A 72,089-nucleotide genomic window follows, 5' to 3' on the forward strand; every position below is an offset into this window, starting at 1 on the left:
TGATAAAGGTTTTGCCCTGTTCGGTCTGTTGTCATCATGTTTCGACTGCCAGAACGTTTCGTTACTCTTTCTTTGTGAGAGGTGTATCACGTTTTGGATGTGCGTGACCTTGTCGTGAATGCTCGTCATCATCTCCTCGATTTTATCCATTGCCTGTAAGGTATTTATAGAGATTTGTGCCATCTTGTTTACAAGTTTCTGGAGCATATTAATATCTTTCCTGTTCTGATGTGATTTTTTAGGGTAGGCAGATCTATTGTTCCGGAGTTTGTATTTTGTTCTTCTCCTTATTGGATCTGTTCTATGTTCAGTATCCCTTTCATTTGTAACCCATGTTTGATTGTTCCTTCCGTTACTATTGGGGGTGTCGTCATTGCTCGCTCCGTTCTGTGTTGTCATGGGTGCGTTTGTGGGTGAGAGTCTGCATGGTGTTGGTGTAATACTCAAGGGAGGTGTAGGGGGGCTGATATCTTCTCCCTCGTCCACTTCCAGGTTGTCAGGGGGCATTACTCTCGAGATCAATGTATGCTCTACCAGGGAGGCTTCTTCGTTCCTGAGCGAGGATGACTCTTCTCTTTGGGGCCGGTTCTGTTCATTGTTTGTCTGAATGATAAATCTCTCCGTTCTTTCTGTCGTGTTCTCAGACTTGGACCTTGCTATCTCAGGTCTATCTTCTCGTATCGAGCTTTGAGCAAGGTGTCCCCTATATCTAATGACTCCATTGTTGTTATCATTAGCGACAGGAGTGTCTCCTGGTGGGATCTGGTGTAGTTGTTGTCTTGGGTCTTCTAATGAGGCTTTCATTATTTGGAATATCTTGGCAAATTTCTCCAGTTCTCTGTTTGCTGCTTGTATTAGCACTATACCCGATTTGTAGATAGTGATACTTAGTTCTGCTCTGCATCTGTATGATGGTGAAATCATCATTTTTATGCCATGTGGGATGTTAGTAGTCGTTTTTATGGCAAGCATCCTTGAGAAGGTGTCGCGCCATTTTGTTGTTTTGTTCGTGTAGAATATGAGGTCATTCATTGAGGCGCCATTAGTTATATTGAAATATAGGTCCGTAAATAGTATGTCTTGGTTTTTTCTTAGGGTGTCGTGTTTAAACTTTTTAGCTGCATTCTTGGATAGATTAGGTGGGTATTTTATAGTCTGAGCTTTCGAGCCTACCGTCTCTTGGTAACGCCCGCTCATACTAGCTCTATGTAGCACATCTTCAAGTGACTCTTTCCTATGCTTGCTTCGGGGTATAAAGGTAGCAAGTCTTCAGGTAACTCTTTCCTCCGCTTGTTTCCGGGTAAAAATGCTGCTGCTGATGCTTTGTTCCCCTTCTGTGCTTATTTCCTGAATCTAGTCTTATTTTATATAGAAGTTTGCAGTGTGAAAATTTCAGCTCAGTTTACCTTAGGTATCCTTTTTGTCAATTATAATTCCAGATGGTCACAGTTAGAGATCTCTTAGCTCTCTTGATATCTTCTTAGTTGAATTGACATTGGGTTGTGTAATATAGCACCCAGATAGTGTAAGATGGCTGCTGTCGTGCTGGTTCTTGTAGGAGCAGAGAAGACTTTCTCTCTTTCCACTACTTCAGTTTGGTCTTGTAGGAGCAGAGAAGACTTTCTCTCTTTCCACTACTTCAGTTTGGTCCTTCTTCCCTGGTCAGCTGTTTTTATTCCTTGTTGGTTGTTTCACAGAGGTGCTAGTTTTCCCCCCATTCAGGAGGTGACCTTACTTTAGTTATTTAATTGTCGGCTCAGCTCGGCTTCGAGTATTCGAGTACTTAGGTCGCCGTGTTATTGTTGGTCACGTCCGATTTTGGGCGCCATTTTAAAGTCAGGCATGGCACAGTTTAGGCTCCCGACTGCTTCACTCTTCGTGATTTTATTGAAATACGGTCCCGCTTTCCTCCTCACTCACCGCTGTGCTCAAGGATCTCCGCGGGCCCCCGCTTTGGATTGCCGTCATGCTCCTGTCCTCTGCTCGCTATTTCCGACGTTCTAGCTGATGGCTCCGTCAGGCCGCTCGTCTCCGCCCGCGCTGTCGAGCTCCAACTGGGGCTGGCTTGCTACGCGATGTTCATCTCTGCATGAGATGGGCCTCGTTGGAGACCCCCGCCTCAACGCCTACCCGGGGGTCGTCACTTCACATCGGCAGCTTCCAGGCTCCTTCAAATCAGTGGTGGTTGTACATCAGTGTCGGGTGTACTCTCAACCCGTCAGCTGTCCGCCTTATGCCGCTTATTATTCCAGTCTCATCAAGCTTCCACCCGGCACTATTGGTCCTGCTTTCACCGGGCATCACGGATGGGCAGTTCTTCTCCGGCGGCTCACAATCCTCCAGGTCAGTGTGTGTCCGCCATTTGCTGGCCGGTCTTCAGTGTTGTTGCCTTCTAGTGCGCTCGCCGCTGCGCTGCTTGTTCCGCAGATTGAAGCCGCTCCGCACTTCAGCTCCTCAACCCTTAGATTTGGCAGGGCGTTTTGTTCGTCTTCTTCTGGGTATTTAGGGATTTAAACCGGTTACGGTGATCCCTACCCCAGGAGCTCTCTCACAGAGCTCTTATTCGGCGGCCATCTTCATCTTCTTCTTCTTTGGTCAAATTTATTTTTACTGTTTTTAGCATTGTGTACCTAGGAAGGGCTTGTTTATTACAAACCTTAACGTTTTTAAATGTACTTTTTTGAATAAATTGTCAAGTATCTTAATATATATTATTTTTACATTGCCTCTTTGTTTATCACATGTGTTTTTAAAATAACTTCTGTTTGTGTAAATTTGTGAATGAATGCCTTAGACTGAAAGTGCTCAAGGGAGATCTCATTAACTGACTTTTGTCTTTTGGTACCCTATCCCTTTGGTTATTGGGTCCCTCTCTTTTACTAGAGGTAGGAACTCTTGGGCCCAGCGCCTTGCGGTCCCTTGCCCCCCTACTGCTCTGGAATTGCTGAGGGGCCCAGGGGTGCTGCTTCCCGCCTACTGCCACTGCTGATTTCCCTGTGGTTTGACTCCCCAACACTTAACGAGGGAGTGGCACTTCCCACACTTCAAACACTCGTGCAGAAACTTGCAGTATTCCCTCGTGCTTAGGCCTTTATTAAAGTCCCAGCATGCTCCTGTCCCTGCTTATGATGTCCCTGAGCCTCCCACCCCTCCCTGGGTGGGCTTCCCCTGAAAGGGCCGGTACACAAACAGCAGCCCACTCGCCGTAAACACAGTCTTACCGCCTGTGGTTGACCCCATGGTATGTTGCCACAAATCCATGTCTAGTTCCCCCCATTTAGCCTTCGGGTCCCATGCCATATGTGCCCTCCATATGTGCCCTGAATTCCTCATCATACCGCACCCACACGTATCCGCCCCCGTGATCTGCGCCTTCCTTATGATATCCATGCATTTGAATAAGGCTACGCAGCGCTCAGGAAACTTCTCACAGTACACGCTGGCGTATATTAAAAACGCCACCGGCCAGTTCTCAATCGGCACCGGCACCTTAGGGCTTGTAGCCAGCTCATACTCCTCGTCCTTCGAGCCCTCCTTAGCCCTTACCTCCTCGTGCAAGAGCTTCAAGAGCTCTACATATTCCCCCTTCCATATACATTCTTTGGTGGCCAACATTAGATGTGCTCCCAAAGGTTGGTGACCCCCATATATGGTAGCTTTTTAATCTTCAACTCTTTGCTATGTAAAGGGTCCTTGTCCCCCAGCCCGCTCTGTGTTTGTCCCGCTCTACACCTTAGCGCCCTGATCTGCCCCCCATCCTGAGGGCCCACCCCTGTGTCTTTAACAAACTTACCATTGTGTAGCCTCCCCTCAGGCACCCCCCCACTCCCTTCACGCCCCGTCCCCATAGACACCATTTTTGGTTTGGCCCGTGGTCTATCCACCTCACCTGGTTCCAAAGAGGGTGCCCGGACAGGTGCCGACCCCCTCTCCGCCTCCTCTACTTAAGCCGCTGGCTGAGGAGCCCTCACCATGGGCCGTGTTCTCTCATAGACCTAGCCGCCGCTGCCCTCCTGATCACCGGTGCCTGCAACACACTATGAGAAACATGAGAGGGCCTCCCTCATCCACCTCCCTCAGCTCACCCTCCTCGGGGGTATCTTCGTCATAGTCAAGCACAATAGCCTCCTCCTCGTAACGTGCCTCTGCTGCAAAACCTACACCAGGGCCTTACCAGGCCCCATCTGTCCCATATCGGCCCTAACGGCCCCTTCATGACCTCCTTGCAGGGGAGCCGACTGTACACGCCGGTGCCCCCCCAAGCGTTGACCTCCATGCGACTCTCCATCCGCTGTTAAAGTTGACCATCGCGTTCCCCTGGACATTGGGATCAGCGAAGCCATGCCGGGCCTTCGTGTGCTGGCCGCGACGGGGTCCCTCACAGGTACAGGCTGTGCCGTGCTGGGCTCTACCCTCCCTTCTCCTTGGGGTACTTGGGCCGCACCCCGCCCTACCAAGTCTGCCATGCTGCGACGTCCCCCAACCTGAAAAGAAAAAGTTTGGACTGACGTGCTGGGCCCCTTACTCCACTCTGGCACACCCTCTTCCATAACACACCCAGATCCCTCAACCCCTAGCCTGCTCCCCACTAACCCAGAAACCCTGGTGCGTCCCCCCTGTCGGAGAGTCCCCTACCTCCTCATCCTCGCTCTAATCCAACATGGCCTGCACCATCACCAATGCCGGGCCCCAAGACTGGCCCAAGCACCCCCCATGTCCTTGCTCCCACCCCTCAGCCCCCTGACCTCCCAGCTGATCCGAGGAAATGTGCGCTCCCGGCCCGCCAGAAAAATGGGGGCCCCCGGCCGGACGCCCCCTCTCTTCGCTGTCTCTGACCCCTTCTGACCATGAAGGTAAAACATCCAACCCCTCCCATGCCCGAGCTCCCCCAGCTGGCTCCAAAACCCCGAACGCGTCCACCGTTCCCCCTCAAAACACCCCCATCCCCTGCTTCTCCCCCGTCGCCCCCCTCTCTTGCCGGGTTCAGGGCTCCTCCCCCCACCCCACCGCCGGAGCGAGTCGGGGTCCTGGCCAGTCCATGGGCCCTGCCGCAGACCAACCTGAGCCCATCTCCCCACCCTCCAAGCTGTACCCATTCCCCCTCCCCAGGGAACTCCCCCTCACCGACATCCTCTCCACCCTACTATTACCCAGCGGGGAGAAAAGAATGGTGCTATATGCCACACCCTCCCTCGAGTCCCCCATGTCCTCAGCAGAGGGCTCCTGAAACTATGCACGCCCACGGGGGGCCATGCCAGCCAATTCCCCATGCCATCCTGGAGAAAAGCCCCCGCCATGCCTCCCAAACCCTCTGCGCCTCTGCCCGCCTCGAGATGACCTTGCGCGCCTCCCGGTGGGGGGGTTAATTACCCCTCCATCACTCCGCCAACTCCCGACCCGAGCTTGCACCTTGACACCCTTTGCCCACGCGGAATCCTCGCCTTCAAAAGAAGGCAAGGGGAAGTGCCGCTTGTTGTCTCATGCTTTCCCCTGCCCTCCCGTGCCGTGGATGTGAAAGCGGGCCTCCCCCGAAGGCCAGGAAGCCGGGGAGGCTCCACAAAGTGCCCGGCAACGCCGCCCGATGCAGGCGTGGCCTTCTTGCCCCCGCGCCCAGACCTGCCCTCTTCCCTAGACACCGCTTCAGTCCCTGCCCGCATCACCACAGCAGGGGCCGCCTTCACTCACCGGCGAAGTCTGGACCCTCCTCGGGGACTAGCATGCAGCCACCGCCACTGCCACACCTGCGGAGGCCTGTCGCGCGGGCCGCGACGGGCCCGCCACTTCCCCCACCACGATGTCCTTCCGGCCAGCTTAAGAGAGCAGCCGGAGGGCTTCCAGAACACGGTAGTCTTTGTGCACCATCGCCGCCTCACAACGCAGCAAACAGGGGAAAAATTCACCCCACTAACCTCACTAACTACCCTAAAAGCCAAAAAACTACACCTAAGCTCCCAGCCACCAGGTCACCAAACCCAAAATGGTGGCTGGGAGCAGGAGCCCAACCCCTGTATGGTTGGGCTCCTTTGGGCTACATTTGGGCTATCATTTTATAAAGCCCAACAAACAAAATGTCCGGCTTGTCCCCAACATCCCCCCTCCCCCTCGCCCCTCCCAAAATGCCCGGGTGGGGGACCTCCTTGCGGTCGTCCACTCCCCCCAAGCCCCCCTTTTGGCAGGAGTATTGAACAAACAGACTAGCTGACGAAACAGGCAGGGCCGACCTCAACATTATGGCGAGCGGTGCATTAGGACTGTTTAGGGACAAGAAAATGGAGAGCGCTGCTAATCACTTCAAACACCTGGCGAAGTTGATGGTTCGTAGGTTGATCGCCAAAATACTGGAAGGCTACTGCGCTGCCTACTGGGTTGGGACTCTGGCGCGAGACGTCACTCAAGTGAGGCAGGGTGAAGACGGTGGTGCTGTGGTTTCAGGGCTGCACAGAGCACCTATTGCAGCGGACTGGCAAAGCCTGTCAGTAGACTTACAGACACCCAGGAAGAGCTCGCTACGCAGGAGTGAGGCGCTTACCCAGCTTCTAAAGGGTGCCATGCTGTGGGCACTACTTTCTCCCCCCCTTCTTGTGTTCGATTGTCCTGGAGGCAGGAGATGCAGTGTACAGGTGTGGCTGGCAGGGGCATCATGCTTCTCATGAGCAGAGCTATCCGGAAAAAAATATAGGAGTGGGCATGTGGGCCTGCTGGTGGGCTGTGGAATAGGAGGGCCGTTCCTTCATCTCTGGGCCCTCTTGCATAAGGCGGCAGCTATCATGGCTTATTGTTTATTATGTTTTGGTTGTTAATTTAATGAACCAATAACTCCTGATAGACCCAGTGTAGTACAACATATGTACGGTGGGATCATGCCACCTCGATACATGCACAATTGATAGCACAACTGTTTATAAACTGTATTGTGAGGCAATACATTTCATAAAGATGGTAAAAAAAAAAGTCCCGGAGGGCTGGACAACTGGACAAGTCTTGCTCGTCTGCGTGAGCTCACAGAAACGTTGCCAAGTCAAGAAAGCATACTAGTTAAATTAAGGTAGAAGATTGCTGATCCAGAGGTTTATCACCCCCCGAAAGTATCAGGTAATTTAAGGGAAAGATGTTTTCAGTCTAAAGCAACATGCTGACAGACGACGGAGATATCATAGAGTTGGTCCTGGATATTCAAGTTAATGGAGTAAAAATTACCATTCCTGGCAGATACATGAACTCCCAAGAATGTCATGACTGATTAGGAATTTGGGAAACTACCTGAAAGCATCATGATTTGACAGTTTAATAGATGGATATTTGCAGTTAAATCAAATCACAGGCTACTTTAACTCTCTTGTCTCACAATGGACATCAAGCAGAATTCAGCATGTAAGTCATTGAAGTCACAGATGGTATGTGTTGTCTTCTAAGCAAAGATCTGCTATCAACAAGCATTGGCATAGCCAATAGGTCTCGCTATTTGGACCCTATAAGTATTTAGTTATGCAACAGAATATACTTCAGCACCAACTGTTGCATGGCTAAACACTTATAAGGTCCCAAATGCGAGCCCTATTGGCGATGCCAATGCTTGTTAATCTACTTTCCATCATTCTCCGTCCTTTCTTCTCTCTGCCTCCTTCCAAGTGGGATGACTGACAATGTCATTCCTTTTACTCTTCATTTAATTTATTTTAAAGATACCAGCTAGTTTTAGGACACTGTGTTTTGCAGTTGCATAATAAAGTATTCTTATATTTGATAAACCATAGACCAAATACGAGCGCTATTTTTTCTGCTGCTACACAGCACTGACCATGGGAGATAAAAATAGAACAAAAAAAGCACACAGTTTCAAATATTTAATATACTGCTCAATATAAACAATGTTAAATTCAGCACAGACCAAACCAAAACAGCACCACCCGGCTAGTGTGTGTAATCAGGCTCTGGACTCTGCCTGGATGTTAAAAGGCCAAAGCCATTAGTTGCCAAAATGGCCTCTGAAATGTAAATCAGATGTAAATAGAAAGATCTTCAAGCAAATAGGTTGACCGAGCCTTGGAATTTTGGGAATCATTTAGGGTGTGACTTACATGTTTCTTTTTAGGAGCCCCAAGCCAATAGTTGCGCTATCTGACTAGTCTCATCGATGTGTGTTTCTGTTTGCACGTGCCTGCCATCCTCCCAGTGCTGCCACGTTAAAGCAGGTAGCGAATGACGTTGTGTGTTTGTATTCACGACCTTGTCGCTAGAGTAACCAGTCTGTCCTTACTAATGATGCTTGGAATTACCAGTAGGTATGCTGTGATGCCTTTGCTAGTCAATACGCCACCCTCAGTGGCTCGCTATACCAGTAAACCAATTTGCATAACAACACCTCTCAGAATCTGTACGGGGCGAGGGTAGCCCCAAATTGTAAATCATCTTCAGAAATGTCAAGGGTGAAGAAAATCAGGTTGGGCTTTGCTATGACGCATCTATGTGTTTAAATGCCACTGAGACTTTTTTACAATTTAAAAATGGCAGCAACTCGACTCGAAGGTATTGGAGCGCCTTACATGAGCACCAGTTACGTTACCCAAGGACACATTCATATTTTGTAGGCGCAGGGAGATTAGAGGATTTGCCCAGAATCACAGGATGTTGAGCCGACGCCGAAACTCGAGACCCTGTTCTCCAGTTCCAAAAGTCGGAAGCTCTGCTTGTTACGCCATATCCTCTTGCCATATTGCATGATTGCTGGTGCTTACACAGAATTGAATGGGACACACACACAAGCTTCTCTCAAAATTAAACAATGTTCTTGCATAACAAGAAACAGGTACATAATTTTTGCCACTTTTAAAAGTGAACTAACATTCTACAACATTGCTGTATTCGCTAACAAAAATAGTGCAAATACAGTTTTCTCAATTTTTCGGACCAAAGATTGTTTTTAACATTGATGTATTTTTTAAACGAGTGATAGATAGGCAGTAAACGTTTCGTTTTTCTATTCGACAATCAATTTCTCAATTACCTCGAATTCGCCATTATGAAGAAACCTTTTCATAACGTGGACAGAAGCAAAATTAGTTTCTGCGCGTGTTAACTGAAAATAATAGTTTTTTATGTAGTGATTCTTACCACACTGCTGTTAATGCTCTGCGATGGAAAAACAGGTTTAGGTATTATCCAATTTAATGGTCCTCATTTTATCGATTTAGGAGGTAGGGACGCCTGGATTACCCTGACTGGATTCAAATTAATTACCAGCAAAGTATTAGCTGACCGCATTGAGCATTTAATTCACTGAGGCGTCTTGGCGGGACAAGTATTTCTTATTTCACCACAGAGATACCAGAGGGCTTTAGGACAGATTCCTTAGGAAGTGCCATGCACTCCATGATATATACAGGGTGTAGTTGTCAACAGTGATGGGTCTGTGGCCTGTGGTAATTGCTTGTCATATTTTGCAAAGTCAGAAAACATGAGACTGCAGTGGGAATGGCAGACTTTAGTTGTGCACTGTTTGCATTGTACAGCGTGAGACCGGGGACATACAGCAGCCGTTTGCATTCACGCGAATGAGGAGAGAATGGGCCTCTGGAGAAAACAATCATTGGCTGCGCGGAAATAAAAAAAAACATGAGTAGTGACACGTGTTGTGCGCACACGCGCGCACGACCGGAAAAAGTGCTGTGCATGTCGCGCGCGCTTGTGCGTGTTCTAGCAAGCTGGTGGCCGGCAAGGTGGCGCTTTTTGAAGCAGCTACTAAATGTCTCGCCAAAGCAGCACATGCGCTGGCTCAGGTGAGACCTAAAAAGGGCATAGTGCAAGGATTGGGCCATTTTATCTCACAAGCTGCTGCACCCATAGAGCAGAATGTCAGAAAGTTCCTACACTGTTTGAGGGCCTGGGAAAACTAAAAGGCAGACACGTACAGTGCAGTGCTTTATTTTAGCCGGTGGTTTCCGGTACTGGACACCAGCACTTAATTGGTTTTCGGTGCTCGGCACCAGCACTTAATTATCAACACCGCACTTATGACAGTCTGTCACACGGTGACGCTGCTCATCTAATTTAGAGATGAGCAGAACAGCGGTTGTTTATGAATACAATTTACATTAATAATGTATAATACATGACTCCCCAGCCATATAGGTTTGGGAACCTGGAATAATCTGAACTGTTGTACCTGCAGGCGAGAGAGATGGTTAGTAGTTGTTTTGGTACCGCCATTGGCAGCGATGACAGGGACAATGGGTGGTGCAAGCTGTAGTGGCATGCTGCTCAGCGCCCTGGCACTTATTATTTTATAAATGAACCACGGGTACAGTGGCACATTGACAAATTAGTCAAGCCAACAGCTAGCTCATCTTTTTGCTGAATCCTTTTCAACATACAGCAGCTGATGCAAGCTGAAATATAGATCTTACTGAATGACATTTGTCACAACACATTTCTGAAGTCACCGACTGAAAACACGTATTAGAATAATTAGTGCTCTGCTCGGCCAGTTACTAAGTGTGGAGGCCCTTCACGTTTGGGGCTGCACACTCCCATTTCCTTCTCTGACATGCCTTCGTTACTAAGGGGGCCTCGAAGTTTCCTGTGACTTATCAGAAGATTCACATAACATGCACTGCTCTGGCACTTTCCCCATTTTTTGGTTTTGAAAATTCCTAAATGCCTTTCAATCTCATTGCCAGTTCTTGAATGTCATTGGAAAGCAATGTAGTACCCTGTCCATTGATAATGCCGACCGTCCCAGTATGATATCATGACAGTAGGAAGCACTGACTTTATTGGCCAGTCCTTAACTTAGTACGAGGTAGACAAGGGTTAGGAAAAATAATGAATCTTGACACCTTTCCACGCATTCATCCATTCATCTTTTGCTTCATTTACAGTTGCCACAACTGACACTCCCCATACAAAAAAAATCATTCCATTTTACACTTCTATTCCCAGGTCTCTGTCTTCAAGTTGCACGCGACATGGAACATCTACGACTATGTTTTTTTTGCTCCTAGTATGATATCTAAACACCTGCAGGTACTCAGGCCGCCTTGCACGGCAGACTGACACTTAAGCAATACTACCGGTTGTCAAGAAGACCGTCAGTGCTTTAAAGTCGCCCCTAATAGTATGGTATTCGCCACACAAAACTGTTGGAAACAGCCAACTTCACAGAAACCGTCCGGTGACTAACTTGGACACAAATCAAATCACAGTTTCCCCCTCTATTCTTTGCAACAACAGAGCACACAACCCCAGATCTATCGCTTCTGCCATCTCAATGCCCTTTAACGTGTGATTAAAATTCTTCAAACGAGGGGCCTGATCATTGGTCAGTTTTGCATTGTTAAGCGCTTTCTGGCAATCACTGGACCATTGAATTCTGTGTGCTTTTTGTTAACTGTCACATGTGCCATGTCTTGTTCATAAAGCGGTACCCCAGCATAGCACAGAACTCCACCAGTCTGCAAAGCGACCGGAAGTCATCCTTAGTTTTAAGGGCTCGCGCTTTCAAAAATGACTCCATTAGACTTTACTTGGGTTTCTCCTCCCACTGTCCTAGTTCATGTACTACATATGATATAGTAGGCGCATTCACTTTACATTTTCCAGATTTCACCATCAATTCTTCTTTCATCAAACCCAGAACCCTTTTAAGCAATTTGTTGTGTACTTCTTTGTTGATATCCATTACCATATATGCTTTCTGTCCTCCTAACTAAACTATACCTCAGACTTTGGAACACCACTGTAACAGAGGCTTAGGTGAGGTGCGTCCTCGTAAACTGTAAATACCCAAGAACCTAGGTCAGAAGTTCAGCTATTTTATCATTAACGGAACATATCCTTTATGCAACTTGCCATCACAGTCCAATTCAGACTGTAGCAGCCCTATGGATAGAATTTGGAAATGTCCTGCTACAAAGAGAGGCGAATGTCTCATTTAAGCTGATGCAGCCCTGTTATTTAGGTGTTTCCCTGGAATATTGAAACCACAATATGAAAGGCAAAATATTGAAAATATCGTGGGTAAGTCTAGCTTTTTCATATGTACCTCCACATATATGAATATACCTACCTACATAGGTGTGGAGTTAGACGTAGTATAGCTCTACTTCTCCAGATGCACTCACCTTTCGATATTTTGTCCTTTGATATTCGTGTACCACAATATTTTTGGTGTGATATACATTAGTACAATCAAGCAGGCATAAAGCACACCACAAGCAAGGTAAGAGCCCACGTATTCTTCTGAAGGTGGCTACTGTACCTTTAATGGGACAGTATAACACAGCTTAAGCCCAAAATCAGAGGAAGTTGGAAAAGTTGATGTGAGGTAGAAAGTGACACAGTGGATAAACCTGACCTGGCGGTGGCGCTTTAGTGCGGATTCTTGGAAACCATATGAACCTCTTCGAAATCCCCAGCTGCTGTCATTGTCTGAATGACACAAGAGTGTTATCGATACCAAGCAGTCTGGCGCCCTAGCTGATTACTGACTAGCAAGACAAAGGCTTACCGTTCCTCTTAAAAGTGATTGATTACTCACTGCATCCACGTCCATGCTTTTGGAATATAAATCTCCTATTGTGTGCCCTTCTGTTTTTGGCAGCCAATGATCCCGCAAACTACTGGCGTATTGCCTTTTTCCGTAGCCTTCCAAACTGCTCGAAAGTGTTATTTAAGAAAACTCAAGGGTAACCCTACTAGAACCAGGGTATATAATGTATCAAAAAAACAATGGTTCTTGTGGACAATAAATGATAAGTAACTACACAATAGCAAATTTCAACTGGAGATTAGGATGTCAAAAGGAGCATGTTATACACAGAACACAAAAAGGAGTCCAATGTTTTTTGTTTTATACAAGCAATATTTAGTTTTATTCAAGTATTATCTGTATTGAAAAATAAATAGTGCTCGGTGTCCCATGTGAAAAAGAACTAAAGAAAAAAAATTGAAATATTTCAGTAGTATCCAATACGTTTCCTTAATGTACAAAAACAACCATTCATAAATAAGCAATATCCTAAAGAGGCCACTATTGGATATCAAAGGGGCCAGAAATGGTTCATTATGACATTAGTTGATGACGTTTCGACCCCGTGATGGATTGGGGTCTCATCAGGACCTTAAGATAAGGGACATCTGATACTTCACTGGGCAATGTGTCCCAGTATACCATAAAAAGTGAGAGAGAACACGGTGGTGTTACTCACATAAGTTCCAGCCGGGCACCTAGCGAGAGCGGATGTATGACGTTACAACGCATACTTTTACAACACATACCTTTACAACCCATTTTTTACAACGCAACATCCATTACAACGCATTCCATTACAACGCATGCCATTACAACACATTTTTTAAAACTACCTTTACAACGCATTCCATTACAACGCATACTACCTTTACAACGCATACCATTACAACACATAACATTACATTACATTGCATGTATGGTAAGTATTTGATAGTGTAGGGGTAAAAAATACTATTCTAACTCCAGGGGGGTGCAACAGTAGGGTAAGTGTTGGATAGTGTAGGGGTAAAAATTACTATTCTAACTCCAGGGGGTGCAACAGTAAGGTAAGTGTTGGATAGTGTAAGGGTACTATGCGTTGTAATGTTATGCGTTGTAATGACATGCGTTGTAGTGGTATGCGTTGTAGTGTCATGCGTTGTAATGGTTGTGTTGTAATGGCATGCGATGTAATGGATGTTGCGTTGTAAAAGTTTTGTTGTAATGGATGTGCGTTGTAAAAGTTGCATTGTAAAGGTTGTTTCCCGTGAGGGTGGTAGGGAAGGTGAACAGCGAAGAGATGGAGGATTTTTTAACAATATTGACTGTAGGAGCTCTTGACACATCGTTGTTTTAAGCGTGCGGTGGAGCCCTGAGACTAACTCGATTCTCGAAGACTGCGGGCTTTCACATTCAGCCTTACTGTATCACTAGGACTGGGAATGATAGTCGATTGAAGCAGCAAGACTGCCGAACTCAGCCCCCCGACGCCGATGGACCGCAAAGGATAATCTGTGTCCCCAAATTAATGAAAGAGGTTGCTGATTTAGTCAGCCTCCCAATACCAACGCAACATCTTCCTCCAAGTGTCCGTTGGCTGACGGGTTGAGAGTTGAGGTCAGTTGACCAAAATAGAATCCCTTACAATTTATTCATCCTTCCAAAAATTGACTTGAATAACGAGGCCCAACAGAATTGGCTCAGATACTCTTGTAATTTCTGCATGTTCCCCCAGTTGACTCATACGTGCTGCTTAGTTGTCGAAAGATCCTCTGGACTACGTTAATATTTTGCACTAGGAGCCTTGAGCCCTATCACGGGTACATCCGAGCCGGAGTCTGTTATCCACTTTGCATTACTATAGGTTGCCATATTAGTTCTTATTCACTGTCCTGATGAAAAACTGCATGCAAGGCTGTAATTCACCACATGCAACAGTCAGGTTGGAACGTCAATATTTTCTTTCTAGCCTGGATTGAATACGTTGATCCAATGACCGCCGACTCTTAGCACTGGATTATCATTTTTGAGTGTATAATTGTGTTTTCAAACATGTATAATACAGTGACTTAGTTGAGGCACATTAGCCATTGTTGCAAATTGTGTAATTGAACCTTTTTTCAATGAAGCATTATTCGTCTTCTTTACCTCACATGGAAACATGAGCACCTCTATGATCGTTTTTTCAATGCACCTTTGTGAAGCAACCATGATATGATTGTTTTAAGCATATGTATGCATGTATTAGAAAACCTTTGAAAACTAAAAATATAAATTGAATTGATTTGAAAATCCCATGTATGGTTCTTTTTATACTTGATCTCTTGCACCATGACTACAATACGTTATTCAATATTGAATATTATCTTGGAAAAATTTGCCAGTGGACCACATTTTTGCATGTACCGTACGTTACACTAGGCCTATGGATTACATTGGGTTACTTCTTTAGTTTATGATGACAAGAAGAGGAGGGGCATGCCCAGGTCGAATATATGACGTTACAACGCATGCAATTACAACGCATGCTTTTAAAATGCAGTCTTTACATCGCAACTACTATTACATTGCATGATTTTACAACGCATGCCATTACAATGCATTTTTTTAAACTACCATTAAACGCATTCCATTACAATGCATACCATTACAACGCATAATACTTTTAAGGCAACAGTAGGGTAAGTGTTGGATAGTGTAGGGGTAAAAATTACTATTCCTACTCCAGTGAGTGCAACAGTAGGGAAAGTGTCGGATAGTGTAAGGGTAAAAATTACTATTCCCATGCACCCCAAAACCCATACCCACCCTAATACTAAACAAATCTCCCTTACGTACCTTATAATGCGTTGTAATGGCATGCGTTGTAATGTTATGCGCTGTAATGGCATGCGTTGTAGTGACATGCGTTGTAATGGCATGCGATGTAAAGGCAGTTGCATTGCAACAGTTGCGTTGTAAAGGTAGGTTGTTGTAATTACTGCTTTGTAACGGATGTTTCCTGCCCAGGTCATCTGGATTATATAAGGAAGGTGAGTGTTTTTTATTTCAACCAATAGGGATGAGGACTTGTGTTGTTTGTTTCGGTTAACCTTTCCCTATAGTCTGGGAGGAAACATTTTGGATTTTTTTATTTGGTAAAATACCTTTTTCCATATGGTCATCAGGACATATACCACAAGTCCACTAGTCCTTGATGCTTTGTGTCCCTTTGTGCATTAACCAAAACATGTTACAAATTGTATACAAGTTGGTAGTCTAATTGAGGTTTGTTGAGTACATTACATTCCAGATCAGTGTTTGGTGTTGCCATATGGAAATTTATGCAGCTTCCACCTTTGTTATTCTTGGTATGCTAGAGCACCTGGCCGATCTTACCATTTCTCCTATGATTAATCTTTTTTAGTTGCCTGGGGGGGGGGGGAATCGGAGTTAATATCAATCAAACAATTCAATTTACAGTCCATTTAGTTACAAATTAGGATCACGAATCAGTAAGTAAGGCTAAGTAGGATGTATTACAAATTAAAGGCCAAACTGATGTATAGTCATCTCAAAAGCATATTGCAAAGATGCAAAATCACCACAGGTATGCCAAAGCATCAAATGAAATTAAGGGCTGATTTAGATCTTGGCAGATCTGGTGCCGCCGTCACTTTAGCGATGGTTTCATGGCCCGCCTAGTTGGTAGTCTGCTCACTCGATTTAGATGTTAGCAGGCCCATGGAAGAAAGACCGTCTGAGTGCTGCTGACTCCGCCAGGATTTCCCTCCCATGTTGACGGCTCCATAGGCTAAGCAACAGTTGGAGGGAGCCCAGTCAGGATTACCACCAGCCTAATTACGATGTGTATTTCCATCGGGACAACTGTGGCAGGGATACCCCCATACCTGAGTTGGCAGATTCGAAAGAAATGAAGTCTAAACGTACCTTTTTTGTTTGTTTCCCAATTCCGTTTGCATCTTGAAGCCTCATTGTCCAGGTCCTTCCTTTGTTGCTACAACTTGACCACGATGCTAAAACATGTCGCGGGATCAAAGATACGTTATTTTGCACATGTCTTACTATGAATTGTGCGTTAACATTTCCTTTAGCCTTGTGTATTTTTACATTGCCCTTAAATGCAAGTTTGTTCTTATTTGTAATGCATTAGTGTTCATTTTACAACTAATCATGTAAAATGAACACACCTTTATTGAAACAGATTTTCTTTTGTGGTGTTTGTGGGTGTTGTGTTTGTGATGCATGTGGGTGTACACTCAGTAGTTTGTGTATGTTGAATGTGTGCTATGTTATATGTACATAAATGAGCATGACATATTACCTACATAGATTTCTTAACAACACACAATCTATATGTATAGTGCCACATTATAAAAGTGGTTACTTACCAGTCTCCATTTAACCAGGGACTCAATCCCTCAGGAAACCGCAGCTAAGACAGTGCCAGAACAACGGGGAAATCTAAATCGGATCGGCGCTAACCCACTGGCTTGACAGTGGCAGAGTACTGTTAGCCAGCAATAGAGTCTACCACATCGATGGAAGTGCACCGCTTGTGTGACGGTAAACAGTCTGTCAATGTGGACGGTGGTACAGCCAGCACATATCTAAATATGGCGGGTGGTACTGCGTCAGCTCGCCGGAGTGCTTTTAACCGCCGCCATTGATGGACGACAAGGGTCCTGACAAGATCTAAATCAGACCCTAAGCCTTAGTACCATAAAGCAAACAAGAAATTCAGTCACGGCAATACAGAAGATAAGAAATAGGATTTGATGATTCGTGTACAGGTTTTGATCCTCCTGTCTATGCATGAATAAATCTAATGTTGCATAAACAAGTCCTAAACCAAAATCCTGTTCTGCAATCGTGCCCTAGGGAGTCAATAGGAGCACTCGGAGTGGGGTAACAGACACCCCGCACTGCTCCAACATCATGTCCGCGAGACTATGAAACAGATGTTTCCATGACTACGAAGCAGACCCCTCAACAACGCCCTGCATTATTATTGTGTCGTTCTCTTGTCTCGTTTGTTTTGAATCTCTGCAATGTATCCTCTATAAAGTGCTCAGATAGCCTCGCGCCAGGCCAGCGCTATATAAAACTTCTAAAATAAATAATCAAATTGGGAACCTAGTAAAATCAGGGATATCAGGAAGGTATCATCATAGTGGAGACTTCAGTAGAAGGTCTTCAAATCGAGGTAACATATTGCATAAAGCCACACAAAAAAATAATAAAAGCAGAGGGGTCTGTACGCCTCAAAGTAAAAGAAAATCTGCCTTAAAGACTAACAGTGTGAACACCAATTAAACTCACAGAACATTAGAGAATTCCACATCATCGACTCCAGTAATTTTACACCTTTTCACAGTAGAAATTGGCAACTTCACTCGATATTCCCATCCTATGGATTGAATCCCATCCTATGTTTTGAGCTTCAGGACAACCTTGGCTGTCTCCCTGCTCCTGGCATGACATGAATAGGAGTCCCCTCTTAGATAGTTAGCGCCTCTCGTTCTTGCCAAATATTCTCCATCCGGGCCTCACAATCTTTCATTCACAATATGCCTTTCACTGACTATGGGGTCATGTGAACGCACCTGCAAAAGAAATAACATTGCAGCGCAAGCAAACCTTTTATGTTATAGATTAAACATTAGGGACCAAATGCATAAGGCCTTTGGTTAAGCTAACTTAGTAAGACAGTGTACACTTTGAATACATGATAATATATGAACCTACAATTGTCGGATAAATCTAAAACATTACTAAATGAGTACATAGGTACCTAAGATATACAATTTCAGTAAAAGTAATATAGCTTGAAATGCACACTTGTAAATGTTTACGAGAACGACAAATTGTCACTGTATAATGGAGACACTAGTGCACGCATCTATATGAACGACTACTTTCTACTGCGAATACACTGCAGCACTATATTTGGTGTTTCACTTTACATTAATTAAGTTAAAGCACACAGAATATATGGTGCTAAGTGCACGTAAATATGCACCTCTGTGATGTGTAAGGCTGGATGTAAAATGGCGCTGCTCCAGGTTCATGGAACTGGGTTGTATTTTGCTTTTTCATATGCCCGTATTTCACAGTGCCATTTGTATAACTCTCCTAATACCTTTGTATGTAGAGAAAGGGATGCTTTTCCCAGTAGGCATTATATTTCTAAATTATAACTAGCAACTGTGCAAATAAGAATTTATTTTTGGGGTTTTGTTTAAATGTTTTTGAGTAACACTTCCAGAATAAAACGTAAAGGAAGAGGAAATTGTCCTTTAACAGAATATGCAATGAACAGAGAATGTATTAGACAGCAACCCTAAAATCCTTCTTCCCCCACAGCCCTATAAAAGGCTCAAATCAAAGATGTTTGCTTTGTTTTATACGTGTATTTGTATATAGACAGATAAAGAAACACTTATTTTCCCTGACTAGGAACCAATGTGCTTTTGGTGAATGTGTAGCATGTTACACCGTATGTTGTCCAGATTGGAACAATGTGGGTTTGTAGCAAGGCCAGTGTGCGAAGGGTGTTGGTACATGATGGTTAAATGTGTGTATATCTTATGCGATGCCTGTGCAACTCCAACATGTAGTGTAATGAAAGTGGTAGAAAGCACAGACATCTAATATAGCATTTTTAATACTGATTGAAGCTTCATGCAAACAGCAAAAACCAACAAGCATTAGCAAAGCCAATAGGTCTCAACTATGGGAGATCTATTGACTTTGTCCATGTTTTGTTAACTATGTTGCTCAGTGTGGCTGCTGTGCAACATGTCAGGAAGGGCCAGCATTGACCATCACATATGGCTTTTACTTTTTATTCTCAGCCATTCTGCATAGCAACCATACATGGCTATAAAACATTGACAAGGGCATATAGGCGATACATATTGGTTTTGCCAATGTTAGTTCTCTCCTGCACTGAATAAAGAGTTCTTCTTATATGCACTAGTTCTCTTTGTTTTCCTTAGTAACAAATAGCCCTTCCAGAAGATTACTGTATGAAGATGTGCGTAACCGAACCTAGGAAAGTATCAATCGCAGGCTCCCATATCCCAAAAGAGATGTACTGCCATGATGTGCCTATATGCAAACCATACCGTAGCTGTTAAAGTACAAAGTGCATGATGTGCTTAAACATTTGTTTTATAATGCTGCATTTTATACTGATTTTTGCTACATAAGGCTACTCAGTGCAGTACCTTGATGCATCTCGGTCCAATGTTATTGCAGAATGTTAAAAATCAACCTATAAAGATGAAAATGGCGACACAACTCGTGACATATTTGATTCATTTGGACAAAACTGAGATGAAGAATTGTCAATATTATTTTTGAAAGGCAATAAAAATGATAGCATGACTCAAACATCTGACACTTTGTTCTAGAACTGTCAGGAATTCAGGAAAAAGGGACCCCACAGAATTGTGACAACTTCAGTTCCCAATGTCCTCAGGTAGGGATGGGCAAAGAGTGCCAGCGCTCGGAAGGCTCCATGCCTTCACCCAAAGACCTATGAAGGGCTTGCATACTTTCCATGCCATGTTGCTTCTGATCAGCAGCCCCTGATGGATTAACAGGCAGTTATCATGGGAAAGCTGAAGTTATATGGGTATGCTTTTTTCCATAGGGCAAGAGGAGGAGTCTAGAAGTCCATAAGCGCAGAATTTAATAAAAGAGGAGACCTATATCCTGGGGCTGGGTCTTATTCTCCCTAAATGAAATGGGAAACTATAACCAGATATCAACAAGCATGGGCAAAGCATACAGGTCTGGCCTCGTGCTAAGGGTAGTGTTTGTGGCTTGAGGGGGGATTGAAATGTGTAGCCTCAACCTACCCTAGAATGAAATTCCCATAATGGAGCAACATCCTGATTACAACAGTATGGAAGGTAGGAAAAGGACCCGTTTGCTGAGCAGACCGCATTAGCAGAGAAAAGCTGTACCCCACAGAGTGTTAATATGTAAGAGAATTAAATGGTGAAGTTTGCTTGTAAATTACGGGCTTAAAAGGCATATACAGAGAAATAGGGCATAGTTTTTTACTTTCAAATTTAAGAAAGCCAATGTGCTTTGTGAACAAAATCGAACCATAAATCCAACAACGTGAGGTCATGACAGCAAAGTATAACACATGAACACAGAAGGGTTGTTAGCAGAGTCAATGGAATTATATGATTTTGCAGCCACAGTGTTTTCAAATAATAGGTCTGGATTTTTGTTACAGAAAGTGTTGGGTTCTGGTTGGTAACTGATAGTGTTGTTCCTAACTGTCGTAGAAAGACAATCCAATGATAAATCACACTCTTGGGCTACAAAAATGTGGATCGGGCAATAAAAACACTCCATGTCCATGACTTAGCGTAAAAGGCCATTTATTAGGACACAGTTGCAAACATACTTTGAATTTTAATCAACATATAAACAAAGTACATCAAACTTTTGTAAATATGACACTCCCACACCTCCCATAACCACTCACACCTTAAGCCAGTTTTGTTCCCCAATCCCTCCTCCCTGTTCCACTCACTGAGCTCTTCCTATATATCCAGACTCTTCTTCATTTTCATAACAAACACCCTCCACTGAAACTCTTCTCTTGCTCGCCTAAGTACTGCGCACCGTCTTTCTCACCAGTAGTCCATTCTCCCCCTGAGGGGGTGGATACTCCCGCATGTGACTCACCATCCCCAAGATACCGCCTATGCCCTGCAACCTGTCCTAAATTGGCAACCACGGTGTAATACCACCCCTACTCCAACCCGCATGTAGGTTCGGCAGGTGGATACACTTTTCCTGCACAGCCTCCTGCTCTCCCTGCGGTGCTCAGAGTCCGGAAAATGCCAGACATGCCCTTCCTGACTCTTATAAGGCTTACATATATCCCGCCCCTTCCCCCAAAACAACCCATCTCCTCCCTATCGTGCTTGTGCACTGCGCGCCCCAGGATAAGACTAGTCTGCGACAATGCTTCACCCAAGAGCCATCAATGTGGCAGAAGAGTCCCTATTAAGGAATGCACTGCATTAGCAGAATTAAGCACTACCCTCAAAAAAGTGTTATAAAAGAAGTCAGAACATTATAACTGAGTCTTATGTTTATTTTGCATGAAAAAAAACTAATAAAAAAAAAAGAAGTCAGAAGATGAAATTTGAGGTGATGCATAAACCATCAAAAATATTTATTGTAGTTTTTACGATGGGCCAGTGTTTTTGGTGCTGCTGCTGTAAGAAAGCTTATATACATGCATCTTTACTTTGTGAGCAAAAAAAACTGTGAACCCAACTGTATTACTGCGACATAAAACAAACGAATTTACGAGGATGATTAGTGATGACACAAAGACCAATAGGACAAGTTTGTAAACAAAAAAGACATAAATCAACAATTAAGTCATTATGGCAGAAAAGTATATACATCAGAGAACACAGACTGACCCTGAATTCAACTGTCAAATAGACGGCCTTCTTGAATACATCACTATTATGAACAAAATTGAGAAAAATATGCCATCCTCAAAAAGCCATGGACTTGAAGAACGGCTTATCTAAGCCAATGGCAAAACGTGAAAAACCCATGAAAGCCAATGGCTGACCCAACGCCTTCTATATGCACTACTCTTTACATATACTTGTTAGGTCTTGTCTCGACGCAGCTTTATGCTCGCTGTTTGTAAAATACCTCTTTAAACCATGCCACACAATTACAGGGGGTTCAGAGTCTGCACTCATTGGTTGGCTTGCTTGCACTCGTTTGCTTGCTTTGTGTTTAATGGATTTTCTTCTTCTTCTTCTTGACTTTGTCCCTCCTCTGGTGGACTGCTTGCTTGCCATCCTTTTGTCTGAATAGCTTGTATACATTAAATGCTCACATTCAGGGAAGTACTTTTTTATTTTTTCTCCAGTACTGTGAGAGTGGACATGTTTTTTTGTTTTCTCCCTCATGTGCTGCTTCCCCCAAACATCCGCCACCCCTCTCCCTGCTGATGTTCCATCTTACTCCCTCTTCCCCCAAGGCTGCAGCATTCCTTTCTTCACCCTCTTTGTCTTTTCTTTTTTTTCTTACCACAGGTGAAGCATCAAGCACCTCTGTTGTTCCCTTGCACCCTGCCCATTTCCTATTGCTTTCCCTCAACCAACTCCTGCCGCCAGCCTCTCCATTGCTATTTTGGAGGGTCCAGCAGCTGCAATTTGCTACTAGACTGCTCTGCATTCCATGAAGCTCCTTTGTGCAAGTAAATGTAATTTTTTCTTATTTACCATATACAAGTGGCATCACCCATCTTGGATCAATAAATGAAAACAATTGTTGCAGCACCATTCTGCTGTTGGCGTGGACATTTGTGGTGATGCATTTATGCACACCATCATAAGGCATGCACTTTCATGTCAATGCACATTTATTTTAGCATTTTACCGATGCTACACTGCATCAGCAAAAAAACACTAGCAAAGCTAATTGGTCAAAAAGGCATGATCTATTGGTTTTGCCAATGCTTGATCAAAGTACTAGTAATATGAGGTCTTCCAGGAAATTAAAGTTGACTGTAGCAAGACACAAAAATGATATCCAGAGTGAGATAAAAACAAGGGTGAACAAAACAGGTAGGCTTTTTACATTACTGATTCATGTTCTTCGACCGATTCAGGAAATGTAACCAGAGCGGTGTATTGCCAATTGTTGTGCAGGGGTTTCCATGAAAGTGCATTCCTAGCTCAAAATAACTCTGTCCTAAGGTAAGAGGGAAGCACTGTCCCCTATTCAGTACTAAAATAGCATACCATAATGTGTATATAAATTGTCAGCTATGCTTTGCAGACTTAGGGGCTCATCATGAGTTTGGCGGTCCGTGGACTGCCAAACTCACAGTGGCGTTGCAGTGGCGGTCCGACAACGGGCACACTGGCCGTCAGACCACCGTATTATAACTAGGGCTCCCGGTGTTATGGTATTTATTTTTTTAACATTTCCGTCTGTATTTATACATATTTATTTTTTTGTCATTTTATCTGTATATATCCGCATTTATTTTTGGCGCAAGCAAGGCAAGACTCTGGAGCTAGTATTTTCCATGTTTATTTAAATAGACAGTGTATGCGGTTGTTATAGGTTTAGCTACATTTATATATACGCCAAATTGAGTGAATACAATACATTCGTGAGCTGCTGCTGTTAAAATATTGGAAACACTATGTCACTAGCCATGATTATTAGATGCAAACACATTTAGAATTTAGACAAGTGCACTAGTGCACTGTCAGTGGCCTGGCCAAAGAGGGCATGAAAGAGCTGACAGCTTTCAAGATAATGTAGATATATTGGGTGCCATGTTGCTCTTATTGCCAGTTCCATGCTCCTCTCTGCAGCACACTCTGCGGTGTAAGTTGCTGTCCACAGCTGAGCGAGCAAACAACCTCCTTTGGGGCGGCGGGCTCTTATTTCTGACCACCAAGGATCTTTAAAGTATCATGCCAACACCTTCGTCCCATCTCCGCCTTTCGCCATAGTCTCCCATGTGGCTAGGGCAGTCTTGAGAATAAATCATCCACCTGGTGTGGGAATAAAGTTGCACTCCTCAGAAATTAAGGCCCTGCATTCGTCCTCCCAGGCTCTATTTTCCTCACACTTCTGAAGCCTGAAATAATGAACAACACCCACATGAGCTTGCATCTTTTGAATCACTTTTTTTTCAACTAATTCCTTCACTAATGCAAAATACATTTTCCAGAAGGGAGAGACAGTCTCTGCATTGAAGAGTCTGGGCCTTAGACGTGTTTCATTTGCCTTATTTTACTTTTTACTGCCTAGCAGCATTGAACCTTTTACTGAATTTTGAAGACAAAGTTCTGTTTGTTGAAGATATTTTTGGTGCATTAGTGCGCTATATCACACAGTGTAACTGTGGCCATGGTGGAAAAAACACGATTTAGCTTTGAAAAGAGTTTACAGATATGCCCTGGCTGTCTCTGGCAAGATGCACCTCGCAGGATTGTTTACATTCTACTATTGTTTTCTTGCTGTGTTTCTTCATGCCAACCAAAGTCAGGGTGGAAAGTTTCGTTTTATGGCCTGCAAGGATCTGAATGTTAATTCGACCAAATTTCCCCACCTGTGTTTATGCTGCCAGTCTTTTAGCCCTTTTCAGGTCACATTCAAAAGATTTATTTTTGTTTCTCAAAGTGGCTCAGTGACCATTTAGTTAATTAATTATTATTGCCACACGCTTCCAATAAGCAGTTAAAAAAAATAAAAAAAATAGCTGAAGCCACATGTAAGAAAAAGGATTGAAAGAGTTTTTGTATGCTTTATCACCCTGCCGATCCTCACAATCTATCCTGCCATCAACTAATTTCTACTGGTCTTTCATCAGCTACTTAGCGCGTCCCCAGCCTCCATAAAAAGCAAACAGTGAAACAAAAGGGCTATGGAGGGCAGGCCAGAGGTCAATACAATACCCTCATAGGAAGGAATTTCCTGCGCATATCCAAAGATTAATGGCCCAGCAGGTATTAATGTGGGAAGGTACACACTGAAATCAGGAAGAACGTGGCGAGACAATCACTTGGCTGGAGCACCGGTTTGGTCGTAATTTTCCATTTCTATTTGTAAATATAGACAAAAAAATCATTTTTCCGTCTGTATTTATGTGTAAAAATCAGTTTAAACGGAAAAGCGGGAGCCTTAATTATAAGTTTGGCGGTCGGAGCGCCATCAGACCACCAGAGAACCGCATTCCCTGGCTGTGGGGCGGCGATCAGGGGCTCACAATATGCTGGCGGTGCCACTGAGGCCAGTGGCATCATGGAGGTTCTTACTCCATGAAACTTCTGGTGGTCAGGAAACAGAGGGGGTCCTACAGGGCCCCCCTCACCCCATGCATGTAGGTGCATGCAGGGGGCAGAGGGTATGCTCCCCTTGTCTGTATGCACGCCCAGTTCCTGCACGGCATGGAATTAATAGTCAATGCCGTGCAGGAACTTACTTTGGTGTTCCCTTTTTCAAAGGCACCGCCGTGGTGATGCCAAAGGACCACCCGCAAGACAACGATAAAACTCATAATCGGGCGGTTGACCAGGGGTCTACTTTGGCGGTGTGGGGCGGTGGCGTGCTCCCCGGCATCACTAAACTCATAATCAGGCCCTATGTAACAACATAGCCACAGCAAAGCTTGGCAATTGGCTCCAAAACCAGCCAGTTATTTTGAAAATAAGCGGGAAAAAGAGAAGAAGGCTAAAGGAGGGCCTGTGTAACAGTAATTAACTCAAATCAGAAGGGGTAGTATAGAAATTGTGCCACTTAAATGCAAGAAAAACCTCCCTCCTCCACTTCAGTTTTCACCTATATTCTGGTGACTTTATTCCCAGGTGACATGTTCAGACAGCTCAATTTCTACATTAGATATTCTGATTTTATACTGAACAATACAGGGAACAGGCCAAAGACCACTGGTTTTAAGACTGAGGCTGGACTTTCATTGGCTCCTTAACATCAGCAGTGCTTGGAACCCACATGTTGGGCGTTGAGTTGTTAGTAGATAGATAGCAGTGCAGCCGTGAGGGCAGGGTTATGCAGAGCAGTGTTAATGACAGCGTATGCATTATTTTTTTACAAGTTGTGCCCCTATAGAAATTGGTACTATGGATAAATGGGAGAGTAAAGTACTAAAGCTCTACTAGCGTTCCTAATTGGTCAGTGGCTATTTTTAAGATACTTGAGAGGTTAAGGTAGCTGCTGCAGAGATGTATGTTTTACAGTAACTTTAACGATTTTAATACTGGTCTCATATCTCAGTTTGTTAATATACTGTCTGAAGACAAGAACCCTCCCTTTTGCCAGCAGGTTACTGCTCAGCACGATGAAGCACACTGAACATACGCTGCTGCTCTGTAGGTCACAGCGGGAACAGTTGGCAGAAGCCGACCTGCCACCTCATTTCGTCTAAGAATAGCCATCTTAACATGAATCTGTCTGCTTCCCACCCAGTGCCAGTACTGTTTAAAGAAGAATCAAAGGGTTCAGAGGATTTTTTTAAAGTTTTACATAGCACAAACTTGGCCTGGGAGGAGGGTTGAAGAACCGGGGTTTAACCCAGCGGCGTCAGGGACACGCCTAAGATCTTCGAGTTCACCTGTCTTGGTATTCAAAGACACGGAATACTTCTGGATGGCGTCAGAGACCAAGTTTATTAGCTGCAGCTAGTAACAGTGATCCTAGAAATACATCACGGTGTAAATTCTCAGGAGACTGCTCATTTTACTAAGGCGAGACGTCTCCTTTTAATCCAATATTCACATTATAAATGTACACCCACTGCACAAAATTCTAACTAATAAGATACATTTTCAAACAAAGTATCACATAGCAAAAACTCAATTTACAGTATCCCAACCCAAAAGTTAATTATTAGGCATGTCCCAAATTCAATCTCTACTAGCCGGACAAACCTATAATTGAAAGCATAACCCATGTAATGAAGAAACATAAAAAAGAAACAGTAGCAGATGCTGAACAAGATAAAGCATGTGCAAGGAAACTAAAAAGTTAATGATGTCCTGAACATTGATTGGCAATCTCAGATAAAGATCGATCAGGGAAAGTGGCTTTGCGAGGTCAGTTTCAGGTGAAGAGGTCAGTTTCTTACAGTTCATTTCAGAGTCAAAAAGAAACCTAGTTAATGTATACATGAACTAAGAAGTCCAGGCCACTTCGTTTGCCAGGTTACCTTTACAGGCCTACGTGAGGGCAACACAAAATGGTGGCACAGAACAAAATGGAGTCAGACTCGAGATTTACAGAACCTCAGACCCTCCTTTTGCCATTACGTAAGGCAATAACCTAAGACTCATGTTAATCTGAATCTAGGTCTATATCAATATTCATTAGGTCATCAAAGTGTTGCTGTAGCATCATTTTATCATTCTCTACTTCTCTCGGGACAGGTCTCCGAACACACATAGTAGCACAAAGACTATAAATGGCGGAACCACACTGGATGCAAAGACAACAAGAGAAAAAGATGGCTAAAACCATACCAAGGAATGTCAGAATCTTCCATCCCCATTTGGACATAAGTCCCCAAAACCATCCCGTCAATGACCAGTCTCCTTCGTCTACATGGATAGACTCAGAGATCTTATGCAACCTAGAGATGGCTTGGTACACTGTAGGGGCATTATCTGGTATGTAAACACAGTAACTAGATCCAATCAATTTACATACTCCTCCTCGATCTGCAAGTATGATGTCTAATACCATACGGTTCTGCAAAGTCATAAGACGGTCCGCTTGAAGCTCAGCTGTAACATTACTAAGAGCACCTGCTATCTCATTAATAGTAGCTTCAACAACGCGGACGAGCTGTCGAATATGCCTACTATTGATCATAGGACCCCAAAAGGGCAGGAAGCCCTTGAAGAAATCTCCTACTTCATGTGCTGCAGTATCTTCCTGATTGAAGACACCTCTACCATATCTCGTTCTATGATAGTCTGAAGCAGTAGTGTATGTAGGGGGAAGCAAAAACGCCACATAACATGTTCCTGAAAAAATCAGGTGGCAACCATGTGTAGGCTCTGTCATGACAAACAAAATATGTGCCTTTAGCTGGCACAAACGGTGGAGAAGTCCGGTATGAATAGACATAGGTTTGAGCACACACACTCTTACCTAGCTGAGCTTTCGGATTCCAACCAGTACCTTGCAGACAAAAATGGCCTTGGTGGGGTACAATCCAAATAGGGGGAGACCTTTTTCGTCTCTCCTTCTCTGTCAAGTTAGTACTATATCCAGTCACGTTCCTACCAACATAAGCCTGCACCTCATCCTTAGGGATAGTATTATATGCATCAATATCTCGGATCATAGCTACTATTTCCCTTATTAAGGCACTATTGCTGGAGTTATCTTTAAGGGAACGTAAGGGGCGTACCTCATTTGCATAGATAAACATGGTCTGAAAAGCCCACACAGACCCATTAAAAGAAAAAGGCAAAACCAAATATGGCATACCTTTATCTGTCGTATGAGGCATAAGACCACAAACCCAACAATTAGTGGTATTTACTACTAACTGATGCTGATGCAACAACTGTATGAACGAGTTGTTGACAAATTCTGATCTCCTTGTTTGTTCATGTTCAGGCAACGTATAAAACTGGTGCAATGAAACAGTAGTGAAAGAAAGCATAGGTTGAGAGGTGGGTGCAGATGTTGTTGTGTAACATAGACAATCCAACCCACACAAGCTAATGTAATACTTAAAAACATCAAAAAGCACAATATTATAAAACATTTGCTATATATCAATGTACAAAATCTTGTCTTAAGATCTATTCTCTCAACATCTCTTTCAGTTACAACAGACTCCATCCTCTAATGTGCTGCTCGCGGCAATTTTCCTTCTTCACTCAAGTGTGCGTCCAGGCGTCCTAGACGTCCCTAGAACCGCAGACCTTTCATCAATACGCGGGCCACCCCTTAAGTCTTATACCGCGACCCTGCAGCTGAACCCGGATGGTGGTTCAAAAACAGAAAAAGAAAAATAATCTTTTGTCTGAAAGAGTGTAATTCACAAAAAAAATCAGATTTTATTTGTCCTTTTTAGACCTTAAGTTGTAGCGTTATTTACCAGGCACAGTTTGATCCTGAAAGAGTGTCTCTGGATACGTAGTATCAAATCTCAAACACGGCGGCACAGCTTCTTGCAAGACTTCATTATCCGCACGTTCTGACTGAGTCCATTCCAGATGTGCATCGCTAAAAGGTACAAATCTTGGAACCTTTTCACTCTCTGAATCGGCAACACTTTCCCGGACCCACTTATCGTACGGGTAGGGCAAAGGTATCTTCTTGCAATGGGTACCATGTACCCAGTTTTTCTTGCCGAACACCTTAATAGCAGTCCGAGTTGATAACAGGACTTGGTATGGACCGGTCCATCTTGGTTCCAAGTTCTTTGACCTCTGGAAATTCCTGGTTAGAATCCAGTCGCCAGGTTGAATCGTGTGGCCTGCGTCTACAGAAACTGAAGGCAAAGTGTCATGGACCTGTTGGTGAAGAACACGCAATTTAGCAGTCAAATCATGTAAGTAGTTAACCAACATAGGGTACTCGATATCACTGTACTTCTTAGGCCTCGGCACACCCCAGACATTCGTCGGGCGACCAAAAAAAAATTCTCGTATGGGCTAAGTCCCACGCGAGAATGTACTGTCGTTCTCGTGGACAAAAGTGCCAATGGTAAGTTATCGGGCCATGTAAGACCAGAGCTCGCTTGCACCATGGCCAACTTCAGCTTCAGAGTGCCATTATAGCACTCGACCAGGCCTGCTGACTGGGGGTGATTCGCAGCTTGAGATTTCTGTTTGATACCCAGACCCGCACATACTTTCTTCATGATCTGACCCACAAATTCACTTCCATTATCACTCCATACCATCCTCGGCAAACCATATCTGGGAAAGAATTCTTTGAGAAAAACCTTGGCTGTAGACAAGGCAGTATTATCCTTTAGGGAGTAGGCCTCTATCCATCTGGAAAAGGCACAAACAACCACAAGAACATACTTCAAGTTATTGCATCTTTCCATATGAATGTAGTCTATCTGCAACACCTCGAACGGATACGTTGGAGGAGCAAAATGACCCGCTGGAGTTGGTGTTCTCTTTCCAGGATTATGCATCAAGCAAATCATGCAATGTTTAACCAAATTCTCAGCACATTTAGGAATTCCAACATTCTGTTATACCGGAGCCAACAACTTACATATCCCTTTTGAACTAATGTGAGCCAGCCCATGAGCCATAGTAACCACCGGAAGCACATATGCATCTGGCAACAACCATCGCCGGTGCTGTGACAACTCAACCCAACAGCCTGTTGAATCCAACATTCCCGTACTCTCTCTCCACATACTCAATTCTTTCTCAGTAGCTTCTGCCTGGACCATCTTCACACTTTCTGTTGTATCTTCACACATTCCTCCTTCCACAACCCATCTGGCAGGACCTGCAACATACATCCGACTCGTCACATCTTTCGCTGTTTCTCTCGCTACTTCATCTGCAAACGCATTCCCTCGACCTACATCATCCGTAACCTTCTTATGCGCACTACACTTTACTATCGCAATTTGAGTCGGCAAAGTAAGTGATTCAAGAAGTTCACTCACTAATTGTCCATGCTGAATTTTCGTACCATGGGAAGTAAGAAATCCTCTCTCTTTCCACAAACGACCAAAGCTGTGAGCCACGGCAAATGCGTATTGGCTATCCGTAAAAACATTCACTCTCTTTCCTTTTTACAACACACACGCTCTAGTCAATGCTATCAACTCTGCTGCCTGTGCTGAATTCTGTGCAATACGTGCTGTTTCCACAATCGTGTGCAAAGTTGTGACAGCATATGCTGCAGTCGTCTCTGCACTCGGAAGCTTAGAGCACGAACCATCTACCCATAGGGTACCATCAGGTTTCAAAAGAGGAGTACCTTTCAGATCAACTCTACCCTTCGTTTCCTCCTCTGTCCGGAGAAAACAGTCATGCTGTTCCTGAGCATCTGTCTCTTCAAAAATTGGCAACAATGTAGCTGGATTCAATGTGTTGCACCGCTTGATGTGCACATGGCTAGCCAAAAGCGTCAACTCATAACCTGACAAACGTGCACAGGTAAGATGTTGAGTCTTTGTTCTATTCAATAGGGTATCCACTGCATGTGGGACCATCACAATCAATGTATTATCCAATACCAAACCAGCAGACTGTCGGATAGAAACAGCCGCTGCCGCTGTAGCTCTTAGACAACTAGGCAATGCCCTAGCTACCGGATCTAAAGTGGCTGAAAAATACGCACATGGGAACTTCTTGTCTCCAAATTGTTGCATCAACACTGACAATGCACAACCTTCTCTCTCGTGTACATAAAGTGTAAAAGGTTTACTATAGTCGGGGGTACCCAACACCGGAGCAGAACACAATGCATCACGCAATTCAAAAAACTCTTCTGACATTCGTCAGACCAAGGAAAGGGGGTGTGGTGTGTCCTTAAGAGTAAGTGCCAACAAAGGTTTCGCTAGCAAAGAAAAATTCAGAATCCCCTGTCTACAATACGAGGTGATACCTAAGAAGGCACGCACCTCTTTCTGTGTGCATGGCACAGTCATTTGGGCAATCGCTTGAATACGGTCTGGGGTCAATCGTCTTCCCTCCTTCGACAAGAGATGACCTAAGTAGGTCACTTCTTGCCGGCAATATTGCAACTTCAAAGGTGACACTTTATGATGAAGGTCAGAGAGATGTCGCAACAAAGAAAGAGTAACTTCTTTACAAATCTCTTCATCATCACCAGCAACCAACAGATCATCAACATACTGGATAAGAGTAGCACCAGAAGGCAATGCAAAAGTATCAAGCTGAGTTTTCAAAGCCTGACTATAAATGGAGGGACTCTCACAATAACCTTGAGGAGCGCGTTTAAACCGGAAATCGCTGCCTCCTAAAGAGAAGCCAAAAATATCCCTACTTTCCTCAGCAATCGGAATACTGAAGAAAGCGTTCTTCAGATCAATAACAGAAAACCAAGCAGCTGAGGCAGGGATCATAGTCAATAAAGCAGTAATGTCTGGGACAACAGGAAACTGTGGCACAACAATCTTATTGACCTCTCGAAGGTCAATCACAAACCGATACACAGGTGGCTGAGAAGAGTCAGTACGCTTAAGGACAGGCATAACAGGACTATTACACACAACTATTACACACATTGCCTCTCGTTTCTTTAACCACACCTTTCTCAACCAAATCATAGATAATCGCTAAAAGAGCTCTTTCGCCATCACTGGAAATTTTGTACTGAGGAATGCGAGGTAATTTAGCATTCAACTTAAGGGTAACAACGTAGGGTGGAATCTGCAAAAGACCAACATCATTAGGACCTGTAGCCCAAAGTATATCAGGGAGAGAACGCAGTTCCAGTGGAAGGCGATCCTTAGACAGATACATCGGGGAAATCACTTTCTTACCCACCGTAAGGTGTACTCCCAAAGGAGAACAATGTAATGTCGCATGCAATCTTTTCAACAAGTCCAAACCCAACAAATTCTCGCCACAGCCAGTCGTTAGAATAAGGGGAGCCTCCAATTCACAAGGGACAATAGAAAGGGGCAAAGGACAAGAAACCGGGTTACGAACTGGGGCGCCAGAAAATCCTACCGAAACATTAGTCAAGCCAGACAAGGGTGCGCCAGGGAGTTTAGAGTGCATGATAGAACTCTTTGCTGCACCAGTATCCAAAAGAAAAGGTTCTGCCACACCTGATGTAATCACTTTAACATAAGGTCCACTCTGGTCTACTGGAACTGACACTACTCCCTCCCTTTGTCTATGGCTGTCCTAACTATCATTAAAACTAGCACTCTCACTTCCAACATAATAATCATCAGTGTAGTACTGAGTGGACTGGACGGTCGGAACATTCTGTTGGTCAAAATTATTTATAGAATTCTGAGGGGAAAAGGAACGTTCATTCTGGGGAAACGTACCACGTCCCCTACCCCTAGGTACTTGTTGGAAACCACCACGACCTCTCAGACCAGACATACCATTCGCACGCTATAACAAGATCGGGCAACTATTTTTGAAGTGACCTTCCTCTTTACAATAAGCACACTGATTAGGGCCTAGCGGGAGTCGCGAAGCAAAAGACTCAGGCTTCTGCAACAGTTTCTGAAACTGTGGGGGTTGCTGAAACTGACGCTGATTAGGGCGAGGCGGATAAGCCTGCTGCAGAAGAACTTTAGTTTTTAATTCTCTAGTCTTCTTCTCTACTTTATCCTTCTCATCTTTATCTCTATTCTCATTGTATTGTGCTGTAGACAATATCTGGGCCGAAGTAAGAAACAGCCCATGAACTCTCAGAGTCCTTTAACTTATTAAAAAGTTCAGGAAGTAAATTAAAAACAAACTTATCTACAAACAACCTCTGACCACCTTCTGTACTCATGTCCTGACCACTATGATCAATGAATGTTTCCTCAAACCTAGTGAAGAAATCCGACACACTCTCATCTTTCTTTTGTTTGCATGCTGCTAATTTGTCCCAATTCACCCGCAAAGGAGGCATCATAGTTTTCATTAAATTAATAATTCTACCAGGTAGTTCTGCAACTAAGGGTTCAGGTTTGGCACCTCCTACCTGCCGACCATCTGCAGCAGTAATATTAACCCATGTATCTCCTAACTCTGGCGCGTGATCCTCGTGACGGATCTTCGCCCACAAGGGTTGAGGAACTACATTACCCATCAACATATATATGTCAGCTAAATTCATAACACATGCATCAACTGTCTGAGACAATTCCTTGTAATAAGCGGCAGGATTTTTACGGGGGTCAGGCAAGGTCTGCTTAAGAGCCAAGACCTCAGCTCTCTTCCAAGGGACATGCACCCACACTCGCTGAAAATGAGCCGGTGCAGCCGCAATACCATGAGCGGCATCAGCCACAACTTCTTCTCTCCATACAGGGGGAACCTCTCTCATAGGATACTGCTTCACTTTTCTCCTAACAGAAGGGTCAGGTTCGAACAATGACTGACGTGGAAGTCTAGACCGAAAAGTGAGTAGTGTCTTCTTCGCTTCCTCAACATCGGAACCCACTATTGTTCCTTTAGCAAATTCAGACTGAACATTAATCAATTCCAGTGGAATTGAACCCAACTCATTATCTTCCCACTCCTGACGAAGGAAGGTACACATGACATCAAAAACATACCTTTGTTTTGGTGCCTCCCACTGTAGGAAGATATCCATAACCACTTGTGGACCGTACTTGGAGGCATTCGAAACCCATCTACGAGCAAGGAGATCTAACACTGCACGCTCTTCGGGACCAGGAAGCTGACTATGTCTCTGCTTACGTTCAGAAACAGGGGTCATATTTAGTGACCCAAAGAAAGGAGACAAAAGACTAGTGACAGTCTCGGTTATTCGTTGCCGAGCAGAAGGAGAATAAGTTGACATGAGGACAGGAGACAAAGTGTTTTGAGGCAAGAGAGACATAGGGACAGAAATAAGAGAAGTCGAAGATAAAGGAGTGTAAGGCAAAGGAGTTTGAGGCAAGGCTGGTGGCAAAGCTGGTGGCCCTGGAGGCGGCTGCATTGCGGAAGGAAGAACCACCTGTGAAGCAACAGGAGGCGGAACAACAACAGCGGGTTGAACAACAACAAGGGGTGCAACAACTGGAGGTAACGAAGGTGCAGTAGCACCCTGCACATAAGGGGGTGGTAATCTCAGTAAATGTGACATCAAAGGATCCTTTTCAGGGTCTTCAGTCACATCGGAAAGGGGAGGTGACAAAGCCGGGTAACATTTGTCAATAGCCAAACAATGTTGTCTATCTAACACTTCAATCGCACGATCTTCTTCATTTTCCTTAAACTGCCTAGCAGCTTGCATTACCGACATATTCCTTTCCTTCCTATCTCTCTTAGCTTGCTTAATTTCTCGCTGTTTGGCTTCCTTACGCCAAAGGCGGAAAGGGTCAAACATCGCCGGCCAGGCTTTCTTCTTAAATAGCGCAACTTCTAGGTTATCTAAAACATCTGATTCAAAACTACCATGTTGGGGCCATCGTAAAACACCATCTTTCCTTGTATAACGGACCCATACTTCATTATAGGTAATGGGACCCACACCATGCTTTGAATAGAGCTCATAGGTTGGAGTTCCAACCGGAGGTATCGGACACGAGTCCTCCAATCGGGAATCCTTATTACAACTACAACAAAACCATTTCCTAATTTTGCCAAAACCAGGCATCTTTAGCTCGCTAGTCTTGCTTCAAACTTCAAGGGGTTATCAGAAAATGATACACTCGTAAATATACGAACCCCTCGGCTTCGACTATTGCAATGGCCGAATCAAAACCAAGAAATAAAACAAAGTCGTGGGAGCGACCCACTTATACTTAACCAAAATATCTGTCATGCCACCAGAAGACCGTCTAACGTCTCGCCTTACAAATCATCACAAGAGGGTCCAAGACAGGGCGACAGTCAGGACAGCAGTCCTTCACAGCCGTCGGAAAGGGGAAGCCTTGCAGAAAAAAAACCTTCGGTCCACGTCGACATGCAGGGGTCAATAAAGTGGTGGCCGTCCTCCAGATTTTCCTCACGGGGCTCCTCACAATCTTCGGGCTTGGACCAGTACCGCTGAAGTCGCCCCCGTGGACGCCAGTTGAAGAACCGGGGTTTAACCCAGCGGCATCAGGGACACGCCTAAGATCTTCTAGTTCACCTGTCTTGGTATTCAAAGACACGGAATACTTCTGGATGGCGTCAGAGACCAAGTTTATTAGCTGCAGCTAGTTACAGTGATCCTAGAAATACATCACGGTGTAAATTCTCAGGAGACTGCTCATTTTACTAAGGCGAGACGTCTCCTTTTAATCCAATATTCACATTATAAATGTACACCCACTGCACAAAATTCTAACTAATAAGATACATTTTCAAACAAAGTATCACATAGCAAAAACTCAATTTACAGTATCCCAACCCAAAAGTTAATTATTAGGAATGTCCCAAATTCAATCTCTACTAGCCGGACAAACCTATAATTGAAAGCATAACCCATGTAATGAAGAAACATAAAAAAGAAACAGTAACAGATGCTGACCAAGATAAAGCATGTGCAAGGAAACTAAAAAGTTAACGATGTCCTGAACATTGATTGGCAATCTCAGATAAAGATCGATCAGGGAAAGTGGCTTTGCGAGGTCAGTTTCAGGTGAAGAGGTCAGTTTCTTACAGTTCATTTCAGAGTCAAAAAGAAACCTAGTTAATGTATACATGAACTAAGAAGGCCAGGCCACTTCGTTCGCCAGGTTACCTTTACAGGCCTACGTGAGGGCAACACAAAATGGTGGCACAGAACTAAATGGAGTCAGACTCGAGAATTACAGAACCTCAGGGTGCATTAGAGCACTTTACATGAGAACCAGACGTTTTACATGAAAACCAGGGGGGAGATTTACTAAGATTTGGTGCCATGTTTGTGTCACAAAAGTGACGCAAATTAGCTCAAAATCTTTTTTCCCCAATTTACTTTCCAGCGCTAAAGTGCTGGAAATAACGGAAATGTTATGCGAAGTAGTGCATAGCACTGCTTTGCATCACTTTACGCCATGGGACGTACCAATGGTGTGCATGGGCATTCCCAAGCAACCACCCAAGGTTTCTCACACTAAATCCAATTTACTAATTAAAGTAGTTTGGGTTTAGCGTGAGAAAACTGCACCCTTTTCAAGTAGGCCCAAGGAAGGAGAAATGCTTTCATTTCTCCTTCCTTTTCTGACTTTGTACGTGGGCTGCACTTAACAGCACACATACAAAGTGGGAAAATGGTTAAAATGCGTCTGTACATACTATTTTGTACTGAAAGGTTTCTTTCCAGTCCAAAACCTATGCTAGACTCACGGATGGCGCAAAGGTGTCTCCGTGGTGCACGGCAGCTGATTTCAGTGCCAGCGCTAGTGAGTGGGGAGGAGAAAGCCTTATTTTAGTAAATAGGGCGCTCTCTCCTTTTCACATAGCACAGCGCAGCATTTGCAGCTGCTGCAGTGCACTACGTGAAAAAATAGTAAATCTGCCCCAAATGTTACACTTTTTTACGGCACAAGGAGCTAAAGAGTATTGCCCAGAATCATAGGATGGTGAGCCGAGGCCTAGATTCGAACCTACATCCCAGCTTCAAAATTGGTCACTTGAGCCGCTAGACCTCATCTGCTCCAATAGGAATACTAATTGTTTGTGTATTGACTTAGCAGTGGCGCTGGAACAATCTTCAGAGAGTGAGTGCTCACATCAGTGTTACATCACAATGTGAAAATTCCAAGTGTCACACAAAGAACAATTGTATCAAATGTATTCAATATGAGTGCTAAAAGTGTAGTATGTAGCTGGTGGAGCATTTTGGAGCACACTGTCACAAATATATTACTAAAACGTGGTATGGTAGCGCACTGTCGGTTTCAGCAGCACCCTTTCCATTGAAATGACCACTAAATGTGCACAGAGGAAGAGTTTAACTAATTGAACGATAATATGTGGAAATATAGTTTTAGCAACTAATTATCAATTGCGCATCACCAACTAAAGTTTTGTGACATCCTTGCTATGATACTTCCAGTGTCATGGTAACTGGAAGCATACCACATAGCTGGATTCTAGAAGAGGAGGAGAGGTTCAGTTGGAGTGGGGCTGTTGTTGCTGTTACATGTACCTGCTTGCTCCTGAATAAAGGTTTTACTTATTAACCTTCTGTGCCTGACCCATCTTTACATTTTGGTGACGAGGAAGGAGAAATTCTCTGTTATAGAGAAGGAAATGTTGGCCACTGTTTGGGCAATGGAGAAGTTCAGACAGTTTATTTGGGGGACAATATTTACACCGATCACAAACCTTTACTAAAAGTATTAACATCTGAGGGCATACTCAAGGATACTGCCAGACTGGCAAGGATGAGTTTAAAGCTGTTAGAGTTCAATTACGAAGTTGAATACTTACTAGGGAAAAGGAACCAAGTGGCTGATTATCTCAGCAGATCTCCATTACCTGTACAAAATACTGAATGTTCCGATTGGGATGACTTCAATGTAGCTATTGTTTATGATTCTGCCAATGCTATTTCTAAAAAAGAATGGGACACTGACTATGAACATGATAAAACTCTAAATGATGCTGCTAATTATGTAATTAAAGGTTGGCCTAACAAAACTGATCTGCAGGGTGACCTTAGGGCAATGATGGAGATCAAAGAGGAATTGTCCATTAACAATAGTAACTACTTATGCTAGGCCGAAAGAATTGTTGCACCTTCGAGTCTACGTGCCAAAATTTTGGAAATCAATCACGAAGGCCATCTAGGGATTGTTAAACTTAAAAATAAAATAAAATGTTCTACTGGTGGCTCGGGATTGGTAAAGACACTAAAAATGTTGTAAAACAATGTTCCCTTTGCAAAAACTCTGACAAGACCCAGCACATATTTAAACCCAGTCTTGGCATCAGACATATCCCGGATCATCCTTGGGAGGATCTAAGTATTGATTGGCTTGGTCCTATCGTGGATGATCAGGGCAATACTAAACATATCCTTGTCGTTATCGACAACTTCTCCAAATGGCCCAAAATTGAGATTACTGAGAACTATGATTCGAAAGAAGTTATACATTTTTTTGAAAAATGATTAATACGGGAAGGCATACCAAAAAACATCCTTGGTGATAATTGTCCACAATTTATGTCACAAAATGTTTTAATTTCAATACGTTTTTATTGTCTTTTACAATACGGCAACACATGCAACATAAAACATACAGTCATCGTTTTTAAAAAGGAATGGCATTTGTGAGAAAAAGATCCCTGTCTACAATCCAGCCTGGAACAGTATAGTTGAGCGCTTCAATAGGGTGATTATGGGGAGTGTACAAGCCTCTCTGAGTCCTGGAAAGGATTAGGAACAAGCATTGTTTAGTACTATATGGGTGTAGAGAATTACTCCCACTTGTACAAGTTACAGCCCTTTTAGGATTTTAAGAGGCAGAAAAACCCTTTACAAAGGACAATGTGGCATGGAATTGTAAGAAAGTGTGTGGAAAATGGTCACCTGCTTTTGTCCACTCACACTTACGCAAAATGCATGAATCCTACAGAGTCAATTTTGAGAAGAGACATTGCACTAAGGAGGCTGATCTGAAAGTTGGAGATTGGATTAACCCTATCCATGCTTATGACGAGCCCAGCTCATCATGAGGCACAGTGGAGCTGTGCTCATGACAAGCTGGGCTTGTCATAACGGTCGCGGTCCGCCCACGCGTAATTGATTGCCCGCCTGTGCGGGAGAATCAATCAGTGGGCGGAGTCGTAACGAGCCTAGCTCGTCATAAGCACAGCTCCACTGTGCCTTATGACGATCTGGGCTCGTCACGAGCACCGCTGACCCCCCTCCCCCCACGCCATGGGGGAATTATCCCCGCGGCAAAGGGGTTAAAATAAAGCTTGGTACAAAGGGAAAAAGAAGGGAAAAACAGATATTATGCATCTCTGCAAGTCCTAGACTCTTTTTCAAAATCAGCCAAATTAAGTGACAATAAAATGTGGCATCACAGTAGAATGGCGAAATGTGATAAAGATTACACCTACTCAGCTTGTAGCAAGGAAAACAAATAATCATTCATGAATTGGATGTGGGGTGATGTTACTGAAGTAGGGAATGATAATTCCTTACCTCCACGTCCTATTACCCATAGTGGATGTACCATTGTAATTGCTGCACAACCTTCTTGTAGTGGCATTAAAGCAACACGTGCTAGGAGGGCAGTGAACTTGCCTGTAAAGTATAGAAGTTATGTCATGTGATACAAAATAGTGTATAATGGGGGGTAGGGTGACGTTTTATCTGAGGCATGCACATTGTAATTCTGTAATTATATAACAATTTACATCTACTGTGTGTTCAACTTTTGCACCTTGTTCACTCTTGTTTCTATAATGCATTTAATGTATAACATTATCTTGTATTCCTTTGGTTCAATGTAAAGAGAGAAAATGTGACATCCTTGCTATAATGCTCCCAGTGTCATGATAACTGGAAGCATACCACATGGCTGGATTCTAGAATAGGAGGAGAGGTTCAGTTGGAGTGGGGCTGTCGTTGCTGTGACATGCACCGGGTGGCTCCTGAATAAAGGTTTTACTTATTAACCTTCTGTGCCTGACCCATCTTTACAAGTTTGTTGATTTATTTTGATCCTATTGACATCTTTGTTTACATCAAACTTCAAAAAATCTACAAAATGTGCTTCTTTTGTGGCTTCATAACCTCTGATGTATTCTGAAATATGTGTGCAGTTCTTTTACAGGTTTTTAAATGTTGTTGTGTGTTAGGATAAAAATGATACACCACAGCCTTTTCTTTCACACTTCCACTACCCCAGCAGGATAGTCACATAGTTCACTTTAAGAAAATCCCCTAACTCTGCAGTCAGAGAAAGTAAACCCCAATCTCCATTTTTAAAGAATAAGCACCAATTTGTCAGACAGTTAGCCTGACATTTGACCTCTATTTTTGAACGGATGGCAAATGTGACAAGATAAAATCAACATTTAAAGGCATATATCTTACTCATCCACCCTCTGAACTCCAGCCTGATTATTTTGGGCTGCTGAAAGACACCCGAACTCCTTCTTTCAGCACCTGTATGACTTTGCATCAGTTTAGAGAATGTACAGAAAAGGGGACCACTGCAGATTAAAAGCTCATTCTGAGGGCTATAGTTACAAAAGTGTCATAGCGCAGCAGCCGTATCTACAGAGATATGGCACTCTCCTTCCCGCACCCTGGCGCTGATGCAGAATTTTGCTGCTGAGCGCCACACATACAACTTTACACCATAGTGCAAGGGTGTGTGTGTGAATCTAGCAAAGATTATTTACTAGAGAGGTCCCATTCCAGTACAAAATACAAAGCCTAGACCAGTTTTAAAACTTTTCCTACCTTGCATGTGTCCTATACAGTGCGGCTCTTATGCAAAGTTGCAAAAGAAAGGAGAAATGAAAACATTTCTCCTTTTAACTCCTCTCAAATGCTGTTAATTTTTGGTGCAAAAACTCTCTCTTCTATTGTTCGTAGACAGGTTTTTGTGCCAAAAAGCATGGGTGGCTGCATGGGAATACCCATGTACCACCCATGTAACTCCTCCTTAGCACTAAGAGGCATATGTACAAGGAAATGGTGCAGTGCAGCGCTGCTGCAAATTTTAACGAGTCCCGCCACTTCAAAAACACAGGGATGTGCAGTATGTACAAGAATATGGTGCACCCCTGTGTTTTACCTTGCGCTGGAGCTAGCGCTAACACAGACACCCTTGCGTTATAGTGCAAGGGAGCCTGCCTAACAGGGATGATTGTTTGTGTGCTGGAAGGGACACCTTCCTCCACAAAGACAATCACTAATGCCGTTTTGCTCTTTGTATGTATGCTGCAGAATGCAGCACACATATACAAAGCAAAAATAAGGAGAAATAAAAGTATTTCTTCTCGGTGCGCCAATCTAACGCCTACTTTTGCATGGTATTAGTTTTTGGCACTGCCTCAGATTTACACATCCTTGTAAATCTGGGGCAGCATAAAAAAGCAAAGGGTGTTGCGATGGAACGCCCACAGCAACACCCACTGCACGCCCCTTTCACACAGATACCTGCGTAAAAGCGTACCATATTTACAAAGCTGTGTTAAGCAAAGCAAAGTGGCTTAACTCCGCTTTGAAAATATTGTGCAGGGCACTACTCCACCTGAACGTCGAAAAAAAGTGATGTTTCAGTTGCGCAATGCCCTAGTACATATGCCTTTAAGTAACGCAAAGAAGTGCTTCTCGTGGCTTCGCATTACTTCTAGGCTACTCAGCAGCACAAAGTTTTGCACTGGAAAGTAAATTAAAAAAAACATTTTGTGCTGGTTTGCGTCACCTTTATGTTGTTTGTGAATCTACCCCTGAGTGTGCAAAAGTCGACTCAAGTGCATGGTAGACACCAAGAACTGTGTGATCCTCTGCAGGTTAATGTTTTAGAAATAAAAAGTATTGTATACACATAGGCGGCAGCCATCTTGACTAGGGCTGCAAAATATGTCATTGTTTGGCAGCTTTATTTGTCGCTGCACAGTCTATGCTCGGTGTCTTTGCTGACACAAATAGAGTCCTAAAACAGAACGCAGTTACCGATGACTTCATTTCTTTCCCTCGTAATAAAAAAACTAATCTGAACTGAACAATATCACGGCACATCTGGAGTAAAGCAACCATTTCACGCGCAGTGGAAGTCATCTGCCTGCTGCCGGTCGGGTCTGCTTTATCTCTTCATGTGAGGAGCCCAGCACAGGGACTGTAAAAAACTCGCACAGCTGAGACACCCAGTCCGGCAGCCATAAATAACGGAATTATTATGGCTCTGGTAACAGGAGGCTTTCAGAAGCAATCTGCGACGCTGCATTAGCAGAGGCGCAAAGGGCTGTCCAGACGGCAGCAGTCACCGGCCGTCCATTTTAAAAACAGGTCGCCTCTCCCCAGGGACGCATCCACACAAAAAAGCCCGGTATATATTTCCCAAGTGCAAAGTAACGCTGATTGGGAGGACGATTGACGGCTGCACGTCCTATTTTATAAAGATCCTTGCTTGCGGATGGGTTTAGAGTGCCGTGGGAGAAACCTATCTGGAAAATGGCCCCGGGTGAATTCTGCTGCTAAATCACTGTATGCGTGTTCAAACATCTGCCCACGCCCAGGACGTCTGACTGTCAGCTCCAGACACTTCACTGCACCATATATTAAACAGCGCAACATCCGCTGACACTATACATTATACATTGTATGCATCTATCAATAATACATTATGGCCCTGCATCAATCTTGAGCTCTGGTTTATCTCTGCGTCATAACAATTCTACTGCAGCTATTGGTCGCATGGATTGCTGCCCCTGTATATTGCGGGATATACTCCCACACTTTTAAAATCGGTTGCAGTGGGGATCTGGGAAGCTTGACCTTTTGTTTACATCTTAAGACACAAACCCTACGGCTGTTGGTGCCTGTGAGCTGACTGTTTATATCAGGCTGTTTTATGAAACAGGACTGCAATGGTTTGTTTTGGACAACCTCTGGCAGTTGTGGATGGCTGGAGTAAGGCTCTAGGCTTGATGTAGAAGTGTAATTTGTATAAAGGATCTTCTACTTGACTGGTTGTGTGTGAGATCTCCAGTGCGTCTGTCGTGTGGGAGCACAATGCTACACTTGGGGGTTCAATTCTGACCTATGATGTATGCGTTGCGCTTCTGCATAGTGCCGATATCGGCAACCCTCCCCCGCAGCATAGTGAGGTACTTAGTACACACTGCATTAAATAATCCCAGTACCCAAAGTTTGTTGGAAAAACAGTTTGCTGTAGGTTTATTTCATAATGAAATATGCCAACGTGGTGGGTTAACTTACGGGCGATCCCAGGGAAGGCGAGGATGAGTAACCTAAGCTGCCCACCTTCCTGATGAGCCAAACGGAACCATGGCCAACCCAATTGATGCTACCATATTATCTGGGGATTTTGTCCCTTAAATACCGTGGACCACCAGTCCATGACTTAACTCACACCTTTTTAGGAGCGGAGCGTTGCAAGGCAAGCCCCCGGTTGCTCAGGCTTACAACTGCCTGAAGGACTAGAGGGGCGCTGACATTTCCATCCAGAATCCTGTGATAAAGACTCCTGGGGTTTGGCATAGAGCATCCCTGCTTATTGAGCAGCACCCCTATGCACCAATTAGCCTCCGGGTCGCCCTGTAACTCCACCTGCAACACAAATTTACATTTTAATACATTCAGCACATTGCAACGAACTCCCGCAGGCACGCTGGGTATGCGGTAGGGAGTGTGACAGGGTGTCCAGCGTACGGAACAAAGAGGACAGCTCCTTGGTGGGGAAGGTATAAGTACCTGACCTCAGCCCCCTATGCACCAGAAATGATTCAGTGAGAACGCCGGATGTTGCGGTTCCAGCAAATGGAGCGTGGTGGATGTGCCAGAATGCGGCACTAAGGTCACGCCCTCTTACAAAGGTACACTGCGTGAGCTGCAGGCAGCCGCATAGTGCCGATATCGGCAACCCTCCCTCACAGTATAGTATGGTATTTAGTACACACTGCATTAATTAATCACATCACACAAAGGGGCATATTATCAAGCAAAGGTGATAAAATTATCGCCGCTTTAGCGGCAGGAAACTGCCGCTAAAGCGGCGATAATGGCCTTGATAATATGTTCTTGTGAATTCCCATAGCAGCCTAGGTTCTGGTGTTAACCTGGGCTGCTAAGGGAATTCACAAGGGCATATTATCAAGCCCATTATCGCCGCTAAAACAGCGATAATTTTATCGCCTTTGCTTGATAATATGCCCCAAAGTTTGTTGGAAAAACAGTTTGCTGCAGGTTTATTTCATACATGAAATATGCCAACGTGGTGGGTAAACTTACGGGTGATCCAAGGGCAGGCAGCGATGAGTAACCTAAGCTGTCCACTCGCCTGATGAGCCAAACTGCACCTTGGCCAACCCAACTGGTGCTACCATTTTATCTGGGGATTTTCTCCCTTAAATACCATGGACCACTAGTCCATGACTTTACTCATGCACTTTTAGGGGCGGAGCATTCCAAGGCACGCCCCCAGTTGCTCAGGCTTACAACCAACCGAAGGACTAGCGGGGCACTGACGTTTCCATCCAGAGTCCTGCCATAAAGACTCCTGGGGTTTGGCATAGAGCTCCCCTGCTGTGCTCATTGAGAGGGTAACCCTATGTACCAATTAGCCTTCGGATAGCCCTGAATCTCCGCCAGTGGCAGCCGGCACAGGTAAGAGCGGTAGGGCGGGGTGGGGTGGAGGGGAAAGTCGACGTAGTTAAAATTGAATTAAAAAAATTAATAAAACCACTTGCCTAGCGCTTGCCGCATTGCTGACTCAGTGATTCAATGAGCGCAAGGTAAGTGGTTTTATTAATTTTTTTAATTGAATTTTACCTACCCCGTCATTTGCCAAATTCCCCACCCCACTGCTCTTACCTGTTCCATCCACCACTGAACTCCACCACTGCCCTAGATGTGGCAGCCGTCGCATCCAGGGCTCCCCCACCAAGGGAAGCAACTTAATTGACCTACCACCTGCCGTTAACATTGGTTCTCCCAGATCCAACAGGAACAGGCCCATGCAAACCTCTGATAGTTGTACCCCGTCCTTCTCGAAGGACCGATTGGTTCTGACATTGATTAATCCATGTCTTATGAAGCCAAAAACCCCTCTGCTCTATGAACTTGCTCATGGTGCTATTTACCCTTCTGCTGGAATGTACAATGTCATCCCCAGATCTTGTGCCATGCCGTACCCGAGACAGGATTATCTCGGACCATTCCTAGCTCACAGTGTCCCATGAATTCACAGATTTCACCCATGATAGACCTCATTGCCTTGATTAGCGTGCAGTGCCCCAGGGAGGTGAGGGGCAGCCACCGAGCAAATTACTAAAATGAGAGGTGGGGACTCGCCACCTCCTCTGGACTCTGCTGCTGCCTTGTGACTAAACTGCACCGATGCATGCCAAGAAGACCCAGTTGTGCTGTCCGAGTGAGGGAGAACGCTTCAAGGTGTCACAAGTGATTTGTTAATAAGTTATTGCTTGTGGTCACCCAATTCAGTTATCTTCACCCGCTGCTGGTGTTTGTCGGCTTCAACAGGAGGCCCCTAGGGACCAATTGGAACTACGTCACTCTCTCTAACCACAGTTCTGTGTGATATACTTTATTGTGCATTGTATGCTAATTTGAACCTTGTGTTTTCAGGGATTGGATTAGCCCTTTGTTTACCCCAAAACTAAACAAGGCCCCATGTTCAGGGTTCTAATTGATAACAATGTACAGCACCAGCAAGTGAAATGGACATACTGGAGAGGGTCAATGAAGTGTAGTCTTGTGCCAGCTGGTCCCCGCCTCGCTCTAGCTGGTACCTAGTGGTATGGAAAACAATGGTCCTAGACCTGATTCAGAGGTGATCTAAGCTTGGATCACCTCTGAATCAGGTCTAGGACCATTGTTTTCCATACCACTTTACGCCCAGGTCTAGGACCGTATTTGGGTTACCCCATTTTTGATAATGACTAGCTGGTACCTAGGCATGGCCATCCCAAACAGGAATTTAGTCACATGTCTCAGGAAATTTAAGCGGTGTCATGTCCTTTAGATGTGCCTCTCACATCTAACCAAGGCAATGGTGGGTCTAGCACAGGGGTTGTGGCCCGAGGTCCCGCATGATGTACTCCTGGTGTTCTGCTTCATTTCACTGTACTGGGCCCCCACCTTAGTGTAGGTAGCCCATTGGCAAACATCTGCTAAAGGTATACCAGAATGCAGACAAAAGATGAAACATCTTGGGATGGTGAGAACGTGGTGTAAAACATACATACAGTTTCCTCACTTTCTTCAATTATGGAATGCCAAATATTTCCTATAAATTTTGAGCATTGGTGCCCAAAACCAGTGTTTCCCCAAACTTTTGGAACAATAGCACACATTTTAGAATGACAAACTTACACAACGTGCCTAGTTTAATGCAAAAAGAACAGATGATGGACGGACTGCTGAATTAATCAAACATTCACTCCCAGTCACAGATCTGGGTTAAATCCATCGTTTTTTTGCATGCCACGCCATTCTAGTTTAGTCCCAGCCACATGCAAATCAGTCTTTACCCTGTCCCCCATGGGAACAGTCCAGCCCGAACTGCCAGGCCGGGTCCTTCCTGGACCAGAAACAAGCATTCTGTGACCGGTTTCGGGGTAACACCCCTCATCAGCCAGGCTAGCTTGAATCTGGTGGTGTAGCAAGCACAGGACCCATTTCTTTTTACTGGGGGGTGAATATTTCCATCCTCTGTGTGTATTTTGCTTTCTCGCCCTAAGTGCGCTGAGCATGCCCAGGAGTTGGTCCCGGGCTCACTGTGTCACTGGATTCAAGCTAGCCTGGCTGATGAGGGATGATGCCCCAAAACCGGTCCCAGGATGCTTGTTTCCGGTCCAGAGAGGACCTGGCTTGGCAGTTAGGGCAGTACTGTTTCCATGAGGCACAGTGTCAAGACTGATTTGCACATGGCTAGGTCCAAAGTGGAGTGGAATGCTGAACAAAAGAACAATGGATTTAACCCATATCTCTTGACTGGGGGTGAATGTATGATTTGCTCTGCATTCCATCCATCATCTGTGCGATTTTTGCTTTCTTGCCCTAAGAGCGCTGGGTAAGCCCATATGTGGGTCCTGGGCTCACTGTGTCACCGGATTCAAGCTAGCCTGGCTGATGTGGGGTGATGCCCCAAAACAGGTCCCAGGAAGCTTGTTTCCGGTCCAGAGAGGACCTGGCTTGGCAGTTCGGGCTGGACTGTGTCCATGAGGCACAGGGTCAAGACTTATTTGCATATGGCTGGGTCCAAACTGGGGTGTCATGGTGAGCAAAAGAACGATGGATATAACCTTATCTCTTGACCGTGGGTGAATGTTTGATCTGCTCTGCATTCTATCCATCATCTGTGTGTCTTTTGCTTTCTGGTCCTAAGTGCGCCGGGGATGCCTAGATGTGGGTCCCGGGCTCACTGTTTCCCTGGATTCAAGCTAGCCTGGCTGATGAGGGGTGATTTCCCGAATCCCGCCCCAGGATGCTTGATTCCAGTCCAGAGAGGAACTGGCTTGACAGTTTGGGCCGGACTGTTCTCAAGAGGCACAGGGTCAAGACTGATTTGCATATGGCTGGGTCCAAACTGGGCTTGCATGGTGAGCAAAAGAACGATGAATTTAACCCAGATCTCTTGACTCAGTGTGAATGTTTGATTTGTTCTGCATTCCGTCCATCATCTGTGTGTCTTTTGCTTAATTTAATGGTGGTGAGGCGGGGTATTTTTAGTTTAGCTGAAGCATCCTGTTACACGCACTCTCATTTACAGAGAGTACCTCTTCTATTGAAATGACCAAAGAATTTGCTCAGACCATTTGATTGTTAGAACCATAGTGAACAAATTGATAATGTGTCAAAACCGGTGAATATTTGTCTTTTGTATATCACCATCTAGAGTGCCTAGCTTTGACGTATTAAAATCATTTCTTCTGTGACCTTCAGGATTACAAGGAATCTGCTTCCTTTTTGATTTCATGACTGCTGGGTGCGCCCAGTCCATTCGCAGCTATTCCTTTAACTTTTCTTTCTCTGACTGCAAATGAATGAGATATGAGCACCGCTTCCAGTGTTTAAATATATACAAATCAAGCAGATTATGTCAGGAGACATAGCCACCTATTCGCCCTGTCTTTGAAGCTCAGTAAACGTGACACAAATACAGAGCCTAAAGTCCTATTTGTTTAACTTGGACTTTCCCGCCCTATACTTTAGCTGATCCTGTTACCTAGAAGGTTGTGTTGCATCCCACAGCCGTTCAACTTATAGGTCTGCTCCGAACATGCATCGTTACCTGTGCAGCCCCAGCTGTTTTTCCTGTCGTCTCCCGCAAATTCACCCCTATAAGTTATCCACTGGCAGTACTCTATGTGTGCCCTATTTCTGAATACCCCTCCTGCTTCCTGATAATCAGGAGTCATCACAGTTTTTCCAAGCCTGAATCGCCCTGGTATGCCAACTCATGATTACGCTTTTAATGCCCTTTTATTAACCTACCTATTGTAGCTTCATCATGGCAAGGCAACCTTCATTCAACCTGCCTTCAGTTAACCACCAGCAAGGTACTGTCCCAGTTGTTCGAAACTTCCTTTGTGTCTATGTTTCCCTCCTTGTGGTCTTTAAAACCCCAACATTGCTAACTCAGAGAAAAGGTGGCTGCAGCTGAGAGGAAGGGGTGGAAAGCACATTGGTAAGGCAGTCTAAAAGTATAACACAGCATACAATGATTGTGTATCCCAGCAGCAGTCACTATTCAGATGGTTTACCTCTGAAATCTGATCTCAGGTGACACAAAACGTGCGTTCACATGTAATTTACTTTCCGGTAAAAGACAACGGCTGCTCAGTGGTGATAAAAAGTGGTGTGCATCAGTAATGCCTGGCCCTTCTGGTGAAAAAAAATCAGTTTGAAACCTCCAATGCTCTAACCTCTGTAACTCTTTTAAAGAAAACTAGGCATAACAAAACTGTTAACTTTTGCAATAATGATTTCAAATGTAATAAATCATTTGCCCCCAGTCCCTCCAAACACCTGAACATTTTTGTCACATTCCAAAGAGAGGTATATCTTGAAACCGGTGGTTTTGAAATTCTTATACTTCTCAATACTCTCTTCACCAGGACATCCTGACCCACTGAAATGCCATTTATAAGAATATGTGCAGCAGCAATTGAAGACCGGTGAACATTAATTGTCCTGTAAGACAATCCTCTTGCAAACATTTCAGACAAATAGTTCACTACTTCAATGATATCCACTGAAACATAATCAAAACCTCTCTCCACACACCAGCAAATCCATTTTTGCCATGCCAATCTATATATATTACGGGTTCCAGGTGCCCAAGACTCCTTGATAAGATTTGATGCTGCTTGTGAAAGTCCATACCTCCCAAACTCGCCTGAAATTCTCCATCCCATCATTCTCAACTGGACCCACTAAGATCTCTGAAAACATTGGCAACAGAATTGGATAATATACCAACATTTCTAGCAATATAGGGTACTACACTTGTGACTTCCAAAGTGGTGTCACCAACACCTCCCTCTCTTTCCACTTGCGAGTCTTCATAGATACAGGTGTTATCATTGAAAACGGAAGAAAATCATATCCCTACAGACACATCCAGTCCTGTCTGAAAGCATCTATTACCACTGACTCCGGATCTGGACGCCTACTGTGAAACATTTTCAACCTGTCAGCAAACAGATCCACCTGAAAAAGGCCCCAAATGTTCATCAATTTCAAGAAAACTGCTCTGTCCAGAGTCCAGTTGCTTGAGTCTATGCGATTCCTTGAAAAACAATCTGCCTCTGTATTGCTCAAATCAGGGATATGTTCCGCCTGAATTACAATGTTCTACCTCTAACAATACTTCCAAAACACCTTCACCAAATCTGCCAAATCCTTTGATTTTGGACCCCCTAATTTGTCCACATACCTCACAGCAGGCACATTGTCCATCCACAACACAATGAAACACTTTGCATTGTCCTTTGTAAAACTTTTTATCGCGAAAGAACCTTCCAAAAGCTCCAAATAATTAATGGGCAAATTTCTTTCTTTCTCTGACCACAAACATCCTGTAGAAGTTTGGCCACAAGATGCTCCCTAACCTGTCAAACTCGCATCTGACTCTATAATCAGGTCTGGCGACAACCCAAAAATGGCTCTTCCAATCTAAGCTTCCATATTTTTTAACCACCTGCCAGGTTCCTCCTTGGCCTCCTCTGAAAGAACCACCTCATCTGAGTATCTCAACCCCTGTCTCAGGTTTTCGGTCTTCAATCTCTGTAGGGCATGATAATTCAAAGGTCCTGGAAAAACAGCTTGAATTGTAGAGGACAACAAGCCTACCACTATCGCTAGAATCCTTTGTGAGATCTTTTCCAAATACAAAATATTTTTTAATTCCTTCTAGAAAAAAGAAGGAAATACATATACACTTCAACTTTTCCCTGAGGAGTTTTAGCTGTCCCTGTACCATATCTATCATAAAACCTAAAAGAAAAGTCACTTGACTCGGAATCAGACACGATTTCTGCCTGTTTGCCACAAACCCCAAGTCCTCTAACAAAGATACTGCCATAAGAGTATGTTCCAACACCTTGGATCTGTTGTGATCCATAAAAAGGATGTTGTCTAGATAAATAATCAACTGCACACCTCGTTCCCTCAGGTACGCTGCCACCGGTCGAGGTACTTTGGTGAAACACCAATGGGCCGAGGATAGACCAAAAGGCAGACACACAAACTTCCACATTCTTCCGTCCCACCTGTACTTCAGATATTTCTGATGGGGTTTCTAAATTGGAATCGTCAGGTATGTGTTTTTTAAATTCAATCTGGGTAGCCAATCCCCTGATTGCAAAACATCCCTGCTTAAATGCAAGCCTTCCATTTTGAAATTATATTTCACAAACCCCTTTTGAGCAGTCCTCACCTCGACAATAGCGTCTTTCTCTTCCAATTCTCTCACTTTCCTGTTCACCAATTCTCAGAGTTCCATATTGAACCATATTATTTCTGGTATTTGAACCTGAACCGGTTCTCCCACAAAGTCTATGTGATGTCCCCTCATAGTTTCTAACACCCACGATCTCCTGTTACCTTTAACCAATTGTTGAAAAACGGGGCAAGTCTACCACCCAGTTTTTTGGGGGTAACAAAATGGTCTAGACTTACCTGATCTATGAGCATGACGTTCTCCTCGCACTCCTCTTCCTTTAGTCCTTTGTCTCTGAGGGTAAAACCCCCCTGACTGATATGAGGTTTGGTATAAGTTAGGTCTAAATCCCCTTGAAAATGAGGTCCATATAATACCTTCACCCTGGCCATGGAACCGAACCCTCGTTCACCCAGCCCAGCCAAAAACAAGCCTGTCAAATACTTTTTTAATCTCTCTTTGAGACTTTTGCATTGAACTGAATGTACCCACATATTTGACATTTCCTTAATGAATGCGTCGCCAAACAATATACCATTTGCCGCAAGCCCATCCTCATTATTGGCTAGTTCAACAAGTTTAATGTGAATTTTTAGAAGAGTGCTTTTCCTTCTCTCTACTGATATGGCAGTATTCACGTTCCCTAAAATACAAATCGCTCACTGTATCCATTCCCTTAGTTCCTCCACATTAAGGGAGGTCTTTTCCACAAATGCCTCCTCTGCCATATCAAAGTTTTAAGTTAATGGACCCGTTAAATCCAATAATTTGTCCTGGCACATTCGCAGGCCTTTATCTAACCCCTTCCTGGGATGTCATCCTCCCTTTCCGATGAGTGCTAACATTTTTTGGGTCCAAATCAGGAGTTTGCATCACTTTATTGGCTAGCATCGGTCCAGGGCACACTGAACTAAGACGTAATCTAACATCTTAAGAGATTTTTTTCCAAACCAAACTTGCACATACTCAGCAACATGTGCAACTAGTGCCCATTCAGGTGAAAGCGGGTGCTTTATCAACATGGAGTCAAACATGGATTCCCTCAGGGGATCAATTAATGCCCCATCCTTCTCATCACAAGTTTTCTCCGAAATATCTGGCTTCTGTGTCGCAACCTCCTCATCATCATCTGAATCAAAATCTAATGAGCAGCTTAACTCAAACTCAGCGCTCCCCAAGGAGTCATCACAGTGCACAACTGAATGCTTGCGTGCTGATATCTCGTCCTTACATTTCCCTGGACCCTTACGTTGGTCCCCTTGTGTGTTCTCGACATCACCAATTTTCATACGCACTGAAATTGCATTTTTGGATTCATTACATTTTCCTCTCTTGGCTTGTGATACAAAAGAATCTACGTTTTGTGCTTCCTCTAATTTCCTATCTGTTTTAGCATCCAAATCCTGTGTGAAATTCTGCAGCATTCCTGATTACTTATCTTCCAAAGATACTGCCAAACTGCCTGAACTACTGTCTTCAACCAACTTCTTTATATTATTCACTTGCACAAATCAGCTTCCCTTAAAAAAATACAAAAATAATGCTTCTAACCCCTCAGCTGTGATCTTTAGAGATCGCCTGCTCAACTGACGAGCTGTACCCAACAGTTGATTTCCAACCGATGAAGCTAAGCTGTCAAGCGTATTGCAGCATAAACAAATCAGAGGTTTCCCAAACCTCTTAAATGGCCACCTGATCACCACGTTAAAATGTGTCCCTTCTTTATTTTTATGCCAACTTAGCTGTCAGAATCAGAGGAGTCCCACAGCTTCCCTAAGTCACACACAACAGAAAACAAAACAAGAGAGAACGCAGAAGTACGGCCGCCCGGAGTTACCTGACTGTCCTGTGCATCTGAAGACACTGCGCGTCCAGGCTGAGGGACTACCTCAGCCAGACGCTGACATACCGCGTGAGTGCAGGATACGCACCACGCGCTCGGGAACCACCATCTCGAGTCTATCACTGAGCTCACGTGCCCAACCACTGCCATAGTAAGCACATCCTACGTTTTAATTTTTTTAAAACTTCCTATTCATATATATGGTAATGTAATGTCTTTCTTCTCTTTTTATTATTGTTCCTTTGATGTCATATAGAACTTAAGGGTGTAATGTAGAATGTTTGCTATGTAATGTGGATTGTGTTGTTGGTGTACCTAGGTTCTAGACCAGAGAAGCGGTTGGAGCCGATCTGGTCTGGACGCATAGGTTTGAGCACCAGTGGGTCTTTTGTACAATTAGAATAAACTTAAATTTAAACTTATTATGCCTCCTCCGCTCTTTACATTGGCGACGAGGTTTATTTAATTAATTATAGACCCACTGTGTTGCAGAGCGCCTGCTAATTTAATTTTTTTTTAATTTAAAGAAAACATCGGACTCACGGCGTGATCAGTATTTCCTGGTAATGTGATGACAGCTCTTTATAAAAAAAACAAGATATCACGTTGTGTGTTGATCTTCGATCGCTTAACAAAAACATCGTAGTAGAAACGTATCCTTTGCCTAGGATCCAAGAAATGCTGGCGGCTGTCAATGTTGCAAAATATTTTTCGATCATTGATCTTAAGGCAGCCTATCATCAGGTGACTCTAGAGCAAAATTCGAAAGATCTTACGGCATTTATTACTCCGTTTGGGTTGTATAGATTTCTAAGGATGCCTTTTGGCCTGGCATCGGCTGCCAGTGTCTTTCAGAAGTTAATTGAGAGCTTATTCAGTGGTGTGAAAGGTGTTCAGTCCTTTCAGGACGATATTTTAATCTTTGCAAAAACCATCGATGAGCATAATTTAACTTTGGAAAGAGTTTTGAACATGTTAAGCAGCAAAGGAATGACTGTTAGTAAGGAAAGGTGTAAGTTTTTGGTTAATGAGATTGATTATTTGGGTCATAAAATCATTCCGGAAGGCATTTTTCCCAAAGAGGATATCATTAGCAATCTAGTAAATGCTAGCAAGCCACAGGATAAGGATGCATTATGCTCATTTCTTGCGTTAAGTGAATACTATGCCAAGTTTGTAAAGGGATATGCTTTTGTTGTAGAGCCACTTAGACAACTTCTAAAGAAAGGTGCAAGGTTTGTGTGGACGGATGTTCATGATGAGGCTTTTCAGAATGTGATCAAGCTTATTGCTAAAGCACCTGGCCTTAAAACTTTTGATCCTGAAGGGAAGTCATTTGTAACTGTTGACGCTAGTAATATTGGACTGGGTGGTATTTTCACGCAAATTGTAGATGGAAAAGAACGGGTCATTTATTTTATTTCTAGAGGTATTAGGGGAGCTGAAGTTCACTATAGTACTATTGAAAAGGAGGCCCTAGCCTGTGTGTGGGCTGTGGAGAAATATAAGATTTTTTTGTGGGGAAGACCTTTTGTGTTGGTGACGGACCATAAACCTCTTGTTTACATGATGAATTGTGTCAGGAGTGGTAAGGCGTCATCGAGGTTGGTTAGGTTAATAGCTAGGCTGCAGGAGTTCAATTTTGTGATTCAGCATATTCCGGGTGGTAAGAATTTTACTGCAGATTGCTTATCTAGATTGCCTCGAGTTAATGATTGTTGTGATGACATTATTGATCAACATGAGTGTGTGGTGGCTTCTGTAGATGCTGTGGACGCTTGCAATTTTGGTATTGATGAGAAGGAATTGAATGATCATGTTGTTAAAGACAGTTTGTTGGCTAAGGTCAAATTTCATGTTATTAATGGATGGCCTTCAGCAAAGAATATAGAACCATCTTTGAGAAGTTTTTCACAAGTTGCGGAGGAACTGTCTATTGAGAATGGAATTTTACTAAGACAAGACTTGTTTGATCCACCAGCTAGTCTTAGAGATAAGATCGTCAGCTTGGCACATTCAGGGCATCCGGGTGTTTCTGGAACAAAAAAATGATTTAAGTGTCATTATTGGTGGCCTGGTTTGGATGCCTCTGTTGAGAGGGTTATTGATAATTGGTCTGTGTGTGTTAAGTCGGACAAGCACTGGAAGGTGTCTAATGAACCGTTGTCGATTGGTGATGGTCCCATAGGTCCCTGGGAAAAGCGTTCTATCAACTTTTCAGGTCCTTATGAGTGTCCTGGCAGAGAGAAAAGATTTTTAATTGTTCTCATTGATGACTTCTCCAAGTGGCTATACTACTCTTTTGTTGAGCATCCCAGTACTGATGAGGTCATATGTTTTCTGGATAATATTTTCAGGATTGAAGGGGCACCTGTCTCCATTATGTCTCATAATGGTGTTCAGTTTATTTCCAATAAGATGCAAGTGTTTTTGAATAGATTTGGTGTGTCTGCTAAACATGCTCCTCTGTATAGTCCTCGTTCAAATGGGCAAGTTGAGAGAGCCAATAGATTTTTCAAAGAGGGTATTCAAGCTGCTTTAGAGAGCAAAATTGATGTGTTTGAATTTTTAAAAGAGAAAATTTGGAGTTATCACTTGACTCCCAATTCCTGTACCGTGGTTTCTCCTTACACTTTAATGAGAGGTAGACAGGCAAGATCTATGTTTATGGCTCTGTTGAAGAGGAGTAATCATTTTTGCAGAAAGTTTTGAAATTACTGTTGGTAGAGCCAGAGATAACATGGCTTCTGCACGCTTGTCGGGGAAGTTCTATCTTGATGATTCTCATCATTCTAAGAGCAAAAATTTGAATGTTGGGGATTGGGTGAGAGTTATCAATCCTTCTTTTACACCTAAAGGTATGTCAAAGTTTACCAAACCTTATGAAGTGGAAGTTGTCTCTGAATCTGCTGTTCTGCTTAAAGGGATGGGGTGGTGGAGCAAGAGTTCTGTGGTTGTTCTCAAACCTGGTCAGGAACGTTTTTTTTGTAGAACGGAAGATGGTGTAGATATTTGGTTTGATGATTCTTCCTGTGGTCCATTACGGTCTGAGCGGCCTGCTCGTTCTAATGATGGATCTTTCTGCGGTCCATTACAGTCTGAGTGGTCTGAGCGGCTGCTCATTCTAATGATGGATTTTTCTGTCGCCCATTACGGTTTGAGCGGTCTGAGCGGCCTACTCATTCTAATGATGGTCTGGACAGTTCTGTTCTCTCAGATGCTGATCCTGTTTTGGGTTCTACTGCTTCTGATTGTGATGTTGGTACTAACTCATCTGTTCATGGTTTACATGGTTCAATTAAGAGATGTGTTAGGTTGCCAAAGAAATTTGATGACTATATCTTAGATTAATTCTTGTTTTCTGGGTTTTTATTTATTTTATTTTTGTTTTATTTTATTGTGGAAAAGGTACATGTGGTAATGTAATGTCTTTCTTCTCTTTTTATTATTGTTCCTTTGATGTCATATAGAACTTAAGGGTGTAATGTAGAATATTTGCTATGTAATGTGGATTGTGTTGTTGGTGTACCTAGGTTCTAGACCAGAGAAGCAGTTGGAGCTGATCTGGTCTGGACGCATAGGTTTGAGCACCAGTGGGTCTTTTGTACAGTTAGAATAAACTTTAATTTAAACTTATTTTGCCTCCTCCGCTCTTTACGAACGTTTTGGTCACATCAAAAGGCAATCTAAATAATTACAGACAAACTTACATATAGCTACATTCAAAACTATGGAACGATTAAATGATCTAAAAACGATCCAATCATACTTGCAATGAATTTAAACAAATAAACACAAATATATCCTTGTTGAAACTTGACACCATTCTGGCAAAACCACTCAAACCACATAAACAAGAGCAGCTATAAACGTTATACGTATCTGCTCCGCTGCAGTCTAAAAAACAAGGAAGAGGTCAGAGGATTCTGGCCTTTTATTAGATGAGAATTCTTTGTTGTAAGTGTTCTAAGTTCTTTAAAGCAGCTGAGCGGTAGTAATTAAAGGAAGATTGCAATATTGTTAGCCTCCGTTCTTAACATAAAATCTGCCCCTGATGGCACTGATTGTCTCATATACAAATAAGCACAACATCAGTTGTTTATGAATTTAATATACATAAAAGGACTAATTACTGCTGCCATTGTTATATCTTTGGTGGCTTGCCACAGTCCGTATTGTTCTGTTTGTAGAACTGTGATTGTTAGTAGTGCTGGCCGGCGCAATAGGTGGAGCAAGCTAAAGTGGCCTCCTGGCTGGCCCTAACCCATCTGTGTCTGTACAGTTAAAATAAGAAGAGTTTTCCCTTGCCGCAGAGTTTTCCCTTGCCGCTGTCTATGTAGTTGTTTGCTGGTATACCTATAGGGGAGTGCCCTTTGTTTGTTAATTTGCATATGACCGCCTTTAAATAATTGCATGAGTGTTGGTTTGTAAACACATGACTATATTTTATGTAGCCTATAGCTCAATAATGATAAACTGCTGGCAAGAGTTGCCTACTTGCGGCTGCTCAATACCAACCTGGTGGGTGAGCCCCACAACACAAGGTTAGGTATGTTCTTTGTGACACGTCAGCACTCCAAGAACCTTGATAAGACCAGTATGGCTCTCCTAGCCTAGGCTGGGAGGGGGGGGGGGTACCCACATGAATGTGTCATCCCTATCTCTAATGTGCTTGCCCCATGATAACATTTCACCCAATGCTTGATTAACTATTTCTTTCAATACGAGAAATTGAAGTTGGTGTCCCCTGGAATTCCTCCAGCTCCAGAGAATCCCTCACTGATGTGTTGAACTAGTATTGTAGAATAAGACGTCTGATACTCTGAGGCTTCTAATGACAATTAAGGAATAGCTGTTGGCCACTACTGACAAGGAACTAGACCCTAAATAGAAAAGACTGGGCTCCCATGACGGTGATGCGGGCCTTGCACATCCAAAAGCACTTTTGTCGCTAAAAATATACCACATCAGCTTTAAATCATGGTACCATATAGGTGATCATGAGAACATTAATAAGCAACACAATTAACCCTAGCCATACCTTTAAGTATCTCTGCAGGTGGGGCAGCTGGAGTGCATAGACACAGTCAATATGCCATAAATTAGGGTGGCTTTAAGCAGCCATTATGATGAGAAGGAAACATCAAACCTGAAAACATCTTGGAGGTGTGCTAAGCTGCCCCCAAACTCTAATTCCACCTGACTTAGGGTCTTTTGCATGTAGGGTAAACATGTTAGCAAGCAGCTGCACCTAATCTGAAATTTAAGATTGTTTGTCCAAAAATGTTGACAAGACAATTGAATTTGATTATTCATCATCCTGGGTGGTACTAGGCTTGGGGGACATCCTATTTTGGGGACAAAAGCTGTGTTTCCAGACAAATCTTGCAGCATATAAATTGTGGCAACCGAAAGAACCATAAGAAAAGAAAGAGGCCCTATGGCGTCCTAATGGGAACTTGTAAAGAGCAACAAATTGAAGACCAATATGCCCTCTAATCAGTCTATAGGGACTTTTTCTGCGCTGGGTTAACTTGATAACCGGTCCTATGAAGGCCCCAATAACCACCAGCTGTAGTTTCAAACATACTTAATGTGGCAGCAGTCTTGGGTGCAAGTCTGATGGTTAAAAATAAGCTCCAGTACCCAAAAGAGTGCTCCACCAGTTACCTCCGGCTCAAATTAATGACTGGCTTCCTGGCAAAGCATAGACTCTGTAATGCCTTTGGAGTTACCAACAACAATGTTGGTGGAATCCTACCACCCGGTGTGTGAATCCTGGCATTGTGTTGCGCTGATCATATCGAGCATTGATCCATTCGGCATGCCCAGCTGTCGCTTGGATGGAAACTCAGCCACCTTCGCTAATTGCTTTTTGAGGTAATTCACATACAACAAACTCATCTCAGTATTGACAGCTGCTCTCCTGTCCGAGTGAAGAATAAGATATAGCCACCGCCAGTTCCGTCAGAGCTTGTCGCTGTGAAACGTCAGTATTTTTCTGCTAAACTGCTGTATACCATTTGACAATAAGTAAGAGCTCTTGACGGTAGAGCGCATATGCATTTCAGGAGCATGTCTGCAAGCTATTGGACTTATTTGATAATCGCAGCAAAATGAACTATGTCCGTGCATGGTGATATGCACATCGAAATTAAGAGTGAGCCCTTTATTGCACATAAATTTATAATTGCTGATGAAATTGTATTGTTTCTTTAAAGGCATATCCACCGCATTCTGATGTATTCTAATGGTACAGTCAAATGATCCAGGCACTTCAAACATTCCCTTGACTATTTTAAACTCTGTTTTCTTAACAGAAGGAATCTACATAATAGAAAGTGAAGAAATGTATCCTGGCAGTCGATGCAGGCAATTGCCGCCCTGGAGGCGTATTTATGCAGCGCGCCAAACATGAAGGTTGGGTTGTAATATACTCTTCTCAGACTTAGAAAGATTATATGGTAAGAATCATTAGCATGTTGTGAAGTTCAATTCCACTCAGAAGAGGTAGAAAAAGGCTTATTGAGGAAAAGCACAGGAGCAAGGTAGGACGCAGTCTACACAGGACTTCTTCCCCAGCAACTGCCAGTACAGAAGTCAGGGAAAAGAATCCTGCTAGAGAGAACAGTGGTAGAAGGTTAGGGATAAACAATTCCAAAGGGCATAGTAATGAGAGAAACATGACACATCTTCCTCTCTAAAGAAACAAAAAAAAATGATCAGCATACAAAGTCATCTAACCATTTAGGTTTAGAACAAATACGTTTCTTACACAAGTCTGCATTACTATACAAATCAGTCTCCTCAAGACTAACAAGATTCCTATTTACAATAGCAGATTTTGATGGAAAACAGTTACTGCTAGGAGTAAAAACAGAAGGGTCACTTTCATCAACTCCATTAGTGGTATTCCTGGAAGAAGAACAATTATTGCATAGATCTGAATTCGGAGAGATGACCTTTTTCTGAAACAGTGGGGGATATTACATCTGAATTCGAAGAAATAAAATTTTCGGAAATTGCAGGGATATCACATCTGAATTTGAAGAGATGACATTTCCTGAAATATTAGGAGATATGACATTTTCTGACACAATAACACCATCATGATCCTACTTTTGAAAAGGTTGAAAAACCAAATCATGTGCATTACAAGAAGAAGAAGTAACTGAATCCTTCTTTAAGACATTCTTACCCCTGTAAACTGCAATTCTTCTAATGTTCCATACTTTGCCATCACTCAAAAGCACAGCATTACGTAAGAGTTTTTTTAATTAATAAAGGCTCAGAAAATTGAGATTCTCCTTTCCGAACCTTCCAAGGTTTTTTAACCTTAACCCACATACCAGCTTTGATATCCACAACACCAGAACTAAATTTGTTATCAAAATTCCGTTTGTATTGTAGATGTTTCTCAAGAATATTGTTTTTAATTTTGTTCATGCAAATATCTAGACAAGGATTTTTATGCAACCGATCAGGGTTACATTTTGTTCTAGCAGAGCGACCTCTCATAATCTCAAATGGTGACATTTTCAATGCATCATGCATGTTTGTCCTGTAAGACCAAATAGCCTTGTAAACATGAGTTTCCCAATCTTCTCCATTCATACCAGCAATTTGAATAGCACTCTTAAGCACTTTATCAAATCTTTCACAGAGACCATTACCACGCGGAATGTATAAGGAGGTTGTCTTATGGATAATACCAGTTCTTTCAAAAGAAGACTTGGCTAATTTGGACATAAATTGCACCCCATTATCACTGATAATTAGGGTAGGAAGACCTTCATCAGCAAAAACTTTATCCAAAAACTCCAAAACTGTGGCTGAGTCAACTTTATCTACAATGGATATGCTTGGCCATCTTGAGAAAATATCAATAATAGATATTATGTATTTATGATTGTAATCAATGGGCCCCCTAATATCAATGGCAACAGTATGCCACAGGCCTTCGGGAACAATTGGTTCACACATATCAGGTCTCAATGTGTTAAGAACTTTATCAGAGTTGGAGAAAATAATACAATCAAGAACAATTCTTTCAGCAAATAAATCAACACCAGGCCACCAATACCATTTCTTGACATTTTGTTTGGTTTTTACAATACCACAATGGTCTTTGTGACATAATTGTAATAAGGAAGTTCTTGACGAAGTTGGAGGAATAGCCTTGTCACCACGAAAAATAGTACCATCTAAAACAGTCAGTTAATTTCTCACCTCCCAAAAAGGCTTGAGATCAGAGGATATATTTGCCCTTTTCCGGCCAACCTTGGAGAATAAAGGAAATAACTGAAACTAAAACACTTTCCTTCAAATATTCATCATCCCACTTCTTCCTTTCCACACAAAATGGATTCTGATCATGAACAAGAGCAACTTGCAAAGAATCCCATTCATTCACACCACATTCTTGTAAGTCTGAAGGCATGCAAGATAAAAAAATCTGCAATAACATTGCTTTTGCCAGGAACATATTCAATCTTAACAATAAAGTCTTGCAGACGCATGGACATTCTTGCTATCCTGGCTGTTGCATTGTAAAGCCCTTCAACAGAAAGAAGTTTGGTGAGAGGTTTATGGTCAGATCTAACAATACATTCTTTACCCCATACAAAGCTGCGAAAATGCTCTAAGGCCCAAACCACAGCCAAAGTTTCTTTTTCGATAACCGAAAATTTACTCTCAGGAGTGAAGAGATCTCTAGAGGCAAACGCGATTATACGTTCCTTGCCTAATTCATCAGTTTGAGAAAGTACTCCACCTAATCCTTTGCTGCTGGCGTGTACTGTGATAACAGAATTGAGATTCATGTCAAAAGGACATAAACCAGGAGCATGAATGATGTCCTTTTTAATGCCATTGAATTCATCCTCACATAATGAGGACCATTCGAATTTAACATTGCTCTTAAGCAGGTGTCTGATATGGAAAACTTTACTTAAAAAACCCTTAAAAAATTTCGCATTAAATTCTACCATCCCTAAAAATGATCTAACATCATCTTTATTAGAAGGAGGAGGAGCTTCTTTAATACCATCTACTATTTCTATTTTCTATTTCTATTTAGGGAGTTTTGTAAAGCGCTTGATGACGCACAACGGCGTGTCTCCGCGCTAAGGAGAGAAATGTACTGGGATCTACTGAGCGGCCTACCTTACTGAGCGAATAGTATAGTTTTAAGCTTGGCTCTGAAAATTAGCTCAGATGGGTCTAATCGCAGTGCCATCGGTTGTTTGTTCCATCTGGAGACTGCAAGGTACCTAAAGGACCTTCCACCCATCCGCACTCTAGACACCTTGGGAACAACCAGGAGTCCAGAGCCGGCGGATCTCAGAGTCCGGGACGGCTCATAAGACGTTAGTAGTCCCTGCAAAGGGAGAGGAGACTGCCCGTTGATGATCCGGTGGCACGTGCATAGTGCTTTGAATTCTACCCTACTTCTGACCGGGAGCCAGTGCAGCGACCGGAGGGCAGCAGCGGAAGCGGCTCTTCTGGGTAGTTTAAACACCAATCGTGCGGCGGCATTCTGCAGAACCTGTAGGCGGCTGAGATTCTTCTCCAAGGTCCCTAAATAGAGGAGATTGCCGTAGTCCATCTTTGATGTACCTAATGCATGCACCAAAGTTTGTCGGGCTTTTAAGGGTAAAAACTTCAGAGTCTTCCTAAGACTTTTAAGGGTCCCAAAACAGGATCCGACCACCTGGTTAATCTGGGGGCCAAAAGTGAGGTCAGCATCAAACCAGATGCCCAGGTTCTTAGCTTTCTGGCACGGGATGGGTGTTGGACCAAGGCAGGATGGCCACCATGCCGACGTCCACGCTGAATGGCATCCCCCCACGACCAGCACCTCGGTCTTGCCCCCGTTGAGCTTGAGACAATTGGCGGACATCCAGGCTGCAAGATCTTGCATGCAAGCTCTGAAGATGTCCGCTGAAAGACCGGGTGCACGCGACAGGGAGATAACCAACTGCGTGTCGTCGGCATACGATACTAGTCAGAGGCCGTAGCTCTCTACTAAGGTGGCGATCGGGGCAACATAAAGATTAAAAAGTGTTGGACTCAGGGACGAACCCTGCGGCACTCCCTGGTCCAGAGAGATCCGTCCAGAGTAGTAATCACCCTGCCTCACTTGAAAACCTCGGCCAGTAAGAAATGAGTATATCCATTTCAACGCTGCCCCTCTCACCCCACCTTTGCTCAGACACTGTAGCAAGATGGAATGTGCTACAGTGTCGAACGCAGCACTGAGGTCTAATAGAATAAGAGCCATGGTTTGTCCCTCATCTGCACCCTGCCTGAGGGACTCGGTAGCCCTGAGAAGGGCAGACTCCGTGGAATGACGGGGCCGAAACCCAAATTGGGTAGGGTGAAGGAGATTGCTTTCCTCCATATACTTCATTAGTTGTTTATTTACCACTTTCTCTGCTACCTTAGAAAAATAAGGCAGCAGCGATATGGGGCATAAGTTGTCCAATTTCTCGAAGCTAATGTTCGGCTTTTTGCGGAGGGGGAGCACCACAGCCTGTTTCCACTCCTCGGGAATTAAACTGGATCGGAAGGAAACATCTAGCAAGTGCCTGATATAAGGTTCAAGGGTCTCCAAACTGTCACTTAGCCTTTTTGGTGATACGGCATCTCGGGGGGAGCCAGATTTAACTGACCTGCAAATTTTGACTAAATTTTCCGGTGAGGGGATAGTAAAATTAAGTAGTAAATTTAGATCATCTTCCTCTGCTACTATATCTGCAGGTTCTTCCGCTGCGGCTGGAATTTCGGGAAAGGCCAAGTAAATCCTAGACACTTTTTCGCCAAAGTAGTTAGCAATGCGATTGCATGCAGCTACTGAATGGTCTTCACCTTGAGTGGTGGTTTTTAGAGTGGCTAAAGACTTGTATATGCAGAACAGTTCCCTGGCTGAATTCTCTGCTCCGTGGATTTTGTCTGCATAGTAAGTTGCTTTCTCTATCCGAATTTTATTATGATAGGAGCGTCTCTTAATGAGATAAGCCTCTCTCATCCGGATATCATATGCCACTCTCCACAATCTCTCTGCACGTTTGCAATCCCTTTTTGCACAGCGCAGCGTCTCGCTGAACCATGGAGCAGTTCTTTGTCTGTGGATGCTTTTAGTTGGCTGGCCTAGAGGGGCCGTGCAGTCTAGAGCAGCCATGATGCGGTCATTGAGCAATTTGTTTGCCATTGACACGTCATTGCCACCTGGGGGTCCTTCCGCGGTGAGAGCCTTATTAAACTCTTGCAGAGAAAATTCCGCCCACCTGCGTCGGGGGTAATTGAGAGGGGTTGGATTAGTAGCCTTATACTTGGGCAATTGAATCACGAAAGGGACGAAGAAATGATCTGTCCAGGGCAGGAGTACTGGGGAAGCAACTGAAACATCCTCCCAATTAGCGAATATGGGGTCCAATAGATGCCCATGATTGTGTGTAGGGAGTTGCCCCTTAAGCTCTAACTGTAGGGTGTGAAGTTCTTTCCGGAACTCCACCGCTCCTTTGTCTTGAGGGTCTTCCAAATGTATGTTTAAATCCCCCAACATCAGAAACTTGTCTCTTCTTATAACTGTTTCTGTAACACATTCTAGAAGGTTGCCTTTAAACCTGGACATAGGTCCTGGTTGGCGGTAGACTAGCAGCCCATTAATAGTCATGCTTCCATCAATTGTTATAGTAAAGATGCCCGCCTCACATCCTGCCAGAGTGGTTGATTCTAGTTTGCAGGCCCATTGTTGTTTAAAGGCGATTGCAATTCCGCCTCCTCTGCCTACCGGTCTATCCAGGCGTACCATCTGATAGTCATCTGGCAGAGCCTGAATAATATCGGGGTCAGAGTTGGCATCTAGCCAAGTTTCTGTGATGAACAACAGATCGGGGTGTTTATCAATAAGAAGGTCATACACATCGTGTTTATGACAGCTTAGCGATCTCACATTAACAAGGCCGCAGGATAATAAGGAGTAGCGAGGCTTGATATCTGCAGTCGCTGTACAAAATCGAAATTGGCAGTAGCGACATCCCTCATTCTCTCCTACTATAATGCTGTGATGCCCAGGGATACACCCTATAGAGGATAGACTTACTAAATCACTCCTGCTCCAAGTGCGTCTTAGAGCTGGGACAAGGGGTTGGGGCCCTGGGCCGTGTCCGGTCGCGGACGGGCGCAGACGGGCTTGGCTTAGGCGCGGCTTCGGCGCGCATCCGGCGCGCCCGCTGCGCCAGCCCGCTGCGCCGTCTGGCCGGAATACACATTTTATAGTGTGTGAGGAGGGTGGGAGGGCGGCGCGACTAGAGCGCAGCCCCAGCCCTACCTAAGATGGCGCCCACCGCCGCAAACAGCAATTCCCAAAAGACGGCTGGGCGAGGCAGGGCAAAGGAAATACAGCGTGAGAGAAGGTGTCAGTGTACCTGTTTCAATTCCCCAGCTAAAATCACTATTTAGAGCCCCCCCAATTTAAAATTCATAAAAACGCTATTTTTGCCGTTTTACACACAAATTCACCAGTACATATGCCAAAGAGTAAAAGCCAGTAAAATCGCTCGCAGCCCTAGTGTCTCTCGCTAGGGAGAGCTCTAAAAAGGCAGCGAGGGCTTGGAAGACCGGCTCTAAATAGCCTGGGAGGGCGGGAGGGCGGCGCGACTAGAGCGCAGCCCCAGCCCTACCTAGGATGGCGCCCACCGCCGCAAACAGCAATTCCCAAAAGACGGCTGGGCGAGGCAGGGCAAAGGAAATACAGCGTGAGAGAAGGTGTCAGTGTACCTGTTTCAATTCCCCAGCTAGTATCACTATTTAGAGCCCCCCAATTTAAAATTCATAAAAACGCTATTTTTGCCGTTTTACACACAAATTCACCAGTACATATGCCAAAGAGTAAAAGCCAGTAAAATCGCTCGCAGCCCTAGTGTCTCTCGCTAGGGAGAGCTCTAAAAAGGCAGCGAGGGCTTGGAAGACCGGCTCTAAATAGCCTGGGAGGGCGGGAGGGCGACGCGACTAGAGCGCAGCCCCAGCCCTACCTAAGATGGCGCCCACCGCCGCAAACAGCAATTCCCAAAAGACGGCTGGGCGAGGCAGGGCAAAGGAAATACAGCGTGAGAGAAGGTGTCAGTGTACCTGTTTTAATTCCCCAGCTAAAATCACTATTTAGAGCCCCCCAATTTAAAATTCATAAAAACGCTATTTTTGCCGTTTTACACACAAATTCACCAGTACATATGCCAAAGAGTAAAAGCCAGTAAAATCGCTCGCAGCCCTAGTGTCTCTCGCTAGGGAGAGCTCTAAAAAGGCAGCAAGGGCTTGGAAGACCGGCTCTAAATAGCCTGGGAGGGCGGGAGGGCGGCGCGACTGGAGCGCAGCCCCAGCCCTACCTAAGATGGCGCCCACCGCCGCAAACAGCAATTCCCAAAAGACGGCTGGGCGAGGCAGGGCAAAGGAAATACAGCGTGAGAGAAGGTGTCAGTGTACCTGTTTCAATTCCCCAGCTAAAATCACTATTTAGAGCCCCCCAATTTAAAATTCATAAAAACGCTATTTTTGCCGTTTTACACACAAATTCACCAGTACATATGCCAAAGAGTAAAAGCCAGTAAAATCGCTCGCAGCCCTAGTGTCTCTCGCTAGGGAGAGCTCTAAAAAGGCAGCGAGGGCTTGGAAGACCGGCTCTAAATAGCCTGGGAGGGCGGGAGGGCGGCGCGACTAGAGCGCAGCCCCAGCCCTACCTAAGATGGCGCCCACCGCCGCAAACAGCAATTCCCAAAAGACGGCTGGGCGAGGCAGGGCAAAGGAAATACAGCGTGAGAGAAGGTGTCAGTGTACCTGTTTCAATTCCCCAGCTAAAATCACTATTTAGAGCCCCCCAATTTAAAATTCATAAAAACGCTATTTTTGCCGTTTTACACACAAATTCACCAGTACATATGCCAAAGAGTAAAAGCCAGTAAAATCGCTTGCAGCCCTAGTGTCTCTCGCTAGGGAGAGCTCTAAAAAGGCAGCGAGGGCTTGGAAGACCGGCTCTAAATAGCCTGGGAGGGCGGGAGGGCGGCGCGACTAGAGCGCAGCCCCAGCCCTACCTAAGATGGCGCCCACCGCCGCAAACAGCAATTCCCAAAAGACGGCTGGGCGAGGCAGGGCAAAGGAAATACAGCGTGAGAGAAGGTGTCAGTGTACCTGTTTCAATTCCCCAGCTAAAATCACTATTTAGAGCCCCCCAATTTAAAATTCATAAAAACGCTATTTTTGCCGTTTTACACACAAATTCACCAGTACATATGCCAAAGAGTAAAAGCCAGTAAAATCGCTCGCAGCCCTAGTGTCTCTCGCTAGGGAGAGCTCTAAAAAGGCAGCGAGGGCTTGGAAGACCGGCTCTAAATAGCCTGGGAGGGCGGGAGGGCGGCGCGACTAGAGCGCAGCCCCAGCCCTACCTAAGATGGCGCCCACCGCCGCAAACAGCAATTCCCAAAAGACGGCTGGGCGAGGCAGGGCAAAGGAAATACAGCGTGAGAGAAGGTGTCAGTGTACCTGTTTCAATTCCCCAGCTAAAATCACTATTTAGAGCCCCCCAATTTAAAATTCATAAAAACGCTATTTTTGCCGTTTTACACACAAATTCACCAGTACATATGCCAAAGAGTAAAAGCCAGTAAAATCGCTCGCAGCCCTAGTGTCTCTCGCAAGGGGGAGAGCTCTAAAAAGGCAGCGAGGGCTTGGAAGACCGTCTCTAAATAGCCTGGGAGGGCGGGAGGGCGGCGCGACTAGAGCGCAGCCCCAGCCCTACCTAAGATGGCGCCCACCGCCGCAAACAGCAATTCCCAAAAGACGGCTGGGCGAGGCAGGGCAAAGGAAATACAGCGTGAGAGAAGGTGTCAGTGTACCTGTTTCAATTCCCCAGCTAAAATCACTATTTAGAGCCCCCCAATTTAAAATTCATAAAAACGCTATTTTTGCCGTTTTACACACAAATTCACCAGTACATATGCCAAAGAGTAAAAGCCAGTAAAATTGCTCGCAGCCCTAGTGTCTCTCGCTAGGGAGAGCTCTAAAAAGGCAGCGAGGGCTTGGAAGACCGGCTCTAAATAGCCTGAGAGTGCGGGAGGGCGGCGCGACTAGAGCGCAGACCCAGCCCTACCTAAGATGGCGCCCACCGCCGCAAACAGCAATTCCCAAAAGACGGCTGGGCGAGGCAGGGCAAAGGAAATACAGCGTGAGAGAAGGTGTCAGTGTACCTGTTTCAATTCCCCAGCTAAAATCACTATTTAGAGCCCCCCAATTTAAAATTCATAAAAACGCTATTTTTGCCGTTTTACACACAAATTCACAGTACATATGCCAAAGAGTAAAAGCCAGTAAAATCGCTCGCAGCCCTAGTGTCTCTCGCTAGGGAGAGCTCTAAAAAGGCAGCGAGGGCTTGGAAGACCGGCTCTAAATAGCCTGGGAGGGCGGGAGGGCGGCGCGACTAGAGCGCAGCCCCAGCCCTACCTAGGATGGCGCCCACCGCCGCAAACAGCAATTCCCAAAAGACGGCTGGGCGAGGCAGGGCAAAGGAAATACAGCGTGAGAGAAGGTGTCAGTGTACCTGTTTCAATTCCCCAGCTAGTATCACTATTTAGAGCCCCCCAATTTAAAATTCACAAAAACGCTATTTTTGCCGTTTTACACACAAATTCACCAGTACATATGCCAAAGAGTAAAAGCCAGTAAAATCGCTCGCAGCCCTAGTGTCTCTCGCTAGGGAGAGCTCTAAAAAGGCAGCGAGGGCTTGGAAGACCGGCTCTAAATAGCCTGGGAGGGCGGGAGGGCGACGCGACTAGAGCGCAGCCCCAGCCCTACCTAAGATGGCGCCCACCGCCGCAAACAGCAATTCCCAAAAGACGGCTGGGCGAGGCAGGGCAAAGGAAATACAGCGTGAGAGAAGGTGTCAGTGTACCTGTTTCAATTCCCCAGCTAAAATCACTATTTAGAGCCCCCCCAATTTAAAATTCATAAAAACGCTATTTTTGCCGTTTTACACACAAATTCACCAGTACATATGCCAAAGAGTAAAAGCCAGTAAAATCGCTCGCAGCCCTAGTGTCTCTCGCTAGGGAGAGCTCTAAAAAGGCAGCGAGGGCTTGGAAGACCGGCTCTAAATAGCCTGGGAGGGCGGGAGGGCGGCGCGACTAGAGCGCAGCCCCAGCCCTACCTAGGATGGCGCCCACCGCCGCAAACAGCAATTCCCAAAAGACGGCTGGGCGAGGCAGGGCAAAGGAAATACAGCGTGAGAGAAGGTGTCAGTGTACCTGTTTCAATTCCCCAGCTAGTATCACTATTTAGAGCCCCCCAATTTAAAATTCATAAAAACGCTATTTTTGCCGTTTTACACACAAATTCACCAGTACATATGCCAAAGAGTAAAAGCCAGTAAAATCGCTCGCAGCCTTAGTGTCTCTCGCTAGGGAGAGCTCTAAAAAGGCAGCGAGGGCTTGGAAGACCGGCTCTAAATAGCCTGGGAGGGCGGGAGGGCGACGCGACTAGAGCGCAGCCCCAGCCCTACCTAAGATGGCGCCCACCGCCGCAAACAGCAATTCCCAAAAGACGGCTGGGCGAGGCAGGGCAAAGGAAATACAGCGTGAGAGAAGGTGTCAGTGTACCTGTTTTAATTCCCCAGCTAAAATCACTATTTAGAGCCCCCCAATTTAAAATTCATAAAAACGCTATTTTTGCCGTTTTACACACAAATTCACCAGTACATATGCCAAAGAGTAAAAGCCAGTAAAATCGCTCGCAGCCCTAGTGTCTCTCGCTAGGGAGAGCTCTAAAAAGGCAGCGAGGGCTTGGAAGACCGGCTCTAAATAGCCTGGGAGGGCGGGAGGGCGGCGCGACTAGAGCGCAGCCCCAGCCCTACCTAAGATGGCGCCCACCGCCGCAAACAGCAATTCCCAAAAGACGGCTGGGCGAGGCAGGGCAAAGGAAATACAGCGTGAGAGAAGGTGTCAGTGTACCTGTTTCAATTCCCCAGCTAAAATCACTATTTAGAGCCCCCCAATTTAAAATTCATAAAAACGCTATTTTTGCCGTTTTACACACAAATTCACCAGTACATATGCCAAAGAGTAAAAGCCAGTAAAATCGCTCGCAGCCCTAGTGTCTCTCGCTAGGGAGAGCTCTAAAAAGGCAGCGAGGGCTTGGAAGACCGGCTCTAAATAGCCTGGGAGGGCGGGAGGGCGGCGCGACTAGAGCGCAGCCCCAGCCCTACCTAAGATGGCGCCCACCGCCGCAAACAGCAATTCCCAAAAGACGGCTGGGCGAGGCAGGGCAAAGGAAATACAGCGTGAGAGAAGGTGTCAGTGTACCTGTTTCAATTCCCCAGCTAAAATCACTATTTAGAGCCCCCCAATTTAAAATTCATAAAAACGCTATTTTTGCCGTTTTACACACAAATTCACCAGTACATATGCCAAAGAGTAAAAGCCAGTAAAATCGCTTGCAGCCCTAGTGTCTCTCGCTAGGGAGAGCTCTAAAAAGGCAGCGAGGGCTTGGAAGACCGGCTCTAAATAGCCTGGGAGGGCGGGAGGGCGGCGCGACTAGAGCGCAGCCCCAGCCCTACCTAAGATGGCGCCCACCGCCGCAAACAGCAATTCCCAAAAGACGGCTGGGCGAGGCAGGGCAAAGGAAATACAGCGTGAGAGAAGGTGTCAGTGTACCTGTTTCAATTCCCCAGCTAAAATCACTATTTAGAGCCCCCCAATTTAAAATTCATAAAAACGCTATTTTTGCCGTTTTACACACAAATTCACCAGTACATATGCCAAAGAGTAAAAGCCAGTAAAATCGCTCGCAGCCCTAGTGTCTCTCGCTAGGGAGAGCTCTAAAAAGGCAGCGAGGGCTTGGAAGACCGGCTCTAAATAGCCTGGGAGGGCGGGAGGGCGGCGCGACTAGAGCGCAGCCCCAGCCCTACCTAAGATGGCGCCCACCGCCGCAAACAGCAATTCCCAAAAGACGGCTGGGCGAGGCAGGGCAAAGGAAATACAGCGTGAGAGAAGGTGTCAGTGTACCTGTTTCAATTCCCCAGCTAAAATCACTATTTAGAGCCCCCCAATTTAAAATTCATAAAAACGCTATTTTTGCCGTTTTACACACAAATTCACCAGTACATATGCCAAAGAGTAAAAGCCAGTAAAATCGCTCGCAGCCCTAGTGTCTCTCGCTAGGGAGAGCTCTAAAAAGGCAGCGAGGGCTTGGAAGACCGTCTCTAAATAGCCTGGGAGGGCGGGAGGGCGGCGCGACTAGAGCGCAGCCCCAGCCCTACCTAAGATGGCGCCCACCGCCGCAAACAGCAATTCCCAAAAGACGGCTGGGCGAGGCAGGGCAAAGGAAATACAGCGTGAGAGAAGGTGTCAGTGTACCTGTTTCAATTCCCCAGCTAAAATCACTATTTAGAGCCCCCCAATTTAAAATTCATAAAAACGCTATTTTTGCCGTTTTACACACAAATTCACCAGTACATATGCCAAAGAGTAAAAGCCAGTAAAATCGCTCGCAGCCCTAGTGTCTCTCGCTAGGGAGAGCTCTAAAAAGGCAGCGAGGGCTTGGAAGACCGGCTCTAAATAGCCTGAGAGTGCGGGAGGGCGGCGCGACTAGAGCGCAGACCCAGCCCTACCTAAGATGGCGCCCACCGCCGCAAACAGCAATTCCCAAAAGACGGCTGGGCGAGGCAGGGCAAAGGAAATACAGCGTGAGAGAAGGTGTCAGTGTACCTGTTTCAATTCCCCAGCTAAAATCACTATTTAGAGCCCCCCAATTTAAAATTCATAAAAACGCTATTTTTGCCGTTTTACACACAAATTCACAGTACATATGCCAAAGAGTAAAAGCCAGTAAAATTGCTCGCAGCCCTAGTGTCTCTCGCTAGGGAGAGCTCTAAAAAGGCAGCGAGGGCTTGGAAGACCGGCTCTAAATAGCCTGGG

This window comes from Lissotriton helveticus, chromosome 5_1 (genome assembly GCF_964261635.1).
Source record: "Lissotriton helveticus chromosome 5_1, aLisHel1.1, whole genome shotgun sequence".
Taxonomy (NCBI): domain Eukaryota; kingdom Metazoa; phylum Chordata; class Amphibia; order Caudata; family Salamandridae; genus Lissotriton; species Lissotriton helveticus.